The 72,089-nt window shown below is 41.3% G+C and overlaps 1 protein-coding gene across 1 annotated transcript; it reads left to right on the plus strand.

Moving 5' to 3' along the window:
- Window positions 1-3,566: 3,566 nt before the first annotated feature.
- Window positions 3,567-6,326, plus strand: LOC111175947 (zinc finger protein 836). Its single transcript, XM_022575870.2, is given in 2 exon segments — window positions 3,567-5,284; window positions 5,287-6,326. Coding segments are annotated over 2 exon segments (1,317 nt in total). The 5' UTR covers window positions 3,567-4,548; the 3' UTR covers window positions 5,868-6,326.
- The last annotated feature ends 65,763 nt before the right edge of the window (window positions 6,327-72,089 follow it).

The following is a 72,089-nucleotide window of genomic DNA, read 5'->3' on the forward strand; positions in this document are numbered from 1 at the left end:
ATAGGTAATAACCTAGGCTTGTGATTGGTGACCGAAGAGAGTGGGTGGGGTGGCCTTGTGGGACTGAGCCCTTAACCTGTGGGATCTGCCACTATCTCTGGGAAGATAGTGTAAGAATTGAGTTGAATGGTAGGATACCAAGCTGGTGCCAGAGCATTGCTTGGTAGTATGGGGGAATTGGAGTTGGAATCAGAACACCTTTAGAAGGCCAAGGAACAATAATGCTCCAGTAGCAATGAGCATGTGTAGTGCCTAGATCTTGGTGTCTAAGTCTCATTTTTGATAAAAGGAATCAAGGCTCCTTGCAGGAGAAATGGCTGATTCTAGGGCTGGAGCAAGGAAATACAAGATGAGCCTGGAGCATCTTCTAGTATCTGAAAGCAAAGAAGTATAAAAAAAAATTAATTAAAAAGATGAAGTGTTGTCAAAAGGGAACAGAAACCCACCTAATAGAGCTCCCAATGGCAAAAGTGGACAATTTGTGCAACATAAAAGGTAACAATAATGTTGGATTATGACTTAAAGAATAAAAAAAAATTCAGGTCTCCATCCTCATTTAAATAATTGAACAAATAAATGGGGAGAAGAGACAGCTCTTTTTTTTTTTACAGAAGAATTCCAATTAATATATATAGAAGGAATGAGGGAAATACCAAATCACCACCGGGCAACACCATGATAGTCATTGTTGCAAGGACGACCTGTGGAAGGACGCTAAAATCAGTGGGCAAACGTTGAGGAGAAATAGTATAATACCATAGTCTCAAAGTATCTCTCCCAAGATGTTTGTCAACTACAAAGGAAGAAATAGTAATTTTACAGGAGAGAAACTCAAGAGCCATCGCCTTAACCGTGTAATTATAAGTTCTGAGACATGTTCATATTATGTTCCTCTTGATGCAATGTCCTGAGAAGGGCAGAGCCTCACTTTTATGATATTCTGTCATATGCCTAAAATGTATGACCTCAAACTAATAATCAGAAAATATTATACAAACTCAAATTGAGGGACATTCTACCAAATAAGCTAACCAGTACTGAGAAAAAGTATCAAGATCATGAAAGACAAGTGTAAACTGAAGAAATGTCTTTGATTGGAAGCTAAAGAGACAAAACAACTAAATGCAGCGTGGGGTGCGGGAACAGAAAAAGGACATGAGGAGAAAAACTGGTGAGATTTGAATAAGATCTCTGGTTCACTTCAGCCAGTGATAATTTCCTGGCTTGCTAATTGTAATACTTATGATTGTGTCAGTTAAAATTAGGAGAAGCTGAGTGAAGGAAATATGGAAACTGTACTATTTTTGCAGATTTTTTGTTAAGTTTAAAATTATTTTAAAATAAAAAGTTAAAAAATATTGACAAGGGATATTTGGGTGGTGGGATTATGGACAATTTTTGGTTTTTAATTTTTCCTCTTAAAAACAGTAAAACTAGTTTTTGATTAAAATGAAAATACCTTGAAAAAAAAAGAAACAAAAAACCGCTTAAGAATGGAAGATATTGGGCTTCCCTGGTGGCGCAGTGGTTGAGGGTCCGCCTGCCGATGCAGGGGACACGGGTTTGTGCCCCGGTCTGGGAGGATCCCACATGCTGCAGAGCGACTGGGCCCGTGAGCCATGGCCGCTGAGCCTGTGCGTCCAGAGCCTGTGCTCTGCAGCAGGAGAGGCCACAACAGTGAGAGGCCCGCGTACCGCAAAAAAAAAAAAAAAAAAAAAAAAAAAGAGAATGGAAGGTTTTAAGAGTTTAGGATAAAAGTGAAAGATTAGACATTTAATACACAATGTTTACTAGTTTTTATACTCTTTTTTTTCTGTTTTTAAGGTGTTTGTGGAGATCAAATGACATAATATATGTAAAAATGCTTTGAAAAACATAAAACGTGCTATAAATATTATCCTTTCTTCTATGGGTCCTCATTTTCTTCTTGTTTATACTATTATTTACCAGTGCTAATTTTAATCATGTTAATTGTTAGGGTGTTTTAGAGAAAAATTATAGGAAGTGTGGTCTAAGACAGATCTGCCTATCACATTGTAGACACATTATTGCCATGTCATCATCATCCTCATTGTTTTCATTCTGTGTTTCCCTTTAATTGCTTCCTTTCCTTCTGACTAAAATGCTCTATTCCTCCATCTTCCCTTGGCCAAAAATCTTGCTTATGCTTTAAGGAACCTCTCAAGTAGTCCTTCTTCACTTAGTCCTCTAACGTTTCATTCCTGCCTTTCTTGTGGTTTACTGTGATGTGTGTAAGTGTGTGTGTGTGTGTGTGTGTGTGTGTGTTAGACAATCCTCTTTTACACCGTAAATTCCTTGAGGTGCCATTTTGGTTTTTGTGCCTGCCACATAGTAAATGCTAAACTGTAAGCCCTACGATGGAAGGGAGACCATGTTTGTGTTGTTGAGCATGATTTCTTTGGAGCCTACTCTTGTGCCAGGCATTCAATTAATATGGGACTGAATAAAGTATGAAATAGGCAGTGGGTAAAGGTATCTTGAATGTTGAATAATTTTGGCCCCCATCCCATTTATTCTTTCCATCCCTCTGTGATTTCTGATTATTTAAATTTGCTCGTAATCATTGGACCAGATCCCTGCCCTCACTCTCTGAAGGACTGTATTCAGGTGCTTTGTGATTGACTCCTACTTCCTTGTCAGTTTCAATTCCCGCCACCTTGTACACCTCAAATCCCTAATTCATTGGATTATTTCCAAATTCCCAAATAAACTCTGCACTCTTATTTCCATGAGCTTTTGCCCAGGCTGTTCCTTTTGTCTGAACATCATCCCTCCCATTCTCAACCATCACCTTCTAGTCACCTCATGGGCAGTTTAAAGGGCATTCAATGAACTTCTGATCTCTTTCTGTTTTCTCCTGTTCTACAGCAAATTGCTAGTAGCTTTATTTAGCCTCTCTTCCATTCTTACTTAATTGTGCAAGTCAGTTGTTTATTTGTTGTATCCCTTTGAGATTAGAGGTTCTCAAACTTCATTGTGCAAAAGAATTGCCCAGTTTGTTAAAATGCAGCTTCCTGGAACAGAGTCCCCTGTGCTCATCACTGTCCCAGTATTGCTCCAAGTGCAATTCAAAGATACTTGTTACAGATGAAGGTCCTCTGGTCAGAGATTCCCGTTCCCTGTATTTGAGTCTCCAGAGCCTCATAGTCTGGCGCTCACAGGCCTGCAACCAGTGAAGGGGATGCATATGAACGTCCCCAAGTCAAGCAACAAAACTATGCCTCAGGCCTTTGCCAAATGGAAAGAGATTTCTCACCACTTGAGGAGAGGAGGGAAGTCCTTTGCAGAGAAACTGGAGACAAGCCCCAAGCCCAAGTGAACTGCAGACTCACTTCAGCAGCAGAAAACTGCTGTGTGGCTCGTGTCCTCATCTACCTGAAGAATAAGAGGACCAGTCCAGGTCACCCAGTTAACTGGAAGGTTAATATAGGCAGCGGTAATTGATGATTTACTAGATCAAAGACCTTTGAGTCAGGCAATAGAGACCACCCTTGCTTATTGATTATCATCCAATAGCTTTAAATTATCTTCAGTGTCCTAGGAGACAGAGAAGGGTTTACTGGTAAGGAAAGGGGCTTAAAGAAGGTCAATACATCATCCCCCCGCAAGTTAAAGGCCTGAAGCTCAGCATGCACATTCCTTCCAAGTGCACTTACGAGTGGGAGAGAAGAAATGAAATAGGCTTCTAATTACTTAAATTGGACCTACACTCTGTTGAGTCATGCATTAGCTAGCATTCTTCCCCCATTCGAGCTGACTGATGGTTAGGCCAGGAGAAGGAGATTAAACATGTCAGCAATAGGTGTGAAAATAATTGGGGGCAGTAATTGGGAGAAATCCGGGCATCTTGATTGTGACTGCTGTCTCGTTTTCTCTTTCAAAACCTGAATTGACATTAACGTGTTGATGGCCTCATCCAAACTGGGTAGAATTTATTAACAATAAAAATAATTACAAAACAAAAATGACTTGCATTTACATTATCAGATAACAAGTCACAACCTCAATTCTAGAGTGGCTTTTCAAAGTGGATACCCTATTCCTGTTCCCATACAAAAGTCCCTCCTGTATTAGTTTTTTAATTTTATTTTTTAAGTTGAATTCAGGCTTAGATCTGGTGTCTGGTTTTCTAATATGATAGTATGAATATGCTCATAGTTTGCTTTAGAATGTTAGGTGTATTTTCTATTCAGTAGGCATTCAATAAAGGCTAGTTTAATCTGAATATTTCCTTAAATAAAATTCTGAAGAAAGTGGCATTTCTCTTTGTGGCTCCCAACTTAGTTTTTGTTTAAAAAAACTATAGAGAGGTCACACTGGGAAGCGTAGGTTTCTCCTAAGTCTGTGCTGTGCGGTCCACCTTTCTCCACCTTCCGGTGTGGGCATCTCTACGAACCTTAAATCCCAGCAGCCGGCCCCCCACCCTACGTAAATCCAGACGTTGCCGTTACAGATGACCTCTAAAGACTCCTATTGTCTGAGGAAGAAGCCCTGAAGAGGAGGAAGGGAAAAGAAAAGGAGTCAGAAATGGCTCTTTCTCAGGGACAACTGACATTTGAGGATTTGGCCATAGAATTCACTCAGGAGGAGTGGGAATGCCTGGACCCTGCTCAGAGGGCCTTGTACAGGGACGTGATGTCGGAGACCTACAGGAACCTGCTCTCCCTTGATATCTCTCATATACATGTGATTAAGAAATTGCAACTAAAAGCAAACACTGATAGGGGAGAAGTATTCCAAACACTGATGTTCCAAAGACATAACTGGAATGAAATGAAACATTTTTACCTCAGAGTCATCCGGGAAAATATACGAGAATTTGATTCTCAGCAGAGTGATGAGGAAGGAAATTGCAAAGGAATGCCAGTAAACCAAAATGATAATCTCGCTGATGAGAGAAATCGAAATGGAAGAAGTGTTGCAGGAATCAAGCCTGTTGAAAATAGGTTTCCATTAAGCTTTCTGGATGAACTGCATATATTTAAAAGTGAAGAGAAAATTGATGAAATTAATCAAGCTGACAAGAGTGTGAAGGGTAGTGCCTCATTTTCACCACTTCAGGGAATTTCCCCTTGTGTCCAAGTGAACATTTGTAATATACATGGGAGTAATTATATGCAGTCTTTAATAGTGACACGAGATCAGAAAGCACAGAGGGAAAGAACTTAAAAATGTAATGAGTGTGGCAAAATCTTTCTGCACGTATCGTACCTCAATAGACCTCAGATTCTCCATACAGGAGAGAAATTACCTAAGTGTGACGTATTGGAAGAATCTTTAGCAAGAATTCATACCGTGTAATTCATCAGAGAATTCATACTGGAGAGGAACCTTACAAATGTAATGTGTGTGGGAAGGTCTTTAGTAGAAAGAAAGACCTTAGAGTTCATAACAGAATTCATACCGGAGAGAAACCTTACAAATGTAATGAGTGTGGAAAAGCCTTTTATTATGTCTCACTCCTCAAAAAACATCAGATAATCCATACAGGGACAAAACCATATAAATGTGATGTATGTGGGAAAGTCTTTGGTCAAAGTTCATATCTTTCAGTTCATCAGACAATTCATACTGGAGAGAGACCTTATAAATGTAACGAGTGTGGGAAAACCTTTTGTTATGCCTCATTCCTCATGAGACATCAGAGAACCCACACAGGAGCAAGGCCATATCAATGTGATGTATGTGAGAAAGTCTTTAGTCAAAATTCACATCTTTTAGGTCATCAGACCATTCATACTGGAGAGAAACCTTATAATGGTAATGAGTGTGGCAAGGTGTTTAGTCGAAAACATTGTTTTGCTTCATCAGAAAATTCATACCAGAGAGAAACCTTTGAAAAATAATGAGTGTTGAAAAGACTTTACTCACATCTGTATCCTCACCACACATTAGGTAATAAATACAGAGTGGAAACCTGTATTTCGTGTGATGTATGTGGGAAGATCTTCATTCAAAATTGACACTTTAAAGTCCTGGGAGATTCACACAGAGGAGAAACCATGCACATGTCATGAGTATGGCAAAACCTCACTTACCATCAGATAATCCATACTAGGTAGAAATAGTGGAATTTTCATGAATGTATCAAGGTCTTTAGTAAAAATTCCTACATTAAGCTCTACCAAAGAATTCATACTGGAAAGAAACCTTACAAATATAACGAGCGTGACAAGTGCTTCAGTGTACTTTCAAGGCTAACTTACTGTCAGGGAATCTGTATTGGTGAGGGACTTTAAGCAACGGTGTTGACAGGTTTCCACATCTTAGCTGCACTGAGAAAGTCATACTGGAGGGAAATCAAGGAATTCATCCACCACGGAATTGATTCTGGAGATTGTTACCTCATAAATGCCATGAATGGGAAATACCTTTACCCAGGGCTCACATCTCACCAATCATCAGATTTTCCATAGTGGACAGGACACTACAGAAGCACTGAATGTGGTAAAGCTTTTGGGTTGTGCCTTAAACTGAGGGTTCACAAAATCCTTCATACTTATGAATGCAATCAATATGGCTAAGTTTCTTATTATTGGTCACTTGTCACTAGGTATCAGAATATTTATCCTGGAGAGAAACCTCATAAATGTAACCTTTGTGGCAAGGATCTTACCAAAAGATCACAAGATGGGACATACTGAAGTTGTACCTTACAAATGCAAGGGATGTGGCAAAACATTTCCTTGACTTCAAGTATTAGGCAACAGGAAAGAGTCCATTGAAGAGAAACCCTGCAAACATATGAGCAGAGGCTTTATCGAGGCCTCACTGTGAGCAATACATAAGACAGACCACACATCAGAGAATGCATATAGGAATAAATACGTCTAGTTCTCTGAGATAGTACATACTGCAGAATTATTACAAATCACAACATGTTAAAACTTATGATGTTTATATGAGAGGATGAAGGACATTTGTGGAAATGGCCCATTATCTTCAGGGTAAAATACTCAATTGTTTGGGTGTAGTTGAAAAGGCTACATTACTTTTTATGCCTTCCAACCTGAAGATTGAAGCCTGTTGAATTTATGCCTTCATTACGGACCTTTGATGATGGTCTCTGGGAAGGAGTCAGTGAGATGAAGGGGCTGACTTCATTCACGTCCATGTTTCCTGGAAAAAGAAGGACCCTGAATTATCAAATTGAACAGTGTGTGAATTAGCATCAGGGAACAGCAAAGAATAATGTAGAACTAGGACGTGACTCATGCTTATTACATCCAGGGAGCCCTTCTGTGGTTAGGCCAGTGCGTGTTATAGGACAGAATCCTCTACCAACTGACCTTGAACAGAGGAAGCAGGACATTAAGGGACTGGACTTTTCATGGGAGGAGAGTGACAGGTTAACAGGGACTGATTATCGGGTAGATATAATGTGGAGGAAAAGATGGTCACTTTCTCCATTGGATGGCAATAGCAGTTGCATAGATCTGTGTTTAATGAAAAATTAATTTTATTGTTGGAAATTGAAGACAGCAGTTATCTTGAGAGGAACATTTAATCACAATTATCAGAATAATATATATTTGTGTATTATGCACATTTAGCTGCTGCCATTATCTTTTGCTATTGTTTTATTCCGAATGTATCATAGGTCTCCTGTTTTAATTAATAAAATTTAATCACTTTTGTCAAAAAGATAAAACTATATAGAGTTCTTTTAATCTCATTTTCAAGACCCAGAATTCTTCCTCTTTCAAATTTATTTCAGGAAGGGAACCAATAATGTGCACTTTTAAAGTATTTTAAATTATATTTAGTGTGGATAGAAATATCTATCTTACATTATAGAAATTCCAAGCGTTAGGATTTAGGAAAAGGCTTTATTTTGGTGTCTGGGAGGATCTTTCTAGCTAAAAATATATGCACGGTGGAATAGGCCATCTCACTGCGGGCATGGTACTCTTGCCTCTTTGGAGAAGGCATGAAGGGGATATGTTGGCTGGATACTAAGGACGATGCTATCTTCCATTGGCCTAGTACTTTCCAGTTTTAAGTTGAGTTTGCACTGATCTCATTAGAGTTCTCTATCAGTCCGAGGAGGAAGCCAGGGCAAACGTTTTCAGCCTTGTTTGGCTGTAGAAGGAAATGATGCTCAGAGAGGTTGTGATTGATCAAAAGGCGAATTGTGGAACTGGGACTATGATGTTTCTAATCAGGGTCGGTGCCGCCTCATCCTTCTCCCTCCCTGCCCACGTGGAACATCTACTGTGTGCCATGCATTGTGCAAGCACCAGGGGTTTCCATGAGTTTCCCGGGAAGCTTGTACGTAAAGCAAGTTTCCTGATCTAACAGGGCCTACAATAAAGTAAAAAGAGACAAACATAAAATCAGTTAAGGGCACCAAAGTGTTAGAGAGGCTGTGATAGAAATAGTGACAGAGAGTTGTGTGAGGAGACGGGGCATGTTGGTCAATCGGATAGGAAGTGAGCGAAGGGGAGCTGTGATGCGTTAGGAAAAGCTTCACGAAGCCTCATGACGATTCTAGCAAAGTCTGGTGCAAGAGTCGGCATCAGGCAGACATGAAATTTTTAAAGTGCATTTTTTAAAGTGTATTTCCGAGAGAAAATCTGCACAGAAAGGGTTTTGCTGCCAAATGATTTTGTGAAATATAGCATATACTGTATTGGAAACTCACCGTTCTTATTAAGATATTGAGGACTTAGAAACCCTTCCAAAAGAAACCTGTTTAAATTTGTATCTTCCAGCCAAAGTGTGGAATTATAGAGCTTAAATTTTTTTTTTTAGAGAACAATTAAAAGTTTTGGAAAGCACTGACTTAGATCTACCGGCAGGCAGATCTTCTCTGCAGGCCTCTGCGATTTGGCTGTGTGACGTGCGAAGCCAAAGAGCAGTGGAGACCAGCCCTCTTGGATGGGAATATACCCTAAGTTAGATAAACCAAAATACGGAGAATGTTGCTGCCATGTATGAAACATTGAGCCACCTGAGGAGAGACCTTCAGGGTCCCGGAGGGAAATGGGGGAGGAGGAGGAAGAAAGCTGGAGGGGCGTCCTGATTTCGGCTCATTTTTATTTCTTTCATCTGGCAGCATGGCTCACTCAGAGGCAGTCCTGAGATGGAACCCCATCCCTGGAATGGTGACAGAGAGGCACTGGGGGAAAATGGTGTGGAGGGCTCCATCAAGGGCAGAGGCTACTTGTCTTGGGGTATGAACACCTCTTTCTTCAGCTCCCCTTCTTTGCCGGGTGACTCGATTAGACTGTGGCCTGGTGACTGCTCCCTCCTGTATTCCGGGAGAGCACAAGGTATATTCTTTCATTTCAGCTTCTGTCTGTCTTCCCCTCTTTCCCTGGTCAACTCAGTCAAAATCTATTCTGAGAGGCTTTCCTTCCCCATCATGTAAAGCAGACCATAATCTCTCAGTATGCTGTGATTCTGTAGTATTTTCTTCCAGGATCCTTTCTTATTATAGGTTAATTCCACCAGGGAGGAACCTTGCCTGTCCTCTGAGCCTAGAATGGTGCTTGGCACACTGTAGGGCCTCAATATTTATTGAGTAAAAACTTGCATGCTGGCTTTTTAAAGGAACGAATACTTAGATGTCTCATCCTCATTTGATAAATGAGCAGATAAGGAGAAGGGGCAGACTAGAAGAAGGAACTCCCTTTGATTGTGCTAAACCATTGTGTTACAGGCTTTTGCTAAAGTTCCTCACAATACCCCTCATCAGTAGGTATTATTATATCATCATTGTCGCTTTGCAGATGAAGAAACAAGGTCAGAGAGGTTTCATTTGCCTTAGGTCACCTGACACTAAGTACAGAGCTGGATATGCTGCTGGTGTATCTGAGGCTGTATCTGAGCTTCCATCAGCTTTGGGTCCCAGAGAGGGTGTTGAGCTCAGCATCAGGAGATGGGAATCTGTTGCAGATCTTATCACTAATTAGTGTTAGATTCTTGTTATTTAACATTTGACTCTAGAGGAAACCATGGATTTCTACTAATTTCTTTATTCCGTTTACACGGCCTACATTAAGATTTCCCCCTAAATTTGGCAATATCAGATCACATGGAGGGACTTTTCTGAGGGTTGACGATGACACAGTGCAACTTCATTTCATACCATTCCTATTCTGCACTGGGTCTATTTGGGTAAAATGTCTGAATCTTAAATGTGCGATGGATCCATGCCCTTTTGAGGCATTTGTCATTCACTAGATGGCACTGTTGTATTAACTTTATTTTCTAGCCTGGATTAAAAGCTTCAAGGAGTATGATTTTCTATGATACCATACCTGTTGGACTATCCAGAGTTTCCAAGTGTGGGTACAAGGGCAGGATGGAGACAAGCTTATGTAATGTACACATTTCATTAGTATGGATCCTAAATCCTAGTTTAGATTTTAGATTGTAGGAGAATTGTAGTTTTGTGGCCATGCAGTAATGGTGGAGTACCTTGACAGACTGAAAAATAATGCCTTGCTGGATAGTATGAAATCAAGATGATGGTCTCACTGAGTTGTGGGAACTCTGCGGTGGCACCATTGGGGACAATTTCTGACAGATGCTAGAGGCAGAGGCAGAGAAGTATAAACAAGCCTGAGTACACAGTAGATGCTCTAAAAAACCCAGATAATGGAATCGTCATTTTTAAACTAACTGAATTTATCTCTTCCCTCGAAACCCTTATAACTTCCCTGTTTCTTCCAGTGATACCATCACATTCCCAGTCCCCTTGTAGTTCTTGAGTACTTCGTTTCCCTTGTCCCTTTTCAATAACCTGACTGATTCCTTCTCCAAAATCTCTCTCCCTGCCATTGTTTGCTTTCCATTCCCACCACCATAAATGAGGTCTTCATCATTTACTTCCACTTTGTAATCATCTCTCACGAGTTCTCTGAGTCTCCTACCTCTACTGCACTTGAAACCTTTGGTCAGAATAATCTTTATAACGTGAGTCCTGCGCTGACAGGTCAACAGTGACTCTCATGTGAAAAAGACCTCTTGGCATCTAGGGCCTCCCCAACTGATCACAGTTTCCTTTTCGGGCACATCTTCAGCTCTTCTAATTAAACGAAAAGTGAATAGAAAGCATGTAACTCACTGTCTTGCACGTAGTAGGTGTCAAGTGATAGGTAGCTCCTGCTGTATCCATTATTCTGTTTAGCCCCCTTTTCCTACTCGAGTGTGGAAACACGCATTTGTAGAGTCTCTACTAGATACCAGCCTTGGAACTAGGTGTGTTGCATCTGTTATTGTATTTGATCATCATAACCTGTCCACCCTTGGAACCTGGCAAGGGGGCTCCAGGTCTTAGCTGCCCTCCTTCCCATGGGTTGAGGGTCCTTAGGCTAAGCATGCCTGCTCATCCTGAGCTTGCTCCCACCCTGGATAACTGGGACCCTGGACTTCTTTTCTCACATATTCCCGAGTCTACTTGAAGAGCCTGCATGGGCCTCTTTTCCTGGTATCTCCTCCTGAGGTGAGACTGTACTGCCCGCAGGCCCAAGGGGTGACCAAGGTGCAGCCACTTGCAGCGGGGAGGCATATGTGGACAGAGCTTAGACTGGGGTGGCCCCTCACACGTGTGTGAGGTCCCAGGCAGTGCAAGATGGAGCTGCGGGTGGGAGGAGAAGCAGGACCCTCTCTCCCTGTGCTGCATGTTAGGGGTGGGCTTGCCTGTGAGAGAACCCCATGGCTTGAAGGTTGTGATCCCCATTCTGTAGAGAAAGTTGAGGCCAAGAGAGATTAAAGCACAATGTTTCATGATTCTAATATGCATGTTTTTTTACATTTAAATATTTCAGAAATTAGGATGCATCTTACAAGCCCTGACCTCTACTTTGTGTTTAGTCAACACTGTTACTTTGTTAACTGTACAGTAAGTAGTGGTGTGTCTTAAATTGATGGTATCACAGAGTCAACAAAATTGATAGCTTGACTGGTTTACACAGGTAAGTGGCGGAGCTGGGATTCAAACTCCCATCCAGCTGACTCTAGTGCTCACATTCTCACCCAGCTGCTCCAAGTGCATCGTCCTGATGAAACACCTCTCTTTCCGCTCTCCTCTCTCTGTCCCCTCAGCATTTTGAGACTTGTTGAAATGACACTATAGAGCACATATTACGAGAACACCGTAAGCTGGATCAGAAGAACTTCCAGTTGATTTTAATCATGTATTTCCTGATTCTTTAGCTCATCGTGAGTTTCCTGGGAACAGGGATCCATATGTTTTCTAGATGTTTGTATACCATGCGTATTGATAAGAGTAGAGAATTCTCAGGTCAAACCTAGATTTGAGTTCCCTCTCTGTTCCTTCTCAGGCTGGTGATGCATGAAGCTGCCTTAACCTCCTTGAGCCTCAGTTTCCTCATCTGTGAAATGGGTCTAATAGTACCTGTTTCAAAGATCTGCAGTGAGATTAAAGCACTTGGCAAATGGTGGTTCTCATTACACATTAGATTCCTTCAGTTGAGTGCCCTTAGCACGGTGAAAGCTAAATAAATGAATAACTTAATAGCTCACTCTCCACAGTAGCTTATGTATTAGACTTCCTTGTATGTGTCCTATCTAGGTATTCAATCAGGCATTCACTCAGCAAATCAACCATCTACTGTGTATGAGGCATCGTGCTGGGTTATGGGGCTATAATAGTGAGCATGAGAGTCAAGATCCCTGCATGCATTACAAATCGAGAAAGAAGCTGGAGGGAAAGGGGAGGTGAGACAGAGGATAAGACAGAGGTGAGGTTAGGGACTCGGGGAAAACCTGGCTAAGGAGGTTGTGTTTGAGTTGAGTTGTGAAGAATGAGAAAAAAGCGTCTGTGTAGCATGAGGAGTGTATTAGTCTGGATTTTCCACAGAAACAAGATATGTAGATGTATACATAAAGAGATTTATTATAAGGAACTGGCTCATGATTATGGAGGCTAAGAAGTTCCAAGCTCTGTAGTCAGCAAGCTGGAGACCCAGGAGAGCCGATGGTATAAGTTCCAGTCTGAGTCTGAATGTGAAGGCAAGAGAAGAACAGTGTCCCAGATCAAAGACAGTCAGGCAGAGAGACAGAGAATTCTTCCTTTCTCCACCCTTTTGTTCTGTTCAGACCTTCAACAAGTTGGATGAGGCCCACCCACACTGGAGAGGGCAATCTACTTTTCTCTACTGATTCAAATGTTACTCTTACCCAAAAATACCCTCACAGATACACCCAGAAATAATGTTTAATTAAATATATGGGCACCCTGTGGCCTGGTTAAGTTGACTTATAAAATTAAGCATCATAAGGTGGCTGCTTTATTTTATCCCCTGAGGTTGGGCCTTAGATCTTTGAATATAAAAGTTCCCAGAAGTCTCACTGTTCTTTCCATGTTAAGTTGCGTGGTTTCTGGATGGCAGCCCTTTACTTAGGAATGTATATATCCTCTGACTCCCTTCCCCCTCCACCCAAGCTAGAGAAAAGATATAGAGAATGTAGTTACCTTATCTCATAAATATATCCAATCTTCCCACTTCTGTGATCTTTGTTACAGACCTTCAAGATGACCTGTTTCACTGGGGACAGCCATTTCTCACTTTTAACTTAAAGGATTTTAATGTATGTGTTTGGGGTCTCTCATCAAGGGTTTGTTAATCTTGGCGCTATTGACATTTGGGGTTAGATAATTTTCTCTTTTGGGGGCTCCCTGAACCTTGTAGATGTTTGAAAGCACCCTTGGATGCAGTCCACTGGATTGAATGACAGATTCCCTTTAGTTGTGACAACTAAAAACGTCTCCAGTCATTGCCATGTAACTGGTGGGGAGTAAAATCTACCCTGATTGAGAACCACTGCTCTAGTCCCCATGGAGATTTGCCATGTGGAGTATATGCTTGGGGCTGCTTTTCCTCAGGATAGGGAGAGTAACCTTCATTGACTTGATGGAGGGAATTGGGAGCGCAGGGTCTTCCTATCCATGGAGATTCCAGTAAGCGGATTAAATTGCCAAGGTGATTGGGTTGCATTTCTAATGATTCAAGCTGCCAACATCTGTTTGTGGTAATTGAGGACAGCTGTGATGCTGGCTTGGCTGAAACCTCCACAACCTTCCCTTTCTCCTCCAGGTATTCGAGTCTGCCGCAACCATCCTGTCACATCAACCTCTTGCAGGAAGATGCTGGCAAGGTCAGGGTGTTGGCTGAGAATGGTATCAAACCAGATAGTGTCTTAGGTTTCCTGCTGCTGTATTGATTGGGAAGCAGGAGCAGTGTTCATTCTTGTAAACTGCCTCTCAGGCACAGAAAAAAAATATGTGTATAAAAAAAGCAAACTGCAACCAGTAATAATAATAATGATAATAACAACAACAGTAACAACTCACATATATATTTATTCATCCCACATGTGCTATGTCCTGTTATTACAACAGTAACAACTCATATATATTTATTCATCCCACATGTGCTATGTCCTGTTATTACAGGCTTCTTGTATTATTTCATTTATTCTTTATAACAACTCTCTGATGTAGGTGAGTAGGCCTCATCCGTTACAGCTGAGACACAGATAGCAAGAGATAGGATTACACGTAAGCAATTGATTCCAGAGTTTGCAGTGTGAGCTCAATTTTCCAAATTCTATTTCAGTTCTATTAAAGTGTATATAGATGTATTTATTCATAACTTACATAACATTAAACTCTGGAAGGAGACATACCAAAATATTGTCAGTCTCTCTCTGGGTGGTTGCCTTGGGAGTGATTCTTTTTTTTTCTTTTTGTCTTCTTTAAACATTTTAAAATATTTTCCAAGCTTTCTATATTAAGTATTTCTTATTTTTATTGGAAATTATATAGAACATCTTAAAATAAATATATTGAAGAGGGGATGGGAAGAGAAGCAGTGAGCTAAGAGGATATTTTAGAAGCAGAGTCCTCACTGATGGAGTGTATTCTGGTGAGAGAGGTGGCAAGCAGACCACCGCGGAGCTGATCCCTTGTGTCCCAATGCATTGCAGACTTTTTGGTGGGACTCTAGAATTTCTCTGAAACAAACTGCTTTTTTTTTTTTTCAAAAGTCTCACTTGCTGTTGCAAGGAAGTTTTCTCCCAGCCCCCTGCGGCAGTCTGTGTTCAGCTCTGCATTCATCCTCGTGGCACTCCTCTCTAAGGGAGGCTAAACTCAAGGCTGGTTTGCAAACTTTAGTCATTCAAGGGCAGTGGTGAATGCCCTTGGGCATGGCTCTTTAGGGAAGTGCGGTAATTTCCTAGCAGCGAAGTCAAGGCTGCAGTTGCAATAGCTCCTACCCTTCTTTCTCCATGGCAGGGTGGAGACCCTCTCTCAGGCACTGCATCTGCACTTTTTGCCTACCAGTTTGGACCAGTTGGTGTGACCACCAGAAAAAACACCCACCTGGATCACACTCTACAGATCATACTCCAGGAGAGGAGCTACCTTGGGGGTGAGAGTAGTATTCTAGTTTCTTTACAATCCCTACATTACTTTTCTTTCTTTCTTTTTTTTTAATAGCATCTTTATTGGAGTATAAGTGCTTTACAATGGTGTGTTAGTTTCTGCTGTATAACAAAGTGAATCAGTTATACATATACATATGTCCCCATATCTCTTCCCTCTTGCATCTCCCTCCCTCCCACCCTCCCTATCCCACCCCTCTAGGTGGACACAAGGCACTGAGCTGATCTCCCTGCGCTATGCGGCTGCTTGCCACTAGCTACCTTTCATTTCGTAGTGTATACATGTCCAGGCCACTCTCTCACGTTGTGCCAGCTTACCCTTCCCCATCCTCGTATCCTCAAGTCCATTCTCTACAAGGTCTGCATCTTTATTCCCCTCTTACCCCTAGGTTCTTCATGATCATTTTTTGTTTTTGTTTTTCAGATTCTGTATATATGTTAGCATACGGTATTTGTTTTTCTCTTTCTGAGTTGCTTCACTGTGTATGACAGACTCTAGGTCCATCCACCTCACTACAAATAACTCAATTTCATTTCTTTTTATGGCTGAGTAATATTCCATGATATATATGTGCCACATCTTCTTCATCCATTCATCTGTTTATGGACACTTAGGTTGCTTTCATGTCCTGGCTATTGTCAATAGAGCTGCAATGAATATTGTGTTACATGACTGTTTTTGAATTACGGTTTTCTCAGGGTATATGCCCAATAGTGGGATTGCTGGGTTGTATGGTAGTTCTATTTTTAGTTTTTAAAGGAACCTCCACACTTTTCTCCATAGTAGCTGTATCAGTTTACATTCCCACCAACCATGCAAGAGGGTTCCCTTTTCTCCACACCCTCTCCAGCATTTATTGTTTGTAGATTTTTTGATGATGGCCATTCTGACCGGTGTGAGATGATATCTCCTTGTAGTTTTTTTTTTTTTTTTTGCGGTACCCGGGCCTCTCACTGCTGTGGCCTCCCCTGCTGCGGAGCACAGGCTCTGGATGCGCAGGCCCAGCGGCCATGGCCCATGGGCCCAGCCGCTCCACGGCACACGGGATCCTCCCGGACCGGGGCATGAACCCGCGTCCCCTGCATCGGCAGGCAAACTCTCAACCACTGCACCACCAGGGAAGCCCTCCTTGTAGTTTTGATTTGCATTTCTCTAATGATTAATGATGTTGAGTATTCTTTCAAGTGTTTGTTGGAAATCTGTATATCTTCTTTGAAGAAACGTCTATTTAGGTCTTCGGCCCATTTTTGCATTGGGTAGTTTGTTTTTTTGATATTGAGCTGCATGAGCTGGTTGGAAATTTTGGAGATTAATGCTTTGTCAGTTGCTTCATTTGCAAATATTTTCTCCAATTCTGAGGCTTGTCTTTTCGTCTTTATGGTTTCCTTGGCTGTGCAGAAGCGTTTAAGTTTCATTAGGTCCCATTTGTTTATTTTTGTTTTTATTTCCATTTCTCTAGGAGGTGGGTCAAAAAGGATCTTGCTGTGATTTATGTCATAGAGTGTTCTGTCTCTGTTTTCCTCTAAGAGTTTTATAGTATCTGGACTTACATTTAGGTCTTTAATCTATTTTGAGTTTATTTTTGTGTATGGTGTTAGGGAGTGTTCTAATTTCATTCTTTTACATGTAGCTGTCCAGTTTTCCCAGCACCACTTATTGAAGAGACTGTCTTTTCTCCACTGTATATTCTTGCCTCCTTTAACAAAGATAAGGTGACCATATGTGCATAAGTTTATCTCTGAGCTTTCTATCCTGTTCCATTGATCTATCTTTCTGTTTTTGTGCCAGTACCATACTACCTTGATTTCTGTAGCTTTGTAGTATAGTCTGAAGCCCAGGAGCCTGATTCCTCCGGCTCCATTTTTCTTTCTCAAGATTGCTTTGCCTATTTGGGGTCTTCTGTGTTTCCATACAAATTGTGAAATTTTCTGTTCTAGTTCTGTGAAAAATTCCAGTGGTAGTTTGATAGGGATTGCATTGAATCTGTAGATTGCTTTGGGTAGTAGAGTCATTTTCACAATGTTGATTCTTCCAATCCAAGAACATGGTATACCTCTCCATCTGTTTGTATCATCTTTAATTTCTTTCATCAGTGTCTTATAATTTTCTGCATACAGGTCTTTTGTCTTCTTAGGTAGGTTTATTCCTAGGTATTTTATTCTTTTTGATGCAATGGTAAATGGGAGTGTTTTCTTAATTTCACTTTCAGTTTTTTTCATCATCAGTGTATTGAAATGCCAGAGATTTCTGTGCATTAATTTTGTATCCTGCTACTTTACCAAATTCATTGATTAGCTCTAGTAGTTTACTGGTGGCATCTTTAGGATTTTGTATGTATAGTATCATGTCATCTGCAAACAGTGACAGCTTTACTTCTTCTTTTCTGATTTGGATTCCTTTTATTTCTTTTTCTTCTCTGATTGCTGTGGCTAAAACATCCAAAACTATGTTGAATAATAGTGGTGAGAGTGGGCAACCTTGTCTTGTTCCTGACCTTAGTGGAAATGGTTTTAGTTTTTCACCATTGAGCATGATGGTGGCTGTGGGTTTGTCATATATGGCCTTTATTATGTTGAGGTAAGTACCCTCTATGCCTACTTTCTGGAGGGTTTTTATCATAAATGGGTGTTGAATTTTGTCATAAGCTTTTTGTGCATCTATTGTAGTAGTCTCTCATGATCCTTTGTATTTCTGCAGTGTCAGTTGTTGCTTTTCCTTTTTCATTTCTAATTCTATTGATTTGAGTCTTCTCCCTTTTTTTTTTGATGAGTCTGTCTAATGGTTTATCAATGTTGTTTATCTTCTCGAAGAAACAGCTTTTAGTTTTATTGATCTTTGCTATCCTTTCCTTCATTTCTTTTTCATTTATTTCTGATCTGATTTTTATGATTTCTTTCCTTTTGCTAACTTTGGGGTTTTTTTTGTTCTTCTCTAATTGCTTTAGGTGTAATGTTAGGTTGTTTATTTGAGATGTTTCTTGTTTCTTGAGGTAGGATTGTATTGCTATAAACTTCCCTCTTAGAACTGCTTTTTCTGCATCCCGTAGGTTTTGGGTTGTCGTATTTTCATTGTCATTTGTTTCTAGGTATTTTTTGATTTCCCCTTTGATTTCTTCAGTGATCTCTTGGTTGTTAAGTAGTGTATTGTTTAGCCTCCATGTGTTTGTATATTTTATAGATGTTTTCCTGTAATTGATATCTAGTCTCATAGCTTTGTGGTCAGAAAAGATACTTGATACAATTTCAATTTTCCTAAATTTACCAAGGCTTGATTTGTGTCCTAAGATATGATCTATCCTGGAGAATGTTCCATGAGCACTTGAGAAGAATGTGTATTCTGTGGATTTTGGATGGACTGTCCTATAAATATCCATTAAGTCCATCTTGTTTAATGTATCATTTAAAGCTTGTGTTTCCTTATTTATTTTCATTTTGGATGATCTGTCCATTGGTGAAAGTGGGTTGTGAAGGTCCCCTACTATGATTGTGTTACTGTTGATTTCCCCTTTTATGGCTGTTAGTATTTGCCTTATGTATTGAAGTGCTTCTATGTTGGGTGCCTAAATATTTACAATTGTTATATTTTCTTCTTGGATTGATCCCTTGATCATTATGTAGTGTCCTTCTTTGTCTCTTGTAATAGTCTTTGTTTTAAAGTCTATTTTGTCTGATATGAGAATTACTACTCCAGCTTTCTTTTGATTTCCATTTGCATGGAATATCTTTCTCCATCCCCTCACTTGCAGTGTGTGTGTATCCCTAGGTCTGAAGTGGGTCTCTAGTAGACAGCATATATACAGGTCTTATTTTTATATCCATTCAGCCAATCTGTGTCTTTTGATGGGAGCATTTAATCTATTTACATTTAAGGTAATTATCGATATGTATGTTCCTATTACCATTGTCTTAATTGTTTTGGGTTTGTAATTGTAGGTCTTTTCCTTGTCTTGTGTTTTCTGCCTAGAGTTGTTCCTTTAGCATTTGTTGTAAAGCTGGTTTGGTGGTGCTGAATTCTCTTAGCTTTTGCTTGTCTGTAAAGGTTTTAATTTCTCCATCAAATCTGAATGAGATCCTTGCTGGGTAGAGTAATCTTGGTTGTAGGTTTTTGTCCTTCATCACTTTAAATATGTCCTGCCAGTCCCTTCTGGCTTGCAGAGTTTCTGCTGAAAGATCAACTGTTAACCTTATGGGGATACCCTTGTGTGTTATTTTTTGTTTTTCCCTTAATGCTTTTAATATGTTTTCTTTGTATTTAATTTTTGACAGTTTGATTAATATGTGTCTTGGCATGTTTCTCGGGTTTATCCTGTATGAGACTCTCTGTGCTTCCTGGACTTGATTAATTATTTCCTTTCCCATATTAGGGAAGTTTTCAACTATAATCTCTTCAAATATTTTCTCAGTCCCTTTTTTTTCTCTTCTTCTTCTGGGACCCCTATAATTCAAATGTTGGTGCGTTTAGTGTTGTCCCAGAGGTCTCTGAGATTATCCTCAATTCTTTTCATTCCTTTTTCTTTATTGTGCTTTGCAGTAGTTATTTCCACTATTTTATCTTCCAGGTCACTTATCCATTCTTCTGCCTCAGTTATTCTGCTATTGATCCTTTCTAGAGAATTTTAAATTTCATTTATTGTGTTGTTCATCACTGTTTGCTCTTTTGTTTTTCTACGTTCTTGTTAAACCTTTCTTGTATGTTCTCCATTCTATATCCTGATTTTGGATTATCTTTACTATCATTATTCTGAATTCTTTTTCAGGTAGATTGCCTGTTTCCTCTTCATTTGTTTGGTCTGGTGGGTTTTTACCTTGCGCCTGCATGTGCTGTGTGTTTCTCTGTCTTCTCATTTTGCTTAAGTTACTGTGTTTGGGGTCTGAATTTCGCAGGCTGCAGGTTCGTAGTTCCCGTTGTTTTTGGTGTGTGCTCCCAGTGACTAAGTTTGGTTTAGTGGGTTGTGTAGGCTTCCTGGTGGAGGGGACTAGTGCCTGTGTTGTGGTGGATGAGGCTGGATCTTGTCTTTCTGGTGGGCAGGTGCACGTCTGGTGGTGTGTTTTGAGGTGTCTGTGGCCTTATTATGATTTTAGGCAGCCTCTCTGCTAATGGGTGGGGTTGTGTTCCTGTCTTGCTAGTTGTTTGGCATAGGGTGTCCAGCACTGTAGCTTGCTGGTCATTGAGTAGAGCTGGGTCTTGTCCTTGAGATGGAGATCTCTGGGAGATTTTTGCCATTTGATATTACGTGGACCTGGGAGGTCTCATGTGGACCAATGTCCTGAACTTGATTCTCCCACCTCAGAGGCACAGCCCTGATGCCTGGCTAGAGCATCAAGAGCCTGTCATCCACACAGCTCAGAATAAAAGGGAGGAAAAAAAAAGAAAGAAGAAGATAAAATAAAATAAAGTTATTAAAATAAAACCTAAAAAATCATTATTAAAATTTTTTTTAAAAGTAATTAAGAAAAAGAGAAAGAAGAGAGCAACCAAACCAAAAAACAAATCCACCAATGATAACAAGCACTAAAAACTATACTAACCCCCCCCCCAAAAAAAAACAGACCGACAGAACCCTAGGACAAATGGTAAAATGAAAGATATAAAGACAAAATCACACACAGAAGCATACACATACACAGTCAGAAAAAGGGAAAAAAAAGAAAAATATATCGTTGTTCCCAAAGTCCACCTTCTCAGTTTGGGAAGATTCGTTGTCTATTCAGGTATTCCAGAGATGCAGGGTACATGAAGTCGATTGTGGAGATTTAATCCCATGCTGCTGAGACTGCTTCTTCTTTGTTCTCACAGCTCCCGGGGTTTAGCTTTGGATTTGGCCCCGCCTCTGCGCGTAGGTCTCCTGAGGGCGTCTGTTCTTCGCTCAGACAGGATGGGGTTAAAGAAGCCGCTGATTCGGGGGCGCTGGCTCACTCAGGCCGGGGTGAGGGAGGGGTACGGAGTGCAGGGTGAGCCTGCGGCGGCAGAGGGCGGCGGGACATTGCAGCAGCCTGAGGCGCGCCGTGCGTTCTCCCGGGGAAGTTGTCCCTGGATCACGGGACCCTGGCGGTGGCGGGCTGCACAGGCTCCGGGAAGGGGGGTGTGGATAGTGACCTGTGCTTGCTCACAGGCTTCTTGGTGGCTGCAGCAGCAGCCTTAGCATCTCATGCCCGTCTCTGTGGTCCGCGCTGATGGCCGCGGCTCGTGCCCGTCTCTGGAGCTCCTTTAAGCGGCGCTCTGAATCCCCTCTCCTTGTGCACCAGGAAACAGAGGCAAGAAAAAGTCTCTTGCCTCTTCGGCACCTGCAGACTCTTTCCCGGAGTCCCTCCCGGGACTAACCCCCTTCAGGCTGTGTTCACGCCACCAACCCCAGTCCTCTCCCTGCTCTCCGACCGAAGCCCGAGCCTCAGCTCCCAGCCCCGCCCGCCCCGCCCGGGTGAGCAGACAAGCCTCTTGGGCTGGTGAGTGCTGGTCGGCACCGATCCTCTGTGTGGGAATCTCTCTGCTTTGCCCTCCGCACCCCTGTGGCTGTGCTCTCCTCCATGGCTCCGAAGCTTTCCCCCTCCGCCACCCGCAGTCTCCGCCCGGAAAGGGGCTTCCTAGTGTGTGGAAACCTTTCCTCCTTCACAGCTCCCTCCCACTGGTGCAGGTCCTGTCCCTATTCTTTTGTCTCTGTTTTTTCTTTTTCCTTTTGCCCTACCCAGGAACGTGGGGAGTTTCCTGCCTCTTGGGAGGTCTGAGGTCTTCTGCCAGCATTCAGTACGTGTTCTGTAGGAATTGTTCCACATGTAGATGTATTTCTGATGTAGTTGTGGGGAGGAAGGTGATCTCCACGTCTTACTCTTCTGCCATCTTGAAGCTCCTCCTACATTATTTTTCTTTTTCTCTGGAAACCTCATTAATTTCTGGGGCCAATTAGGGGCAACTACAGAGTTGGCTTTGCATAGAAAGGAAATTGCAGAGCAGGTGAATTCTGCCCAGTCTCATCCTCCTGGGGGTGGTGGAGGCTTCTGGTAACTACCACTTTGGCTCGGATGTATGATGCCGATGCAGGGATGAAAGAGTCCACCTCCCCTTCCCCATGACCATCCCACCTACTTCAAAGGGATGGGTATGAAGAAAGGTGTGGTTTAGCATTTTTCTCTTGAAAAGCAGGGGTGATCAGAGAAGCAGGAAGCTGCTGGGAGGTGATAATATTTTTCACATTATCCCCATTTATATGAAACCCCAGCAAAGGCCCCAGTGGTTCCAGGTATCTGCCTTGATACTGTGCCTTTAAACTCAGCCAACCTTCTATGTCCCTCACTGGTGCTGGCTGATTGAAACCATCAGGTTGGGGCTTCCCTGGTGGCGCAGTGGTTGAGAGTCCACCTGCCGATGCAGGGGACATGGGTTCGTGCCCCGGTCCGTGGAAGATCCCACATACCGCAGAGCGGCTGGGCCTGTGAGCCATGGCCGCTGAGCCTGTGCGTCCGGAGCCTGTGCTCCGCAACGGGAGAGGCCACAACAGTGAGAGGCCCGCGTACCGAAATAAACAAAAAAAAACAAACAAAAAAACCCCATCAGGTCCCAAGCCCTATTCTTGGCAGTTTTCTTGGTTTTCCTGAGCTAGTTCTTGCCCTTGATCTAGACACACACACACACACACACACACACACACACACACACACAGACACATATTCCAGGCTCCATCTTCCTTCTCTGGTCTCATGTGCAGCGTTGGGCTCTTGCAGATTCGGCATCTCTGGTCTGCGAATAGGGCTGATGATAATGTAATTGCTCTATTGGAGCATAGCATGAGACAGTTTTATTTTTTCTATGAACCTTCACTTATGCTATGACAAAAGTCTCTTTCTCCAATCCTGATGACAGATTCTGTACTTTCCTGGCCATTTTTAGATGTTAGAAGTCAAGATCAATTTAAAGGTTAGTCTTTAGTATGAATTCGGTCTTATCCCCAACACCCCTCCCTGCGTCACCCTGACAGAGGTTTGATCCGTTGACTGAGGTCTGGGGTTCTTCCACCTCCAGCACTTTGATGTGGGTGGCAATGGCCTTCATTTGGATGCCATCTCTTCCTTCTCTCTTTTTTGGGGATTAACTTTGTTTGGGTTGGAGGGCTTTGGGAGTCTGGGAGGAGAAGGTACAGGCAGGTTTATCTCACAGTAAACAGCTCCACACGGTGGATTTGATCCTGGGTATCTCCAGGCACCATGTGCTTCCATTTGCCTCTGGTGGTGAGTTTAGTTGTCAGTTCCTACCCGTCCTCTCCAACACTGAGGTTCCCCCAGAGAGGGCAGCTGTGTTTCCCTAGGCCCCTGAGATTGACTCAGGCCCCAGTCTCCTTTCTAGGGAGGCAGCTCCTCTGTGGGTGGCCATCAGAATGGCCCCAGGGCTCCAGCTTTTCCTCAGTGATCTTTTATATGGAAGAGCTGTTGAGATCTTTGCTGCGGGAGCCTAGGGTGAGGAGCTCCCATCCTATTCTCCTTATGCACCCTGTGCCACAGTCCCTTCTCACCCTGATGAAGTGGGCTTCTCTGGCAAACTTCACACTTTTAAGCAGGCACTAGCTTCCATGTTCAAGAATGTCACCCATCTTCAAGAGTAGGGGGTGAAGATCTTCCTGATAACTCTCTATGATGGCTGCAGGAGACAGGTTCTGCAGTAGAACCTCTCTGAGGGATTCTATTGATGCTTTCCATTCCTTTTCTTGAATATGGAGAAGTAACATCCCATATGGACCCTACATGCTCTGAGAAGGCCCATGGCCCTGATGACTCTGTACCCTCCCCCTCTGGCCCCTTCAGAGTTCTCCTTTATGGATTGGGAAGAGGTGGACATTTGTAGTGGTGAGTAGTGGTGGAAGGTGGAAGGGCAGTTCAGTCTTAGTAAACTAAGGTACCTGGCCCCAGGTGTTGACAGCTTTGTTTAGAATGTGGAGTTTGTAGAACATCTTTATTCATACCTTGGGGTCTTTGTTGCCAATTTTGAGGACACACAAATATTATCAGTCAATATCCTGTTACTTCAGCTAAACTTCTGGCTACTTATATGCCAGGCACTGTGCTGGGCCCTGCACTGATGAGTTCATTTAAGCTCACAGTGATCCCATGAGGAAGAGACTATTATCACCCATCTTGTATAGATTAGGAAACTGAGGCACACAGAAGTTGTGTTAACTGTCCAGGGTTTGCAGCTAGCCAAGATTTGAAACTGACAGTCTGATTTCAAAACCTGTGAGCTTAACTGCTACTTTGTGCTTCTTTCTAGCTTGCGAATTTAGCTTAAATTCAACTTGGCTCATGGACTACATCATCATGCTCCTTTGGTTCTGTAACTGGGGGCCTGTGAATTAAACTGACAAAAAACAGGTTAACAGGAGAAAAAAGATTTATTCCTGTGTCTATGGGAGTTAAAAAAAGAAGTAGCTAGCTATTTAAATGATTAAAGTGAGAGACTTATATTTGTAACTTAGTAGGGGAAAGAGAGGAAATGAGACTTCTATAGATTTCTGTAGGAAAGACAAATGGGTTTTGGAGAACAAATGGGAGATATGAATGTTTGTGATAATGTTTGTTTATACAGGTGCGAGGGGTCTTTCTGTCTTCTTCATGGCCATGGAACTCCTCTGGAGAGGGGATTTGTGGTACGTTTACTCTCCATCATCTTCCTGGGAGTAGACCCATCCCCTAAGAGGAAACTTATGGCAGCCTCATTTTTCAGAAGTTTTTTTTTTTTTTTCCAATCGATGTAGCTTTTATTGTAAGAAACATGCAGTTCTGTTCCTGCCAGGTAGAACCCAATCCTCTGGCTTTGGGATTAAAGAAAGGCCCAAGTCCTCCATCCTGAAGAGTTTTCAGAATATCAGATGGACAGGTATGAAGCAAGTTTTGGACGTCACTCACACTCCTTTGGCTTAGCTACCAGGGCCCTAAATGAATATCATAGAATTAACAGGGTGGAAGGAACCTCGGAGTTCACCTAGTCAGTCCAAGTCTCTTATTTTACTGGTAGGAACTCAGAGGTCCAGAGGTGAGAGTGATGTGCTTGATAAACCACAGTTAGTGACAGAGTCCCATTAGAGACCCAGCCATTTCAGAAGCTTTTAGTTAGATAAGGAAAGCTCTGAGAAGGCTTTTCGGCATCAGTTGAATCTCAAATGTCTTCAGCTTAAAAGAGTCTTTATGCCAACTCTGGGGTTCTGAGTGGGTTCCCATGGTATCATTCTACCTAGCTGACCAGTTCCACAAAAGGGGTGATTTATTTTATTTTTATTTTTTGCGGTACGCGGGCCTCTCACTGCTGTGGCCCCTCCCGTTGCGGAGCACAGGCTCCGGACGCGCAGGCTCAGCGGCCATGGCTCACGGGCCCAGCCGCTCCACCGCATGTGGGTTCCTCCCGGACCGGGGCACGAATCCGTGTCCCCTGCATCGGCAGGTGGACTCTCAACCACTGCGCCACCAGGGATGCCCAAAAAGGGGTGATTTACATACCAGGTGAGGCATCAACCTGGATCAACAGGCCAACGAACCCAGGCAGAGGATGGGGGGAAAAGCCAGGAACACTGTTTTCTGTTTTAAAGCACGTCAAGCCCTGGAGAAAGTTGGAAAGTTGGAAAGGAGGTTGGGGTGGGGGCAGTGCTGCTTTTACTGGATTCACATGCATGAGGAGCACACCTTGGGGGGGCAGTAGGCTTCTGTACAAGGTACCAATAGTGGGGAAAAGCCAGTGGAATATAATGCTTGGGCATTTGGGTTCAAGTTCTAGCTCCGCCATGTACTAACTGAACAACCCTGAAGATTTAACAGAACTATGGTTTCTCTCTGAAACGAAGGTTCTCCTTTTTTCTCTTGTGAGGTTGTAGTGAGGTGCAAAAACGACAGCACATGGGGTTTGTACATTCATGCACTGATATATGTAAGAAATATTATTATCCAGAATGACCTGTGCTCTTAGTGGGCTAGATAACTGAATAACTAATTAAATTTTTTCTTAAGAGTTTACCACCTGCAAGAGAATGTGTTGGACTCTGCTATTGATGACACGATGGATAGGGTTGAGTTATGGCCTTCAATGACTGCGAAATTGCATTTGAGCGGAAATATATTCATCAATAATTGTAATAAAGGTACAATTTGATAGTGCCTGGAAGAGTTATAGAAAAAAATGCCATAGAATTTCAGAAGATTGGAATCCTTTTTGACAGGGGTGATCATGGAAGGTTTTGGAAGGAGATGCTTTTTGAGGTAGATCTAGGGAAATGATGGCGATTGAACTGGTAAGGAATTTTTAGCAAAAGACACAGCATGACTAAAATGTGTTTGTTAGGAAGTTACATTGACTTTGGTGGGTTGTTTAGCAGAGGGCTTGTGGAAGAATGGAGGGTAATAAACTTGAATCGGTGAGTTGAAACCAGAACCTGGAGGCCACAGGATGTCAAGTCATGGAATTGACAGTGGGGAGTGCTACAGGGGTTTTAACAGTCAGATGTCATGGTCAGAGCTGTCCCTTTGGAACACTGGTAATGTGGAACAGTGTGCTAGATAGACCAGTGTCAGATGTGGATCTGAAGGGATGAGATCATGTGGCGATGGTTATGATTCAGTTGCGGTCATATGAGACTAAATAACAAGTGATAGTAGTAATGAGAGAGAAGATATTTGAGCTAACATGTCTGTAGTGCCAGGAGACATTTGATTTATTCTTTTCAACTTATTAATTCTTTCAACACATATTACTTGCTCAGGGGTTACTACATGCCAAGCAAAGTGCTGGGACAGAGAAAAATTACATAATGCCCTTGCCCTAAAGATTATTGTCTAGTAGTGAGTGATAAGTAAGCTGTTTGCAGGTAGGAGATGGGGTTTGGGAGGGAAGCCAGTTCAGGCTGGAGGAGTGGACACATGGGAGTGTGTTTTGAATCTCAAGGAGTTCACAAGCATGGTTTTCCAGGAGGGTCAGATAAATGGTCAGGGGTGAGATCATAGGCTTGTTTGAAAGATTAAGTTTAGTCATTATTCTGTAGGGATTGAAGAGTCACCAAACCCATTTAAGAGGATCAGTAATAAAATATATTTTGCATTTTAGAAAGGTTGCTCTGGTGACAATGTGGAAGAAATATTGGAGAGTCAGAGATTGAGAATGAGGGTAGTGGTAAGAGGATCATTTAGTGATCCAGGTGGAAGGTGAAATGGCTCTGAGGTAAGGAACTGTCAGTGGGGTTGGAGAAGAAGGCAGATGTGGAAGACATTGAGAAATAGAGTCAAGAGGATTTGGGCATTAATTGGATATAGAGGATGGAAAAAGCATTGAGGTTGACCTTCAGATTTATAATTTGAGGTCTGGTTGTCTGCCAGGGAATGAAACCCAAGTTCTGTGGTCTGGTTTACCTCTAGTCCACGTGGACTGATCTTGCCTGGCAGTTGCTTAAAATGAAAGTAGCAGTCCTAACCTCTTTGCCTTGCAGAAACAAATAAGTGTATTCAATCTGACAGGCCAGGAATATGTGTGGTCAGCTGTGGGCAATGCAGTGTTCCTGGCTAGCTCACTATTTCATCATGATGTGGCTGCTCACAGGTGTGATTTGTCCGTCCTCCCAGAATGCTGTGGGAGGAGGGACCAGAGGGCAGGTGTCCATGTAGTTCTCCAACTGAACCGTGCCAAAAACATTTTTAAAGCATTCTTTTAGCATCTGCTGAGTTTGGGGGCTATCATTTAAAATGGCTGCTAATCTAGGAAGAAGTCGTCACTTCTTCACCTGGAGGGAGACAGCAGGGAAGGGTCCATCAAATTAGTTAACAGTTGGACTGCGGAAGAATTGTGGACAGTCTGGGGTTGACTGGTGCAGTGAAACCTTGGCAGTAGAAGCAGCAGGGAAATATAGCAAAGTTTAAAAGGTGTGGGCATAACACAAAAAAGGAAGCCTCAGACTGACTGGCCTGTGTGTCACTGGAGATGCCCTGAGCCACAGTTTCATATCATGGACCTCTTTTCTTATTTCTCATAGGAAGCTTTTCTGTATCCCAGGTGCTTCTCTCTAAACCCAGCAAAGGATAGAAAATCATCCAGTGTCATAGGTAAAACTTCACAGTGGCCATCATTTCAGGGTATTAGCCATCTGTTGAATCTTGAATGGACTATTGTAATTGCTCTTTAGGGAAGATGAAGCAATTGTCACCCTTGTAAGAGGCCTTGGAAATAAAATTCCATACCCCTTCCTCTAATTTTTTCCAGTAGTGGGTAAAATTTTGGCATGCTTGCACCTTGACCTTTGTGGAAAATGATCCTCTTGAAAGTGGTCCATGATAGAATGGTAAGAATGGCATAAATATGGGTCTGCATCCTGGGGATTGGGGGAGAGTCCTTTTGTTGTATGGTCTACAGGATGCGAGGCAAGAATGAATTTCTCTGAGAAAATGTGGGGCACTTGACATTGTGTATTAATTTGCTCATTTTATTATGCACTAGACTAGAAAATATCTAGGGCAGGGGACTTGTGTATTTTGTTTTTCACTGTATCCCAGGGCCCAGAACATTGTGGGGTCCATAGAGGCTCTCCATAAATATTTGTGGGATGACTGAATGATGAACAAGTGAACTCAAGTGGTATCTGAAGTCCAAAGAAGTTAAAAGAGGAGTCTAGAAAGTTGCCGTATTCAAAAGATTCAGAAATAGAGCTGGAGCTGGAGTAGGGATGAGGGTCTTGGATCAGGGAAATGAAGTCAAGTCTAGCAGGTCAAATGCACATGAGGAGGGATGGAGAATCATGGAAAAGAGTTGTGTTCCCATGAGGGGGCAAGGGAAGGGGGGATGGGAAGGTGCGGTCAGCTGGCCTCAAAGGGCAGAACAGATGGTGTGAACTCAAGCATTTTGTTTTTGGTCTTAAACATGGCCTTATGGAAACGATTTGTCTTATTCACTCTTAAATTTTCCAGAGAATTTAAAGCACCTCTTGAGTTACCATCTTCTACATTTATTTTAGAATAATGAGTCATGCCTTACTTTGCACAGTTTTGGTAAAGCTCCTATAAAACGCATCTGAAAGGGGAATCAGTATTTATGAAGCCTCTACCCCGTGCTTGACCTCACGTTAGGTATTTCTAGGGTGCCGCCGCCATAGCTCGGCATTTCCAACGTTGAAAGTTACAGTCTGTCTGGTACTGCCCAAAGCGCTTTACCTGTATAATTCATTTAATTCTCACAATAGTCCTGTAGATGAGCAATTACTAGCTGTATTTTACCAACGAGGTCTCTGAGGTTTAAGAAGTTAAATAACTTGCTCAAGATCACATAGGCAACAGGTGAAATTTGAACTCTGATTTGCTTTATTTCTAAGTTCATGTTAATAAGAACACAAAACAGTCCATTGGAGGGACTGATGAGGGAGCGGAGTCCAGCTGCCTAGTTCCTGCTGTAACCACAAGTATTCAGCAATGCCTTGTAGCCATGTTGCTCTTATGGGGAACCAAATCCTGCCTCTCACATGAGTCCTCAGAGCTTTTTTTTCTTTTTTTTTCTTTTTCTTTTTGCGGTACACGGGCCTCTCACTGCTGTGGCCCCTCCCGTTGCGGAGCACAGGCTCCGGACGCGCAGGCTCAGCGGCCATGGCTCACGGGCCCAGCTGCTCCGCGGCATGTGGGATCTCCCCGGACCGGGGCACGAACCCGTGTCCCCTGCATCGGCAGGCGGACCCTCAACCACTGCGCCACCAGGGAAGCCCCCTCAGAGCTTTTGCACTTTCTTTTTTGATGCTCTATTTTATTTTTTACTTTCATGCCCACAACTTGTTAGTTTTTTCCCCACCCAAAGAGAAAGTGGTTTAAAGGATTTTTAAAAACAATTATATCCAAGGCTTGGTTTCTTTGGCAGACTTGCTTCTGTAGCACAAAAGCAGCTTAATGTCAGCTTGAAACTTGATAAGTCTACTGCCAATTTTTACAATGGAAAAGGAAACGCTAGATTCAAGATTAACTATGGTACTTTGAGAAGCAAGACAAAATGACCTCATGGATATGCACTGAAGTTGTGATTGGGGAGCAAAGGCTCCCTTAATGGTTTCGTTAGCGTGCAGTGAGATAGAAAAGCTAACAGGTGGCTACTCATGCAGGGCTGCCCAGCACTACAGACACCCTTGGTGCCCTGTGTCGCATCCCCTTAGACCACCTTCGCTTTTAGCTGTGTTTGCAGGGGATCACTCTATGTGATCTGCTTCTCTTGTGCTAACAGTGTTCTGCTTGAAGCGTCTGCCATGTGTTTCCACTTTTGGTCCTAGTGACTAGAAGTCCACTTAGCATGCACAAGCACAGCTGGGAAGTAAGAGTGTGTGCGTGTGTGTGTGTGTGTTTGTGTATTTAACACTCTTGGGGGTCACCTCCAACCAGTGGGGGCTGAGAACCAATGGATAAATGCTCCAGCCGCCAGTCCTTTGGGCAGGTAATTTTAGGCTTTCTGTATGTTTCTCAGAGGGTCCCAGTGTACCTAAAGCAGTGACCTCAATAGTGTGCCCCTACATTGGCTTCTCCATCCTTTTCTCCCTTTTCCCCTCTCTCATTTCTGATTCCTGGGATTACCTTCCCAATAAACTACTTACGCCAAGTTCTTATCTCAGGCTTTTCTTTTGGAAGGACCCAAATTGAGATATCTATGTAGACTTGAAGCAGAATTTTTAGCACAATCAGAGGGAATCAATCTCTTAGCAACTCACTATAACCAAACTCACATGAGACTAATGTATAAACCACAATGACAGATATTAATTTATGAAGACGACTATACTATCAAGTGGACCAGAATACTCATATCTGCTGGACAGAGCACACTCTGCTCCTGGACAGAGTCGGTGATAAACTGATATTCCTGCTCTTGGACTCCTCTTTTTCTAACATCCATGCAAGTAACTTCCACTCTGTCAAGGAATTTCTTCCTTGAATGTATTCAGGCTGTAGCTTTCTCTTACTTACAGGAAGGGTTCCATTTGATTTTCAAAATCTGCTTATTAATCTTGTTGGTTGCATCTTGAGTTTACATTTCTCAGGGACTCACTTTACTGAATTTCCCTGTACTGATGGAAATTTTCTTGTGCTTTACCTCCCTCAGCCACCTTCTATTGGTGGAGAAAGAGTATGGAAAATACGGAAAAAGGAGAAGAGTGTAGGGAAAACATGTGAATGCCTTTCTGTTTAAAGCACAGCACACAAACTGATATTCACGATGATGACTTGACAGCATCCAAAACCATTTCAGTATATTCTGTAAAAGCTTACAAAGATTTTTATCCCCAAACAGTTAAAATAAACATGTTTGCAACTCCAAGATTTAAGCTTTAAGTTATCTGAGACTCATTTGTCACTGAAAGCACATTCCCCCATTCCCCGATAATTTTGGTTATGCACATGTAACGTGTAATTCTTGAAAATTTGTTTTGCAGAAGAAAGTCATTGCTGGCGTATACTGTGTAAGTTCCTATGCACCACTTCCTTCCATTCTTACTGCCATAGCCCATTTTGATCTTTTCCTTCCCCTAGACTATATCAAGAGCTTCCAAGCAGTCTCCTTGATTACAAGGATTCCTCCTTTACAACAATGCCAGGGAGATCTTTCTATTACATGTATCTGATTGTGTCACAGTCCTGCTTAAAACCCACCAATGGCTCTGGGTAGATATAACCGATGCTTGCCAATACTTTCAGTTCTTCTCTCCTTGCATGAATATTCGAGAAATGTTTTGCTTCCTCCTTGAATCCAGGCCTGGCCATATGATTTGCTTTGCCGTCACGGGTCACCTGCAGGTGAAAGCTCCTGCTGTGGACTGTCCCCTCAAAATTCAGATGTTGAAGCCCTAATCCTTAATGTGACTCTATCTGGAGATGGGGTCTTTAGGAGGTAATCAAGGTTAAATGAGGTCATAGAGGTGGGGTCCTAATCCAATGGGACTGTGGCTTTATAAGGAGACGAAGAGATTTCTCTCTCAGTCTCTGTCTCTCTTTCTGCCATGTGAGGACTCGGTGAAAAGGTGGGTGTCTGCAAGTCAGGAAGAGAGCTCTCACCAGAATCTGACCTGTTGTATACCCTGATCTCAGACTTCTAGTCTTCAGGACTGTGAGACAATAAATTTCTGTTGCTTGAGGCTCCCAGTCTGCGGTGTTCTGTTGTGGCAGCCTGAGCTGACTCTTTCGATTTGATAAACTCTGAAGCTTTGTCTTGACATAACAGCATCATTATGTGATGGAACTGCCATAGTCTGAGTTCCTGAGTGTGGTCAACAGAATAATGAACCACCAAAGAAGTCCATGCCATAGTTCCTGGAACCTGTGCATATATTACCTTATATGGCAAAAGGGACTTTGTTGATGTGATTAAGATTATGGGCTTTGAGACGTGGAGATTATCCAGGACTATCTGGGTAGGCCCAAACTAATCATGAGTCCTTAAAGTGGAGAACTTTCTAGCTATGGTCAGACAGAAATGTGATGCTGTAAGAATGGTCAGATAGATGCTTTGAAGATGCGGGAAGGGAGCCACAAGCCAAGGGATTCAGGCAGCTTCTAGAATGTGGAAGAGGCTAGGAAATAGGCACTTCCCTAGAACCTCCAAAAAGGGATGCAGCATTGTTTACATCTGATTTTAGGCCAGTGAGATCTGTGTTGATTTTTTTTTTTTTTTTTTTTTCTGCAGTACGCGGGCCTCTCACTCTTGTGGCCTCTCCCGTTGTGGAGCACAGGCTCCGGACGCGCAGGCTCAGCGGCCATGACTCACGGGCCCAGTCGCTCCGCGGCATGTGGGATCTTCCCGGACCGGGGCACGAACCCGTGTCCCCTGCATCGGCAGGCGGACTCTCAACCACTGCGCCACCAGGGAAGCCCTGTGTTGATTTTTGAACTACAGAATTATGAGATAGTAAATTCATGGTGTCTCAAGCCACTAAGCTTGTAATAATTTGTTATAGCAGCAATATTTTCTGTTTATGTTTCTAATATATTGAGTATGATAGATTGTATAAATGGTCACAAATTCTTCCTTTCTTACATCCATAGCTTTACTAGATGACATTGTAGAGTCTTCTATCAAGAAGGGAGGTGGAGACTATATCTCCATGCCTTGAATCTGGGTTGATCATTCTTCCCCTTTCTGAATGGGAACAATTACTGAGATTATCTGGTCCTTGTTTCACCATTGTATGTTGAGTGTGTGTCTGTGGTGATGGTGGTGATGGGAAGATGGGGTGGTGGTTCAGTCAGCTTAACATTTTTAGTTCCCAGGTATCTGGCCCAATGGGAGCCATGTGCCAGGATCTGATGTAAAGACTAACGTTATCCCTCCCTCCCTACCTCCCTTCTGATGAAGAGACTACTGAAAGCTACCAGTGTCCTGAACTTTGAGCTCAATGCTAGGATTGGTTGGGTCCCTAGAGAACTTTAAAAAGGGGAAGGGGGACTGGGGAGGCTGTATCCTACTCTTTGGCCAACTCTGAGGTCAGGGGAAGGGGAGAATCATAGATGGATAAAGTTGGTAAGGCAGGATGAGGAGCGAGCAGGCTGAGTCCCAGGCCTATGTGGGAGGAAGAAGTAGGGAATATTGGAGCATGAGTTGGGCACTGGATATTCCTTGGACTTATGTTGAGAAAAGCCAGTGTAATGCCCCTAAAGGGCACACTGGCAGAATGGAAAAGAAAGTGCTCAGAGCCCACTAGACAGGGAGGAGACAGAAAAATCACAAGTGGATGCTATGATTAAAAACAATAGAGGTTTGGGGCTTTCTGGAGTTGGGTTAAATAACCCAGTGCACCAAACTCTCAGAAGACAGTAATGAATTGCAGCATTGTAATATAATTGCTTTTATGATCACCCTGAGTTATGTGGGGAGAAAAAGTTATGCTTTGAATATGCTTTTTAAAAAGGTAGGCTGGTATAGAAATACACTTTATGAAAATCTCAAATTAGGTAAAGCAAAAGTAAAACATTTATTGATTTAAAGAATAGACTTCCATTTATCTGGAACATTCATTTATATAGTAAAGTGAATTCTCTGATGATTTATTCATTCAGTAGATCAGGGGTGGGCAACATCTGGCTTGCGGACCAAATTGGTCAGCACCCATTTGTTCATCCATTGCCTGTGGCTGCTTTGGGGCTACAGTGAAGAGTAGTAGAATAGTTGAGTAGTTGCAACCAAGACTACATGACCTGCTGGCCTGATTCTATCTGGCCCTTGACAGGAAATTTGCTGACCTCTGCATTAGGTAATTATTGTGCATCTCCAGTGTGCCTGCTGTTTTGCTCCAAATATGCCAAAGTCCTACTTGATCCCCACCTCTCTGCAGCCCCCATTGTAAAAGGCCCCATACCATCCTCCAAAGTGAGCATTCACGAAAAGTCGCCCTGTGGTTAGGGGAGGAGAGAGTGTGACTGGCTGGATCTCCTTGCAGAGGCAGCTGTGGTCAGGGGCAGGGGCAGGGGTCCCACACTGAGAACGCTCGAGGATGCGTGAGTAGGAAATTGCTGGAGGACTGAGTGCTATGAGGTGGCCTCTTAACGGCTGCTAAGCTTGGTAGTATTTGTAAGAAATGGTCCAAATCTCATTTCCGAGTTAAATACCCCACTGAGGTTTTGCCTTTGTTTCTGAGTGACATGCCACTGTTTAAGTCGACTTCTTCAGGCCATCTTGATTCTTAAAGGAAGTCGTGAGACCAGTCCCCACTTGTTCTAAGGGGTTCCACTTTCCCTGAGGTGAGAGAGATACATTTTTCAAAGGAAACTGTGACCTAAACAATAAGCAATAATAACAATAACTGTTGCACCTAAGAAATGCATCTGGCAAATAATTAGCAGTTGGAGAAGTTGAGGACCTCTAACCTTATCCAATCATTATCTCCCAGAAATGCATCACCCAGGGACAGGGTAAAATGCAAAGAAAATCAGTTATACATACACACACAAAACAAACCCACAATTAAGAAAAAATAATAACTCTCAACACCAAGCAGCTTTTTGTTGCAGATGCTAATTTTTGCCTGGAGTCTTTCCTTATTATGAAAGACCAGTATAACACTTTATAGGAAAACAAAACTCTTTTCTTAACCTGTGGTAGGCGCATAATTAGGAATATAATATGAAAGATGGCCCCTGTACTCTGTTCACAGGGGTCATGTCTTTTAAGACCAGGGAGGGTTTGGAATTACAACAGGCCAATTCAGAGATGCTAATTAGAAATGCACTTTTACCAATGCGCTGAGAACAGCTAAGCTTTCCAGAAATTATTCGAGCTAGAGGGAGTGATCTCGTTTTATCAGGTTCTGAGAGCTTTCTAATTTGAGGAAGGAAATAATCGTGGAGGCAACCAGTGTATTATATCTAAGATGAAATCGGCTCGTGACCTTAGCAAGAGGAATATTCTCTGCGTCTCTGCCTCAGGAAACATTTCTCAAGCTGCTGTTTTTGTTGTTGTTGTTGTTGTTGTTTTGCGGTACGCGGGCCTCTCACTGTTGTGGCCTCTCCCGTTGTGGAGCACAGGCTCTGTACCCGCAGGCTCAGTGGCCATGGCTCACGGGCCCAGCCACTCCGCGGCATGTGGGATCTTCCCGGACTGGGGCACGAACCCGTGTCCCCCGCATCGGCAGGCAGACTCTCAACCACTGCGCCACCAGGGAAGCCCTCAAGCTGCTGTTTGAGGCATCTGGAGATTTCTTTCAAAGATGCCTGCCAGGCATTTGCCCTTTGGTAACTTTTCTATTATTTTTTGGTACAACTCTTTGGATTAACAACCTGGTTAAGTTTCAAAATTACTCATGGATGTAAAAAGCTACAGTTATATACATGTAAGAAAATTATATGATTATAGGTTCTTTGTAAGTAACCAGTGTTGATTTTTTTCCCCTATATTTCCCTAGTACCTAGCATGGACTCTGGTACATGGTAAGACTCTGGTACATACATATTTGGTGAATAAATGAATGAGTTTCTCAATTCAACTTGATATTGTTTACCACATAGTCAGTTTAAAAAAATCATCTGAGATTTTTGTATCCTAGTTTCTCATCCCCACTGTCACACTCTTGGTTTCTATTTGGAGATTTTCTATTTAGTGCTTTTTGTCCCTAGGGAAGAAAAGTTCTGTTTAGAATCTTCACCTTGGGTGTGGGTTGAATTGTAGTCCAGTGCATAAAGTATCATCTTAAGTATAATGGTCTAAAAGATTCCTGTCCTCCCATTCACAGAAAGTGAATACGATCTCAAGTAATAGTCTCCTTCTTACCCCAGATTGAAGTAGCCTCTTCCTTCTGGCACTTTCTATAGCATTTTTTATACTTTAGGATTTTCACTCATTCCTTTACTCATTCAAAGACATTTGTTATTAATTGAAGCTATTTGGCATCTTGACAATTTTTGATCCATCTCTTGAAGGAGATGTTAATTGCGGCCGTTTACCGTTTTTGTGACTTTGGGCAGGTAGGTTATTAAACCTAGCCTCAGTTCCCCTATCTGCCAATGGGGGTAGTGATAGACTCTCATAGGATTGCTGTGAGGACTGAATGTTTTAACCTGTCCAATGGCAAGTGCTCAACACAAGTTGAAAACAGTTAAATAACAATACTAACAATGCTGTAATTCAGATTTTTGAGGACAGAAGCAATCTCACATTTCACAGCAGCGCACAACGTTCAATCAGTATTTGTTGCGCTGGTTTTATCTCACACGGCAGCAAGAGGTTTCAATACAGTGCACAGAATAACCCTGGGATTGGTATTTCTCGGCAGCAGCATCACAACAAGCTGCCCCTGCTGATAGGAGCCCTAAGTCTTTGATTCTAGTGGCTTAACCTTTGCATTCTTTTCTCATAACCTCCAGTTGAAGCGCTTAGCTTTCTACCTCCCATTGTCTCGCAGAGGATGAGTTGGTTTAGGCTGACCGCTGGCTCCTGATCTTTGGAGAAAGGTTCTTTATAGATCGCTGCACTTTTGGACCAGCTGTCTAGAACCCTTGCTGAGAAGAAGAGTTGTACAAACAGCAACGAAAAGAAGCGGGCATCCCTGGGCTTATTGCTAGGCCTTGGAAATGGATGATAAATGAGGGAGATCTAGGGCAGTCATGAAGGACCTCGTTATTGGGATCACAAAGTTCTTTCTTTCTTTTTTTTTTTTTTTGCGGTACACGGGCCTCTCACTGTCGTGGCCTCTCCCGTTGCGGAGCACAGGCTCCGGACGTGCAGGCTCAGCGGCCATGGCTCACGGGCTCAGCCGCTCCGCGGCATGTGGGTTCTTCCCGAACCGGGGCACGAACCCGTGTCCCCTGCATCGGCAGGCGGACTCTCAACCACTGCGCCACCAGGGAAGCCCACAAAGTTCTTTCTTAAATGATTCTGAGCACATTCGCACATTGGGAAGAAACACACTGCCTCTGTCTAAATTGCCTTCCTCAGTACTATATTAATATGAACGCAAATGTCAATTTTGCAAGCTGCGTTTAATATTTTCATAGTGTAGGTTTTAGAAAAGATTATCCCTTTCTGATATGTAATATGTTGTTTATTGGTGAAAAATCCAGTATCCTTATTAAAAATTGTATGTAAGATGCAGTCAATACTGTGATGGGCACGTTCTCCATGCAGGTCAGTATATTTTGGAAGCTCCAAGCAATGGGAAATGGGGCTGGAGATGGAAAGATTCTAGAGTGCCCTCATGTCTTATCCAGGGAGGGAACTTTACCTTTTAGGTAATGGGGAACTGCTAACAGCTTTTTTTTTTTTTTTTTTTGCGGTACGGGGGCCTCTTACTGTTGCGGCCTCTCCTGTTGCGGAGCACAGGCTCCGGACGCGCAGGCTCAGCGGCCATGGCTCACGGGCTCAGCCGCTCCGCAGCATGTGGGATCTTCCCGGACCAGGGCACGAACCCGTGTCCCCTGCATCGGCAGGCGGACTCTCAACCACTGCGCCACCAGGGAAGCGCCCCTGCTAACGGTTTTTAATAAGAGGTGGGTGTGTGCTTTTGGGCATTGGTGCTGCCCACTTAGACTTGAGCCTTCCCAGTAAGCCAGGAAACGTGTCAGCTTGGCATTATTTCAGCTGCCAAAACAGAAAACACAGCTGGTGGTGGCTTAGGCCATTAGGTTTCCCTCCGTCCCCATAAAATAACAAGTCTGGAAATAAGTAGCTCCTGATGTTGGTTGTTGGTGTCAAGACTCTCTGTTGGCCTCTTGGCCTTTCCCTTGGGCTGCTGTCTCTGTTCAAGACAGGAGGAAGGGGAGACAGGTTGGCACCAGGTATACCTTTCCATTTTACCAGGGGAGCCAAAGCTTCCCCAGAACCCCCAGCAGACTTAAGCTTACATCTTATTGGCCAGAGCTGAGTAATATGGTCAACTAACTACATGGGAATGTGGAAAATGAGGGAAACGAGTACTCAGTGAATATTTGGAGTGTCCAACCTCTATCACAGAAGTGGGAAATGGAGAAATAAGTTGAGAAAATGCACAGACAGTCTACACTGTCTGCCACAGTGAGCTGTGAAATGTCCTTTAAAAAACTCTTTTTATTGTTGATGTTGTTTCAGTCAACCAGAGTCAGTCTCTGTTGTTTTCCACAGAGAACCCTGTCTGATAATCTGAAGATTGGCATCTAATACAATCAAACATGGAGTGAATCAGGAGTTAAAGATGATTCTAAAAGCTTGATTGACTTAGAGAATGGCACCTCCATTGACTGAAATAAGGAAGACACCGAGGTGAAGGGTGAATGGTTTATAGCATTACTCTATTTTTACTCTGTCTTCTGCTCTTAAGAAGAGAAGTGTGTTGACACAGTTGACTCTAATTGGTAAAATGTATGGCAAAAACGTTTTTGAATTGGGGGAAGCTCCCTTTGCCTATTTCAGTTGCTGTGGTCACCTCTTCCACTTTTTGGTTAGCTTCTCCTGGGACATTCGTAGTCCATTCTGAATTTTCAGTATTATTATGGTTGTTTTGAGACGAGAACTCCAGCTTGTCTGTGCGTAGGCCTTGTTCCATAAGTGAAAGAATTAATTGTTCATTAAGACAGTAAATGAGGTTGATTAAATGGTGATTTAGTGAATCAACTACAGTGTAAGTTCATAAAAATGTAACCCTTAGTTATTGATTTTCCTTTTATCACTTTTTTCTTTGGGACAAAATTTATTGAAAATTGGCGGTAAGAATACCCTCTTTTGGGGTCATCTAGCAAATGTCAGTGTCTTCACACTGCCCGTTACTGTTTTCTACCTCAGTGTCTTTGCACATGCACCTTCTGTGCCTGGCGAACTTCTGATCCTCCTTTAAGACACTGGTTGGTATCACCTCCTCCAGAAAGTCTTCCCTGATTCCCTAAGTTTAGATATTCCTCCTTTAAAGGGGAGGCCCCTTGTTTTATTTCTCTTTATTCCATATACCCAGAACAGAACCAGACACATTTTACTTTCTCAGTGTATGCTGCATGCTTGTTGAATGAAACGATGAGTCAGTTAATTGGTATTAGTCTTGATCAATAGGAGGAAGAAAGTGCATACTGAAGAAAGAGAGAAATAGAGGGAGCTCCAAGCCATTCCTAGAGTCTGAGAGGACAAGGAAGGAGGAGTGAGGAGAGGTAGAAGTACAGACAATGTCTCCATCCAGCTCATATTGCCTTTGGATATAGGAGTACAGGGGGCTTTCCCTGGCAGTCACAGTGGAGATTTTTTCACTTGTCTACAACTCTAGAACTTTTCTTGCCTCCTTGCCGCCCCCTCTAATTATTCAGATCCACAGAGGCCTTGCTCCCCTAGCACGACAGTTTCCCAAACCATGGTTTCCAATTTCCCATATCCTGGTGGGAAAGCTGTTCCTTTCCATCTCTCTCTCTTCTATTTTAACAGCTCTGGAAAGAAGCTATGATGATGGTATCTGTATTCTTTAATCTTCTAGGTTGTCAGGCCGAGGAAATAGCTGGATCTATTCTATATACCTTATGTTTCTATGTCTCTTTAGAAGCAAAAAGGCTGTTTAGCGATTTAGAGGCACAGTCCTGGTTTATGATTAAGCTGGCTCATCTGGTACACTCACATACTTTGGACCTTGGAGGGCAATAGTCATTCACTACTACAGTGGTGCAGTATTGAAACACATTGCAAGAAATCTCATTCTGTCAGGCTCCTGAAGGATTCTGAGCTTCTTTCTCTTCTCCAAGATTCTTTCCCTTCCCACTGCCCTGCCTCCAGCTTTATCCATAGTCGGTTGCCTTTTTCACATTGGCTGGTGTAAAGACTCTTAAATTGTTTCAGCCTTCTCAATACATCTTTTACTAGCTTCAACCAGCTCCCCTTCTTTGCAGCTCCATTTTGATGCTTGAGATGACTGTCTATATTGTGATTTGAAAAATGCTCTCTGTTCTTAGGAGTAAGGTGGTGTTTATAAATCTGACGAAAGAATAGACTCAAATTTCCTAGTACTATCAGAGGGAGGAAGAAATTTCTTCCCTCCCATATTTCTGTAAATTTTTTTGTGCAGCAGGGGAGTCAAGACTTTACCTCCTCTGCCTGCTCTACCCTTTCCCCTGTTTGGTGAGGGTGATGGGCTAGTGATTCCTGGCTGAACCACAACCAACCCACTGATGAGAAAATGACAGTCAAACTCAACTTTCTAATTTTAGACTCAAAATCAAGTGGCTTTTAAGAATCTAACCTTACACCTAAAGGAACTAGAGAAAGAAGAACAAACAAAACCCAAAGTTAGCAGAAGGAAAGAAATCATAAAGATGAGAGCAGAAATAAATGAAATAGAAACAAAACAATAGCAAAGAACAATAAAACTAAAACCTGGTTCTTTGAGAAGATAAACAAAATTGATAAACCATTAGCCAGACTCATCAAGAAAAAGAGGGAGAGGACTCAAATCAATAAAATTAGAAATGAAAAAGGAGAAGTTACAACAGACACTACAGAAATACAAAGCATCCTGAGACTACTACAAGCAACTCTATGCCAATAAAATGGACAACCTGGAAGAAATGGACAAATTCTTAGAGAGGCATAACCTTCCAACACTGAACCAGGAAGAATTAGAAAATTTGAACAGACCAATCACAAGTAATGAAATTGAAACTGTGATTAAAAATCGTCCAACAAACAAAAGCCCAGGACCAGATGGCTTCACAGGTGAATTCTATCAAACATTTAGAGAAGAACTAACACCCATCCTTCTCAAACTCTTCCAAAATATTGCAGAGGAAGGAACGCTCCCTAACTCATTCTACGAGGCCACCATCACCCTGATACCAAAACCAGACAAAGGTACTACAAATAAAGAAAATTATAGACCAATATCACTGATGAATATAGATGCAAAAATCCTCAACAAAATACTAGCAAGCAGAATCCAACAGCACATTAAAAGGATCATACACCATGATCAAGTGGGATTTATCCCAGGGATGCAAGGATTCTTCAGTATACGCAAATCAATCAATGTGATACACCATATTAACAAATTGAAGAATAAAAACCATATGATCATCTCAATAGATGCAAAAAAAGCATTTGACAAAATTCAACACCCATTTATGATAAAAGCTCTCCAGAAAGTGGGCATAGAGGGAACCTACCTCAACATAATAAAGACCATATATGACAAACCCACAGCCAGCATCATTCTCAATGGTGAAAAACTGAAAGCATTTTCTCTTAGATCAGGAACAAGACAAGGTTGCCCACCCTCGCCACTCTTATTCAACATAGTTTTGGAAGGCCTAGCCATGGCAATCGGAGAAGAAAAATAAATAAAAGGAATACAAATGGGAAAAGAAGAAATAAAACTGTCACTGTTTGTAGTTGACATGATACTATACATAGAGAATCCTAAAGATGCCACCAGAAAACTACTAGAGCTAATCAGTGAATTTCGTAAAGTTGCAGGATATAAAATTAATGCACAGAAAGCTCTTGCATTCCTATACACTAATGGTGAAAAACCTGAAAGAGAAATTAAGGAAACACTCCCATTTACCACTGCAACAAAAAGAATAAAATACCTAGGAATAAACCTACCTAGGGAGACAAAAGACCTGTATGCAGAAAACTATAAGACACTGATGAAAGAAATTAAAGATGATCCAAACAGATGGAGAGGTATATCATGTTCTTGGATTGGAAGAATCAACATTGTGAAAATGACTCTACTACCCAAAGCAATCTACAGATTCAATGCAATCCCTTTCAGGTTACCAATGGCATTTTTTACAGAACTAGAACAGAAAATCTTAAAATTTGTATGGAGACACAAAAGACCCTGAATAGCCAAAGCAGTCTTGAGGGAAAAAAACGGAGCTGGAGGAATCAGACTCCCTGACTTCAGACTATACTACACAGCTACAGTAATCAAGACAGTATGGTACTGGCACAAAAACAGAAACATAGATCAATGGAACAGGATAGAAAGCCCAGAGATAAACCCACGCACCTATGGTCAACGAATCTATGACAAAGGAGGCAAGGATATACAGTGAAGAAAAGACAGTCTCTTCAATAAGTGGTGCTGGGAAAATTGGACAGCTACATGTAAAAGAATGAAATTAGAGCACTCCCTAACACCATACACAAAAATAAACTCAAAATGGATTACAGACCTAAGTGTAAGACCAGACACTATAAAACTGCTAGAGGAAAACATAGGCAGAACAATCTTTGACATAAATCACAGCAAGATCTTTTTTGATCTACCTCCTAGAGTAATGGAAATAAAAACAAAAGTAAATGAATGGGACCTAATGAAACTTAAAAGCTTTTGCACAGCAAAGGAAACTACAAACAAGATGAAAAGACAACCCTCAGAATGGGAGATAATATTTGCAAATTAATCAATGGGCAAAGGATTAATCTCCAAAATACATAAACAGCTCATGTAGCTCAATATTAAAAAAAAAACAACCCAATCCAAAAATGGGCAGAAGACCTAAATGGACATTTCTCCAAAGAAGACATACAGATGGCCAAGAAGCACATGGAAAGCTGCTCAACATCACTAATTATTAGAGTAATTCAAATCAAAACTACAATGAGGTATCACCTCACACCATTTAGAATTGGCATCATCAGAAAATCTACAAACAGCAAATGCTGGAGGGGGTGTGGAGAAAAGGGGACCCTCTTGCACTGTTGGTGGGAATGTAAATTGATACAGCCACTATGGAGAACAGTATGGAGGTTCCTTAAAAAATGAAAAATAGGACTACCATATGACCCAGCAATCCCACTACTGGGCATATACCCAGAGAAAACCATAATTCAAAAAGGCACATGCACCCCAATGTTCACTGCAGCACTATTTACAATAGCCAGGTCATGGAAGCAACCTAAGTGCCCATCGACAGACAAATGGATAAAGAAGATGTGGTACATATATATACAATGGACTATTACTCAGCCATAAAAAGGAACGAAATTGGGTCATTTGTAGAGACGTGGATGGACCTAGAGACTGTCATACAGAGTGAAGTAAGTCAGAAAGAGGAAAACAAATATCGTATATTAATTCATATATGTGGAACCTAGAAAAATGGTACAGAAGAACTGGTTTGCAGGATAGAAATAGAGACACAGATGTAGAGAACAAACGTATGGACACTAAGGGGGGAAAGTGGCAGGAGGAGTGGTGGTGGTGTTATGAATTGGGAGATTGGATTGACATAAAAAAAGGATCAAGTGGCTTTTAAATTTCAAAAGATACTATGTCATTTATTTCAAGAGTAATGTGTTATTTAGTACTTGGCCTAAACTTAGCCAGCCTCTTGGAGTATTTTGGGTTAATCGTGCTACCTGGGCCGCCAGAATTGCTGCTGGGTCTTTGTAAATGTGTTCTCCTTGGGGACTGTGAAAATGTAAAAAGAAAATCGTTGTAGCTAGGAAAATCTGCTTTATTATTCAGAAAGCACTGCCGTTCGCTTCTGTGGGAGTGTTTTCCAGGGATAGTCTTAATTATTGATGGCTAACTTCTCATTACTTAATGGAAGTTCAACTTTAAGGGGGAACGAGAGGGCACTTTCCTATGCTAATTGGTAATACACATTGTCTTCCCCACATCCGTAGAAGAAGATATTAGCTTGGCAGAAAAGAGAGGTCAGAGAGTATGGAAAGAGGAAAGGGAAAGGAGAGACAGGAGAGAAGAATATAAGTGGACTTCCTGTCTGGAATCCTTTGAGATCCTTCCTAGTTTTCGTAAGAACTTACTACTTATCTCTTTCACGTATAAATATATAACAGGGAGAAAAATCCTTGTGGGGAAAAAAACCCACTGCTGCCTTCATAAGGATGTTTCTCTTTGTAGGAGAAGCCTCTGTTCTGCTGGATCCTTGGTGGGTTTGAATATTAAAAGGTAGCCCAGCACTATGAGGGCAGGGGTTGAAGAACACTGACTTGCTCTCTGAAATACATGGAGGGGATTTTAGAGTTGGGAGTGGAGAACAGGATCTTGGAAAGACAACGTGTGGAAGGGAGTGGAAGTGGAAGGAGAGCATTCAAGTCCTCAGGTTGACCCAGGAGGGGAATTTCATAGGTTGTTGTGGCTCTTGACAGACTCCTAGTGGTGAGTTATCCAAGGGTCTTTTAGAACAAGGATGTCGAATTCTTAATTTGAAGTTGTTTGTATTATTGTGATATAATCCCCCTTTCCCAGACAGTTCTTTGTATAAGTCGACTTTTGCCAAAATCATGTTGCACAGCAAACGTCCCCAAACCTCAGAGACTTACAACAAAAAATTTTTGTTTTTTGTTCATGGATCTGTGGGGTTGGCTCCAGTAACTATGCTCCAGGCTGCAGGTCTGTTCCTGTGGCTTTTATTTGGGGGGCCAGGAACCTTCAGTCTTCAAGAAAGCCTTCTATGTACATGGTCACCACAGATGTACAATGCCCTGAGGTAGGGTTTCTATTTGCTTATTTCTTTGTTTACTTATTTATTAATAAAATAAGGGAAAGGGTGAATTGCAAATCATGTTGCCTCAATATAAATCAGGATGACATGACACAGAAGATCCTTTGAGTAGGAACGCAAAGCCAGGTGACCAGGACTATGGAAGTTACCCCATACCCACCCTATCATTTGCAGAAATCTTGTATATGTAGAATGGTTGGCCTTTCTCCATCCATACATTGAGCATTCACATCAATCCTTTTTCTTTTTTAAGGGAAAAGAAACTCCAGCTTATATCTATGTTACATGTGAGCTTTGAGACCAGTAAAATTATTCACTCTGATCCTGCCTATAGGTAATGAGCCCACATTCTTGAGCCCATCTCATTTTATACAATCATTTTGGTTTTCCAAATAAAAAATCACTTGATTGGTTCTCACACAATCACTCCTACTTGAGCCCTTAGATGAGTCAATTTCCTATCCAGCCTTTTAGTGTCAGCTCTGCCTCCATAAGTATATCTGGCAAAGAAAGGGAGAGACTTTTTTTCTTCTAAATGATGTGAACTATTGAATCTGAAAGTTCAGCTTCTTTTTTTTTTTTCTGCTTCTTTTACAGGCTCTACTAGGGGACTCAAAAAACAAAAACAAAGCGAAAACCCAAAGCTCAGTGTATGTCTCAGTTTTTCACCACCTTTTTGCTGCTTGCTAAGCTCAAAGTAGTTCTTTTTTAGATTTGAACATTTGCAAGTTGGCAGTTTTTAATAAGTGTATCATCCATACCGTCATTTTTAGACAACTCACCCACCCTAATCATTTCTTTTCCCCAAATGGAAGCTTATTTTCTGTTTGATTTCCTTTTTGTTTTTGCAGAAGAATCCTTTGCCTGATCTGAGAAAGAGAAAATGGGAAGTGCTAATGCTCTTTTTCTTCACAATGAGGCAGGGACAAAGAGACGGTAAAGTATATTTTTTAAAAAAGGAAAGGAAATAGATTGATCCCTTGAGTTGATCACTTCCACCCTGAAGGATATCCCTGAGTAGCTCAGCTCTGCATGACTTTGTTATTGTTCCCATATTCCTTTCTTACTTTTCTTATGGAGAGAAGGGGATGGGGAAAACAATTTTGGTCCTTTTTCCTCATTATTGTCCCCTTTTCTCCTATAGCTGGCTCTTCCGGGGCTGCCTGCTCACAAGAGTGGACTTCTCTTTCTTGCTGTTGCTCTTTCAAAGGATAGTTGTGTGTTGAAGAAAATATTGTATTAGGTTCTGGTTGGTTAGAATTGAATTAACCAGCTGAGAAAACTGCTGCTTGCAATCAGTTAGCTTTTAGATCTGAGGATTCCTTATTCATACTGTTACCGACCCAGGTTCTTGGACTCTAATCAATAGAAATTGTTAAGAGGCCAAACGAGAAATTCAGGCAAGGCTTTATTGGGACTTGTGCTGCAGCACGAGGGTGCGAAAACAAGTAACAGGTTCCCTTGCTCGGTTCCTGACAGGGGAGGTGGTGGGGAGCAAGCTGGCTGCTTAAATGGGGTGAGGGTAGGGGTGGAAGGGGGGGTTGCGCCAGAGGGGCAGCATAGGTGGTCTGCCCACCCCTTTGGTGGTGCTGTGTGCAGGGATCATGCGCAGTGCTCTGCTTTTGCTCCTGGCACCTCAGAAGTGGCAGTTTGGGTTTTGGTCTTTTTGTATCTTATTGTTCATAATTTGCCCCAGCTGTGCATGCATGCAGTTATTATTAGTCCCTGATAGTTTCTTTGTATTCTGTTGCTGGAGGAGAGGTTTGTCCAGGTGCAAGCACTGCAATAAAGGGTCCCAGGTCCCAGCCTATCTCAATATGAGCGTAGAATTTTAAAGCCACAAGATATTTAGAGATTGTCTTTTCCAACCACCTTGTTTTATAGATGAAGTTCCAGAGAAGTTGAAGTCTTTCCTCAGGTCAGACAGCTAGTTATCGGTAATACTGGGACTTAGAGCCCAGTTGTCTTAACTCTATTCTTTCCCTTACATTTGATTTAATTCTAGAGTCTAGATTACAATTAAAGACACAGACTTATTAAAGTTAATCATTAACCTCTAAAGTGGCAGATTGAGTTTTAATAGAGAGAACACTAAAATTCTCGGTAGGGATAATAAGGAGGCAATCAGGAGAGGATAAAACTGCTCAAGAATAAAACAACTTCCCAGCTTCTCGCTTTTGGTGGAAATATATCTAACAAGAAAGTTTATTCCAAGGCATGCAAATTTAAAGAAAAGGGGTTAGACACAAGAGCAGAAAATGACTGTCAAAGCTAAGTTGGAAAAATTTTCCCGTATCATTCTGGGAGCCTCCAGAACAAAGAAACGCAATGTCATTAACAAAAGAAGGAGGATTGGAAAGGGCTCAGTGTTTTTACACTTAAAACGTATCCTTTCTTCTTTCCAGGTTTATACATATGATTTTGGAGGTGGAAATTTCTTACAGAACAACACAGTCTCTTTCCTTTAGTCCTATAACAGTAACGCTGAATTTAAATAACGCTAATCTTCAAAAAGTCCACGGTACCTTTCAGATATTTTTGAGTTGCTTGACTCCTTCTTCCTTGCAAGGTCCCCCCTGTATAGCTCAGCTCTGCATGGACTTTTAATTTTTTCTCCCATATTTCTTTCTGACGGCAACCTTCTCCTATGGTGAGAAAGGGCTGGGAAAAGTGATTTCTGTCCTTTTCCTCACAACTTCCTTCGCGAGTAGGGGCAGTAGTTGAGAACCAATAGTTGTGAGTAAAGGTTGTGAAGCAGGAGTGGGGTGTTGTGAAAATATTGATTGTTTAGGGCTTAAATATTCTCCCAAAGGAAGAAAACGTTGGCCCCCTAAATTGAGGAAATTATATGAAGTTGAGTGGTCAGATTGGTGGGAGGGAAAGAGTTGGCATGAGTAGCCATAGATAAATCTGGAGATAGAGGCAGGAGTTAACGTTTCTAGACATTATTGGAGGAAATGTGCCTTTTTGGACGTTTTTTTCCACAAGACCCGGAGTAATGGTGCCCAAGTAGAGAACTTCCAGAGAGGCTCCCTTCTTGCATCACCAAACCTGTTGTCTCCTCCCTCCCACCTCCCCTCCCTTCCTCCCCTGCTTTCTTCTTTCCTTCCATCCTTCATTGAATCTTTTTTCCTTTATCTCTAAGATTGTTAAATATGTGTTTTAATGTTTATAGACCCTTTTGATTTTATTTTAAATAGTATTTAATTTAAAAATTTAATAATAATAACTGTTAATACTGGCGACCTTTTTATTTTTTACTGAAGTATAGTTGATTTACAGTGTTGTGTTATTTTCAGGTGTACAGCACAGTGATTTGGTTTTATATCTATCTGTCTGTCTGTCTATCTATCTACTCTTTCAGATTCTTTTCCCTTATAGTTTATTACAAAATACTGAGTATAGTTCCCTGTGCTACACAGTGAGTCCTTGTTGGTTATCTATTTTATATATAGTAGTGTGTATATGTTAATGCCAAACTCCTAATTTATCCTTCCCCCCTACCTTTCCCCTTTGGTAACCAGAAGTTGGTTTTCTTTATCTGTAGGTCTATTTCTGTTTTGTAAATAAGTTCTTTTTTTTTTTAAATTTAGATTCCACATATAAGTGATATCACATGATATTTGTCTTCCTCTGCCTGGCTGACTTCACTTAGTATGATAATCTCTGAGTCTATCCATCCATGTTGCTGCAAATGGCGTTATTTCATTCCTTCTTATGGTTGAGTAATATTCCATATTCCATTTTGTGTATGTGTGTGTGTATATATATATACACACACACATACACACACACACACACACATATATATATATACCTCCTTTTATTGAGCATGTCTGTAGTGTCTTTTTATATATTTAATCATCACCACAAAACTATCCATAACTGTTCTTCCCTCCATTTTACAGATGAGGATATAGAGGTTAGAGAGGTTAAATCACTTAGATTACTTCTGTCAAAGAGGCATTAATTGGAAGAGCTGAGACTTCAACACATGCTTTCCTGATTTGAAAGGCTGTTTTCTAGACTTTATTATGTTATCAACAGCTGACCCCTCCCTCTCTATTCTCTACCCCATACCCTCTCCAAAATCCCTGGAACTCAAATGTCTGCCCCCTATATGATTTCCACATTTAGCCTCAAAGTTTCTAGCAAAGAATCACACTGTGAGAATGTATTTACCTTTAATAATAGAGGTGGAGCTGTGCTCATGACCATGTCTATATGTTAAGGGTTTGCCGTGCAAAGGAAGAGATGCTTTCATCAGTTGGAGCGTAAGATTCTAGGTTTGTTAGAGAAGAATAAGGAAGACATCAATTCATTCAATTTATTCCACAGGCAGTTATTGTTGGTGAATCTGTCGCCTTCAGAAAAGAAAGGACTCTACTTGAAAATAAAACTACCCAAACAGTCCTCCCCATTCTTACTTCCAAGTGTTTGTTAACTGAATTTTGTTTCAAAATACTTTGTTTTTTTAAATGGAAAAGAATCTCAGTATCAAGGGGTCCTGGATCAACAACTCTGATGGAAACTCAGTCTTCTATTTATTCTCAGCAGGGAATAAAACACTAGGCTAAAGAATTTAATTCCCACCCCTGTACGCCTTGCACTCCTCTCTCCCCACCCAGCCCCACCATCTAAATGCTTTTGCCCTAGTTGTGCAGGGCATGAGAGAGACTTGCAGGTAGCCACAGTGAAGTGTGCTGTTTAGCAAAAGCTCTGCTTGTTAGGCAAAGTGGTCCTTTTCTCTTTGTCAGTCTCTAGTGAAAAGAGAAGTACATGAAGCGAAACACACCTCTTTGCTCCCTCAGTGATTGATTCCTGTACTTTTGACAGTTGTGATTATATGCCTGGGGGGGTCTCTCCGGTATACCACAAGTCCTGTGTTTGAACTCCAGGTACCTGGAACCCTCACCCTCATGGCAGCAGGAGTTTGCTTGGTCAGTCCTGAAATGTTTTGTACATTATAACTTTTGGCAGTGGTTGATATAAAGGAAACAGAATAGAGACAAAGCTCATCAAGTTTAATTTTATTCCAGACTTTAGATGGAATTTCACTACTGAATTCCAGAGGTTAGAAGGCCAGAGCTAGTTCCCATGCCTGCTAGTCTTTGTGGAAAGTATAGTAATTAAGATAGCATTGTGAAAATGACTGCTGTGCTATTTGCCTGGCTTTAGCTAGAATACAATTAATGATAATAAATGCTATTTATTGAGTACTCTGTGTTAGGTTTACAAATATTATTTCTCTGAATCTTTACAATAACTCTGTGAGGTCGGTAACTTTTACCCTCTTTATGTATAAGAAAACTGAGGCTCAGAGTAGTTGGAAAATTTCCCCAAAGTCACGTAGAAAGGACTAGGAGGCAAAAGCCCATGGATCCTCTTTCAGTATACCCACTACACCCATATAAGAATATCGTAAAGGCAACCCCAGACTTGCTATCGTTTCATCTGTAAAAACTTTAGTATGTATCTCTAATAGTTATGGAATCTCCCTTTTAATACCACCTCTTTTCTTAGATAAAATAGAGCGTACCATTCACACTATTCCACAACTTGCACCTTTCTCTTAACATATCCTAGAGACCACTACATGGCAGTATATAGAGATTTCTTCATTCCTTATTACAGTTGCATAGTATTCCATTTGTGGATATACCTTATGTTATTAAACCAGTCTTGTATTAGTGACATTTGAGTTGTTTACAGTCTTTTTCTGTTACAAATAATAGTCTTGCACACAAATTATTTAATAATTTTGCCACATTATTTTGGGGATAATTATTTAGAATTGGAATTGCTAGTTCAAAAGGTATATCACTAAGAACATTTTTGTCAAGAGGAATTTGAATTTAATATACATTTAATTTGAGTTTAGTATGATATGTTTATGTAGGTTTCCCTCATTTTGTGTGTAGTTAAATTACTGCTAGCTGTCCCAGTGTCAGATTGCCTTCCAGGAGGAGTCCCCCTACCTAATGTGCCAACTCACCTGTACCATGGCACCAAGTTTCAGGAACCAGTACAATACCCTCATTAGGCAGTAACAACAGGGATATCATTGACAAATTAGTTAATATTAAAAAGTGTCATAAATCCAAAGTATTTATGACTAGTCACTGTAAAAAGTTACTAATGAAGGGTCGTGAGGTTGAAAGAAAATTTTCTAAACTATCTGTTGTTAAAACACAAATTTTGATCAACCATGTTAAAGGAAAGCTGAAGTTATTTTTTCTCACTTTAGGAAGAAACTTTTTTTTAAACAAAATTATTTTCCTATCAAGAGATAAAGATTGTGCAGGCAAAAAATGTAGGAAAAATTGTTATAGATGTGTGTCAGGCCAATAAATTAATAAAAATACTAAGCATCTTAAAAATTTTGTTCTGTTTGATGAATTTGTGAGCTTTTTAATATTTGTGACTTATCACTTCCCTTTTAATTTTAAATAAATATATATTTATTTATTTCTCTTTTTAAAACTTTTTTAAAAAACATCTTTATTGGAGTATAATTGCTTTACAATGGTGTGTTAGTTTCTGCTTTATAACAAAGTGAATCAGCTATACATATACATATATCCCCATATCTCCTCCCTCTTGCATCTCCCTCTCACCCTCCCTATCCCACCCCTCTAGGTGGACACAAAGCACCGAGCTGATCTCCCTGTGCTATGTGGCTGCTTCCCACTAGATACCTATTTTACACTTGATAGTGTACAGACATCCATGCAACTCTCTCACTTTGTCCCAGCTTACCCTTGCCCCTCCCTGTGTCCTCAAGTCCATTCTCTGTGTCTGCATCTTTATTCCTGTCCTGCCCCTAGGTTCTTCAGAACCATTTTTTTTTGGGGGGGGGATTCCATATATATGTGTTAGCATACGATATTTGTTTTTCTCTTTCTGACTTACTTGACTCTGTATGACAGTCTCTAGGTCCATCCACCTCACTACAAATAACTCAATTTCGTTTCTTTCTATGGCTGAGTAATATTCCATTGTATATATGTGCCACATCTTCTTTATCCATTCAGCTTTTGATGGACACTTAGGTTGCTTCCATGTCCTGGCTATTGTAAATAGCACTGCAGTGAACATTGTGGTACATGACTCTCTTTGAATTATGGTTTTCTCAGGGTATATGCCCAGTAGTGGGATTTCTGGGTTGTATGGTAGTTCTATTTTTCGTTTTCTGAGGAACCTCCATACTGTTCTCCATAGTGGCTGTATCAATTTACATTCCCACCAATGGTGCAAGAGAGTTCCCTTTTCTCCACACCCTCTCCAGCATTTATTCTTTGTAGATTTTTTGATGATGGCCATTCTGACTGGTGTGAGGTGATACCTCATTGTAGTTTTGATTTCCATTTCTCTAATGATTAGTGGTGTTGAGCATCCTTTCATGTGTTTGTTGGCAATCTGTATAGCTTCTTTGGAGAAATGTCTATTTAGGTCTTCTGCTCAGTTTTGGATTGAGTTGTTTGTTGTTTTTGATATTGAGCTGCATGAAATGTTTTTATTTTTTGGAGATTAATCCTTAGTCTGTTGCTTCTTTTGCAAATATTTTCTCCCATTCTGAGGGTTGCTTTTTCGTCTTGTTTATAGTTTCCCTTGCCGTGCAAAAGCTTTTAAGTTTCATTAGGTCCCATTTGTTTATTTTTGTTTTTATTTCCATTTCTCTAGGATGTGGGTCAAAAAGGATCTTGCTGTGATTTATGTCATAGAGTGTTCTGCCTAAGATTTCCTCTAAGAGTTTGATAGGGTCTGGCTTTACATTTAGGTCTTTAATCCATTTTGAGTTTATTTTTGTGTATGGTGTTAGGGAGTGTTCTAATTTCACTCTTTTACATGTAGCTGTCCAGTTTTCCCCGCACCACCTATTGAAGAGGCTGTCTTCTCCATTGTATATTCTTGCCTCCTTTATCAAAGATAAGGTGACCATATGTGCGTGGGTTTATCTCTGGGCTTTCTATCCTGTTCCATTGATCTATATTTCTGTTTTTGTGCCAGTACCATACTGTCTTGATTACTGGAGCTTTGTAGTATAGTCTGAAGGCATGGAGCCTGATTCCTCCAGCACCGTTTTTCTTTCTCAAGATTGGTTTGGCTATTCAGGGTGTTTTATGTCTCCATACAAATTGTGAAATGTTTCCTTCTAGTTCTGTGAAAAATGCTATTGGTAGTTTGATAGGGATTGCATTGAATCTGTAGATTGCTTTGGGTAGTAGAGTCATTTTCACAGTGTTGATTATTCCAATCGAAGAACATGGTGTATCTCTCCATCTATTTGTATCATCTTTAATTTCTTTCATCAGTGTTTTATAGTTTTCTGCATACAGGTCTTTTGTCTTCCTAGGTAGGTTTATTCCTAGGTATTTTATTCTTTTTGTTGCAGTGGTAAATGGGATTGTTTCCTTAATTTCTCTTTCAGATTTTTCATCATTAGTGTAGAGGAATGCAAGAGGTTTCTGTGCGTTAATTTTGTATCCTGCTACTTTACCAAATTCATTGATTAGCTCTAGTAGTTTTCTGGTGGCATCTTTAGGATTCTCTATGTATAGTATCATGTCATCTGCAAACAGTGACAGTTTTACTTTTTCTTTTCCGATTTGTGTTCCTTTTATTTCTTTTTCTTCTCTGATTACTGTGGCTAAAAATTCCAAAACTATGGTGAATAATAGTGGTGAGAGTGGGCAACCTTGTCTTGTTCCTGATCTTAGTGGAAATGGTTTCAGTTTTTCACCATTGAGGATGATGTTGGCTGTGGGTTTGTCATATATGGCATTTATTATGTTGAGGTAAGTTCCCTCTGTGCCTACTTTCTGGAGGGTTTTTATGATAAATGGGTGTTGAATTTTGTTGAAAGCTTTTTCTGCATCTATTGAGATGACCATATGGTTTTTCTCCTTCAATTTGTTGATATGGTTTATCACATTGATTGATTTACGTATATTGAAGAATCCTTGCATTCCTGGGATAAAGCCCAGTTGATCATTGTGTATGATCCTTTTTTTAAAATTTTTTTTCTTTTTTTCGGTGTATGATCCTTTTAATGTGCTGTTGGATTCTGTTTGCTAGTATTTTGTTGAGGATTTTTGCATCTGTGTTCATCAGTGATATTGCCCTGTAGTTTTCTTTCTTTGTGACATCTTTGTCTGGTTGTGGTACATCAGGGTGATGGTGGCCTCATAGAATGAGTTTGGGAGTGTTCCTCCCTCTGCTCTATTTTGGAAGTTTGAGAAGGATAGGTGTTAGCTTTTCTCTAAATGTTTGATAGAATTTGCCTGTGAAGCCATCTGGTCCTGGGCTTTTGTTTGTTGGAAGATTTTTAATCACAGTCACAATTTCATTGCTTGTACTTGGTCTGTTCATATTTTCTGTTTCTTCCTGGTACAGTCTGGGAAGGTTATGCTTTTCTAAGAATTTGTCCATTTCTTCCAGGTTGTCCATTTTATTGGCATAGAGTTGCTTGTAGTAATCTTTCATGATCCTTTGTATTTCTGCAGTGTCAGTTGTTACTTCTTCTTTTTCATTTCTAATTCTGTTGATTTGCGTCTTCTCCCTTTTTTTCTTGATGAGTCTGGTTAATGGTTTATCAGTTTTATCAACAAACCAGCTTTTTAGTTTTATTGACCTTTAGTATCATTTCCTTCATTTTTTTTCATTTATTTCTGATATGATCTTTATGATTTCTTTCCTTCTGCTAATTTTGTTTATTTTTGTTCTTCTTTTTCTAATTGTTTTAGGTGTATGTTTAGGTTGTTTATTTGAGATGTCTCTTGTTTCTTGAGGTAGGATTCTATTGCTATAAACTTCCCTCTTAGAACTGCTTTTGCTGCATCCCATAGGTTTTGGGTTGTCGTGTATTCATTGTCATTTGTTTCTAGGTATTTTTTGATTTCCTCTTTGATTTCTTCAGTGATCTCTTCCCTGTTTAGTAGTATATTGTTTAGCCTGTATGTGTTTGTATTTTTTACAGATTTTCTCCTGTAATTGATATCTAGTCTCATAACGTTGTGGTTGGAAAAGATACTTGATATGATTTCAGTTTTCTTAAATTTACCAAGGCTTGATTTGTGACTCATTATATGATATATCCTGGAGAATGTTCGATGAGCCCTTGAGAAGAAAGTGTATTGTGTTGTTTTTGGATGGAATGTCCTATAAATATCAATTAATTCCATCTTGTTTAATGTATCATTTAAAGCTTGTGTTTCCTTATTTATTTTCATTTTGGATGATCTGTCTATTGGTGAAAGTGGGGTGTTAAAGTCTCCTAGTATGACTGTGTTACTGTTGATTTCCCCTTTTATGGCTGTTAGTGTTTGCCTTATGTATTGAGGTGCTCCTATGTTGGGTGAATAAATATTTACAGTTGTTATATCTTCTTCTTGGATTGATCCCTTGATCATTATGTAGTGTCCTTCTTTGTCTCTTGTAATGGTCTTTATTTTAAAGTCTATTTTGTCTGATATGAGAATTGCTTCTCCAGCTTTCTTTTGTTTTCCATTTGCATGGAATATCTTTTTCCATCCCCTCACTTTCAGTCTGTATGTGTCCCTACATCTGAAGTGTGTCTCTTGTAGAGAGCATATGTATGGGTCTTGTTTTTGTATCCATTCAGCCAGTCTGTGTCTTTTGGTTGGAACATTTAATCCATTTACATTTAAGGTAGTTATCGATATAATGTTCCTATTACCATTGTCTTGATTGTTTTGGGTTTGTTATTGTAGGTCTTTTCCTTCTCTTGTGTTTCTTGCCTAGAGAAGTTCCTTTAGCATTTGTTGTAGAGCTGGTTTGGTGGTGCTGAATTCTCTTAGCTTTTGCTTACCTGTAAAGTTTTTAATTTCTCCATCAAATCTGAATGAGATCCTTGCTGGGTAGAGGAATCTTGGTTGTAGGTTTTTCTATTTCATCAGTTTAAATATGTCCTGCCACTCCCTTTTGTCTTGCAGAGTTTCTGCTGAAAGATCAGCTGTTAACCTTATTGGGATTCCATTGTGTGTTATTTGTTGCTTTTCCCTTGCTGCTTTTAATACTTTGTATTTAATATTTGGTAGTTTGATTAATATGTGTCTTGGCATGTTTCTCCTTCGATTTATCCTGTATGGGACTCTCTGTGCTTCCTGGACTTGACTGACTATTTCTTACCCATATTAGTTAAGTTTTCAACTATAATCTCTTCCATTATTTTCTCAGTCCCTTTTTTTCCCCCTTCTTCTTCTGGGTCCCCTATAATTTGAATGTAGGTGTGTGTAATGTTGTCACAGAGGTCTCTGAGATTGTCCTCAATTCTTTTCATTTTTTTTTCTGTATTCTGCTCTGTGGTAGTTAGTACCACTATTTTATCTTCCAGGTCACTTATCTGTTCTTCTGCCTCAGTTATTCTGGTCTTGATTCCTTCTAGAAAATTTTTAATTTCATTTATTGTGTTGTTCATCATTGTTTGATTGCCCTTTAGTTCTTCTAGGTCCTTGTTAGATGTTTCTTGTATTTTCTCCATTCTGTTTCCAAGATTTTGGATCATCTTTACTCTTACTACTCTGAATTGTTTTCCAGGTAGACTGCCTTTTTCCTCTTCATTTGTTTGGTCTGGTGGGTTTTTACCTCACTCCTTCATCTGCTGTGTATTTCTCTGTCTCCTCATTTTACTTAACTTAATGTGTTTGGGGTCTCCATTTCGCAGGCTGCAGGTTTGTAGTTCCCATTGTTTTTGGTTTCTGCTCCCAGTGGGTACGGTTGGTTCAGTGGGTTGTGTAGGCTTCCTGGTGGAGGGGACTGGTTCCTGTGTTCTGGCGAATGAGTCTGGATCTTGTCTTTCTGGTGGGCAGGGCCACGTCCGATGGTGTGTTTTGTGGTGTCTGTGAACTTATTATGATTTTAGGCAGCCTCTGTGCTAATTGGTGGGTTTGTGTTCCTGACTTTCTAGTTGTTTGGCATAGGGTGTCCATCAGTGTAGCTTGCTGGTCATTGAGTGGAGATGGGTCTTAGCGTTGAGATGGAGACCTCTGGGAGAGCTGTCTCCTTTTGATATTATGTGTAGCCAGGAGGTCTCTGGTGGACCAGTGTCCTGAACTGGGCTCTCCTACCTCAGAAGCTCAGTCAGGCCTGACACTTGGTCAGAGCATCAAGACCCTGTCAGTCACATGGCTTAGAAGAAAAGGGAGGAAAAAGAAAGGAAGAAAGGAAGGAAGGAAGGAAGGAAGGAAGGAAGGAAATAAGGAAGAAAATAAAATAATTAGAATAGAAAAAAATTATTAAGAATATAAAAATAAAAAAGTAATGAAAAAAAGGAAAGAGAGAATGAAAGAAGAGAGCAACCAAGCCAAAAAAACAAATCCATCAATGATAATAAGCACTAAAAACTATACTAAAAACAAATTTAAAAAACAACATAAAACCCCCCCAGAGGCATAGTCAGAACCTTAGGATAAATGGCAAAAGCAAAGCTATACAGACAAAATCACACAAAGAAGCATACACATACACACTCACAAAAAGAGAAAAAAGGAAAAAATAAAAAATAAAAAAAGGAAGAGAGCAGCCAAATCAATAAACAAATCTACTAGTGATAATAAGTTCTAAATACTAAGCTAAGTGAAACATAAAACCAGAAACAAATTAGATGCTAAAAGCAAACCCAAAGTGTACAGTTGCTCCCAAAGTCCACCGCCTCCATTTTGGGATGATTCATTGTCTATTCAGGCATTCCACAGATGCAGGGTACATCAAGTTGATTGTGGAGATTTAATCTGCTGCTCCTGAGGCTGCTGGGAGAGATTTCCCTTTCTCTTCTTTGTTCACACAGCTCCTGGGGTTCAGCTTTGGATTTGGTCCTGCCTCTGCATGTAGGTCACCTGAGGGCGTCTGTTCCCACCCAGACAGGACGGGGTTAAAGGAGCGGCTGATTAGGGGGCTCTGGCTCACTCAGGCTGGGGGGAGGGAGGGGCATGGAATTGGGGCAAACCTGTGGTGGCAGAGGCCGGCATGACGTTGTAATGTCCTGAGGCATGCCGTGCGTTCTCCCGGGGAAGTTGTCCCTGGATCACGGGACCCTAGCTCTGGTGGGCTACACAGAATTCTTGGTGGCTTCAGCAGGAGCCTTAGCGTTTCATGCCCGTCTCTGGTGTCCACGCTGTTAGCCATGGCTCGCACCCGTCTCTGGAACTCATTTAGGCAGTGCTCTGAATCCCTTCTCCTCATGCACCCAAAAACAATGGTCTCTTGCCTCTTAGGCAGGTCCGGAGTTTTTCCCGGACTCCCTCCAGGCTAGGTGTGGCGCACTATCCCCCTTCAGGCTGTGTTAATACAGCCAACCCCAGTCCTCTCCCTGGGGTCTGACCTACGAAGCCCGAGCCTCAGATCCCAGCCCCCACCCGCCCCAGAGGGTGAGCAGACAAGCCTCGGGCTGGTGAGTGCTGGTCGGCCCCGATCCTCTGTGCAGGAATCTCTCCGCTTTGCCCTCTGCACCCCTGTTGCTGCACTGTCCTCTGTGGCTCTGAAGCTTCCCCCCCCCCACCCACCCCCCAGCTCTGCCAGTGAAGGGGCTCCCTAGTGTGTGGAAACTTCCTCCTTCACAGCTCCCTCCCTGAGGTACAAGCCCTGTCCCTATTCTTTTGTCTCTGTTTTTCCTTTGCCCTATCCAGGTATGTGGGGAGTTTCTTGCTTTTGGGGAAGTCTGAGATCTTCTGCCAGCTTTCAGTAGGTGTTCTGTAGGAGTTTTTCCACATGTAGATGTAGTTTTGATGTATTTGTGGGGAGGAAGGTGATCTCCACGTCTTACTCCTCTGCCATCTTGAATGCGCCCCCCTGAATATTTATTTCTAACTTTATAATTTTATGTTCTTGTCTTAAATATGGCTCCCCAAATTTCATAGGCTTCAGACCATACATAACTCCTATTTCCTTAGCTGTTGGGGTGATATATCCACTGACTTTCAATAATGAACCAGGCAATTATAGACAGGGTTCTGGAAGGAAATATACTCCTGTCTTAGGAGGCTTTGCAAGTCATGGCAGTAGGTTATTATATATAATCCTCTGTGGAAATATTTTCCTGAAGAGGGTTATACACTGAGACACCTAGCAGTAAATCCTTGAGGAAAATAATACAACTGAAAGAGTTGCACTGTGTTTTCTTACTACGTGGAAATGCATTTACCCTTTCCCAAAATAAACACCACAAAAGTCCCATCCAATCACAGCATTGACTCAGAGTCCAGGATTTTCTGAACATGTTACATCAGCTCCAGATGTGATTCTTGACTGAGAAAATTATAAACAAAAGCAAAAACCAAACAAAACAATCCCAAACCACCACCAAAAAAGATGAGTTATCAGTAACTCCGTCCTTCAGCATATTTTCATGGAGTAGGGACAGGATAATTTCAATAAATATTCCCATTTGGCAAGAGAAAAAGTGAGAGGCACACAGCTGTCACTGGCCCCTAGCAATTGTAAAATATTGCTGGATATACATTTTGAGGATGCCTATCCTGGGGGTAGGGAATGTTTCTTGTGTCTTCTCTCTCTCTCTCTACCTCCCCCCTTTTTTTCCTTGTTCTGTCATTCTAAAAATTTACCAATCTTTGAACATTTCAAAGAAGGAGCTTTTGGATTAATTGATTTTCTCTATTTTTTTAATCCATTTCTATCTCATTGATTTCCACTCATTATTTCCATACTTTGTTTAATTTGGATTTAAGTTGCTCTTATTCTAGTTTCCTGTGTTTGAAGTTTGGATTATTGGTTTTAGACCATTATCTTTTCTAATGTAAACCTCTCATGCCATATGTTTTCCTATAACAACTGTTTTAGTTGCATCCCTGAAATTTCAATACACTGTTTTAATTTTCATTCAGTTCTAAGTAATTTTTAATTTCCATATGATTTCTTTTTTCCTTCTTTTATTATTATTAATATTTTTAGTGAAGTATAGCTGATTTACAATATTAGTTTCAGGTGTACAACAAAGTGATTCAGTATTTTTATAGATTATATGTCATTTAATGTTATTACAAAATAATGGCTCTATTTCCCTGTGCTGTACAGTATATCCTTGTTGCTTATTTATTTTATATATAGTAGTTTGTATCTCTTAATCCCCTACCCCTATCTTGCCTCTCTCCCTTCTTTCTCCCCACTGGGTACCACTAGTTTGTTCTCTATGTATGTGAGTCTGTTTCTGGTTTGTTATATACATTTGTTTGTTTTATATTTTAGAGTCCACATATTTGGATTACAAATACTTGGAGGTTTTCCAGATACCTTTTTGTTGTTAGATTCTAGTTCAGTTCTATTGGGCCCAGATAACCTACTCTGAATGATTTCAGTTTTCCAGTTTATTTGAGACTTGGCCCAAAATGGAGTCTTTCACGGTGACTATCCCTTGTGTATTTGAGATGAATACATATTTTACTCTTCTTGGGTTGAGTTTCTATAAATGGCAATTAGGTTAACTTGGTTCATAGTGTTGTTAAAATCATCTGTATACCTACTGATTCTTTTTTTTTTTGGTCTTCTTCTTTTATGAGTTATAGAAAGAGGAATATTGATCCAGTATAATTATTTGTCTATATCTCTTTTCAGTTTTTAAGGTCTTTTTTTCCCGTATGTTTTAAAACTCAGTAGATTAAAAATGTGAGAATTTAGGATTCTTGTGGGTTTCTTTTTTCATCATTACAAAATGTTCCTCTTTATCCCTGGTATATTACTTGTTCTAAAGTCTACTTTGATATTATTATAGCCATACGAGCTTCTTTTTATCACTGCTTGAATGGCATGTTTTTCATCCTTTTGCCTTTAAGCTATCTATGTCTTTATATTTAAAGTGGATATTTTATATACAGCAATTTAGCTGGTTCTTGATTTTCTTAGGCTGTTTATTGATATGGCTGGGCCTGAATCTAACACCTTGCTGTATGTTTGCTATTTGTCTCACTGCTTGTTGTTCCATTTGACTTCTTTTCCTGTCTTTGATGGATTCACTGAATATTTTCTGTGCTTCCATTTTATCGCCACTCTTGGAATTTTGGGTATTCCTCTTTGCTTTAGTTTTTAGTGATTGCTCTGGGATTTACAATATACATCTTCGACTTATTACAATGTAATCTACCTTCAAATAATATTCTGGCAGTTTATGTCCGAAATATTACAGCAGTTTACTTCTATTTTTTCCTTTTTGTCTTTGTACTACCGCTATCATATATTTTACTTCTACCCAAGTTATAAACCCTATAATTTATTATCACTACTTTTGCTTTAAACACCCAATTATATTTTAAAGAGTTTTGAAATAAGAAAAAGTCTTTTTTATAACTATGGAGCTTTTTGTTTGTTTGTTTGTTTTTGGTTTGTTTGACATTTTAATTGCATTGTCCATTTCTTGTCTGTTTTGAAGAGATTCAGAACTATAGCCGCACTGCCATCTTGCCCTCTATCCCCAAGTCATTTTCTAATCTATTCATATGTGCAGCCCATGTAACCTCTTAGGGGTGATGAGTTAATATGATGCACTTGTTGTTTGGAGTAATATTTCCTTTTATTTTCTCTCAAATGCTAATGTTTAAAAATGTGTGTGTGATCTGGGACAAATGACTGTTCTAAACTTAGATACCAATTTGTAAAATGGGAATCTGAAGGACAGTCTTTGTTGCCAAAGCTATTACAGAAATACCACAAACATTGTATAAATATTCAGCCCTTATGATACAATCGTATTTGGAAGTGTTGGCTAACTGCATAGGTTTTTATTTACTATAATACATGAATTCCTCACTTACCCAGAGGTCATTACTCTGGCAGCCTCTTCTACTTGGAACATTAGAGAAAATAATAAAGTAAAACAAGTGGTTTCTAAACAGCTGAATTAGATGTATCAAGGGCATTAAAAATAAATTTCATGTATTTTACTAAAAGGAGAACCCCTGACTCAACATGTGCTTGCTTTCATTAAAAATATCATTTTAACCAGCTGGGCTAATTGGTTTCCTTGCCTTCAGCAGAAGGAAGAGAGAGAGAGGTAGGGGTGGTAGGGAGAGACATGAGGAAGAATCACACACCTTGTGTAGAGGAAGGTATAATAACCGACGTTCGTATATTCCTTTAGACTGCAATCTCCTTTGGTACAGTTAACCGTGTCCTGTTCATCTGTGTTCTCCACACAGTCCCTGACACATGATATTCAGTAAACACTGTCTAAACAAACAAACATGTGACTAAGAGGCTGAGAGGACATAGAAGAACCACATGATGTTGAAAGAAGAATTTTAAAAAGGTAACACTTATAGGGTACTCTGCGATTAGGCAGAGTTCTTTCCACTACGCTGTACTGTGCATTGAGAACATTTCTATTTAGGGAAAATAGGAGCCAGCATGAAGCAATAGCTCACGTTGCTATCAGTGATGTATGATTCAGAAAATGTTACATTGTAGAACCTCTGTGAATATTTATTGCCTTCAACAATGATTTCTATTAAAACTTTCCAGCTTCCTTCCCTCCCCCTCCCCGCAACTAAATCTCCATTTCTATCTTTGGCTCTCTACCTAACAGTTTCACCTCTTCACATTGAAAAAATTCACTTATGCAACAAATGGCTCGATACCTGATAATGTCGCTAAAATGGTATGGTTTTGTACACAGAGTAGATGTTAGAAGTAATTCTTTGCTCAACAAATTTATGGAGAAAAAAATGCTCATAGTGATATATACATACCCATACCTTAAATTCTAAAAAATGCTATTCACCTTTAGTAAATGTGCACACTTTGTAAAGATGGGCAGATATTTCTGCTCTTTTTATGATGATCTAGTCCTTGATATGTATGTGTATGTGTGTACATGGCCCCAGGAACTCTGCAAAAAGTTATTGCCCTTCCTATGTATGTGTATGTACGTGCATGTATGTGCCCCAGGAACTCTGCAAAAAGCTTTCATGGATTGTTATTTAATTCTCACCACACTTGAGAAAGTAGGATATCTAATCTTATACATGGGGAATTGAGACTTGCAGAGGTAAGTGTACAAAGTCCAAGTTTACAAATCCAGTAAATGACAGAGCTGGGATCTGAGTCTTTGTGGTCTGAATCCAAAACCTGCACTTTAGCATTCATGCTATACGCTTCCTCTTTCTCCCATCATCTCCAGAAATAAAGCAGTAAACAATAGCACAGTATCTGTTTTCATCACACTGAATAAAATATAGCTTTACTTTGCTGTCATTCAGTCATGACAGTGTCAGAGCTCTATTAAACTAACCCTTAGTTTGAGAAGAGAGTAGGAAAATATGTATATCTCTAGCCACAGTTTATTGATTTGATAATGGTCAGTTACTTCTCTCTCTCTCTCCCCTCCCTCTCCCTTTTTTTCTCTTGAATTTGATGGGTGTGTGTAGCTAAATCAGATAATTCATGAAGCATTATCTTCTAACTTGCCCCTATACAAGGTATCCCTATCTTTCTGGCTGTTCTGAATAATTTGGATAATTTCATTATTTTCTGATTTTCTTTTGGAAAAATTTGGTGCTCAGAATATCTTTCTATCCATCTAGATAACATGCATGAAACACACTTTTGGAACTATTTTCCTTCAAAGGGCCCAAAGAATAAAAACAAGCCACGCTGATTGTCATGGTTCTTGTGTAGCAACTGACAGGAAGATCCCAGTTTAATTTTCTTGGCGTCAAGATAGGAAACAAAATATGCCACCAATTTCTTTTCCTAAACAAAGCAGACCAGTATGTACACATGCCTGAGGGTCCTGGGACACAGGGATGCTTTGTATATGACTTTAATAAAAAACATGTTTTTCTTTTAAAATCTTCCGTGAGCGAGGTGGGAATCAGGGAGTTGAGGAAGAGCAAAATATGGCTGCGTTGGGAATAAAGAAAAATGAGGTGAGAGCGAGAGTAGCTGATAAGATAAAATGCATTTAGGCTGTCTATCAGATGTTAGAAGCCGTGCCCTGCTGTTCTGAAATTGCCATTTTATGTTGCGTTTCTCGAAGGTGAGCTCAGAGTGCAGCCTTTAGTGTTCTCTTGGGAGAGAGCAAAGCAAGAATAAATAGAGTAGTCACAGCATATGCCCATGATTTCTTCCTGTTCTCAGTTTATCAAGATTATTGACATAGAGTTTTTAGACAAAAATGAGAGTAACGGTTTATTTTCTGATTATATTGCTTCTCTCTGCTTCTTCCCTCTGTTGCTTCTTGCTAGCCTGGTCTTTCTCCTCGAGGCTACCCATTTTGAGTGTCATTAAGAATGTCAGTATCTGCTCTCCAATCCCTGCCTTGACCTTAATAGTTATATCTGAGAAACTGTTTTCTTGCCTTCTTTGGCTGGAGCAATCCCCGTCATTCTTTGAGCTTATTAATTTTCGCCCCTCTTGATAAGGACATTTTACAGGGCAATCATGACTCAGAGTGAGGAATGGAATATAAAGTTAGAACTCTATTTTTTTAAAGCAGTTAATCAGAGGGTGAGCAATCTGAAGTTGTTCCCTGACTGAAATGTTCGCATTTGATAGCTTTTCTACTCAGCTCCATTGTCAGCTGCCTCCGGGTGCTTCAAACAGTTCAGTAATGGCAGCACCTGGGTTGTGGTAATGGTCATGGTCCTGTTTTGATGGTTTGCTTTACAGTTTTTCCCAGTCTCAAATAGCCTGAATACAGGTGCAGTCTGAGGAAGCTAAATGCTCCTTTATTATATCTAGAAACACTTGAGATCTAAATGCCTATGAATTCCAGGTCTTAACCCTCTCACCTCCTTATGCTTGCCTTGTGGTTTTAACTAGACCCAAAAGAGCCCTTAAAATCTGTGATCTCCTTTGCTCATTGATCTGAAGAGAGGATGACCTTGATAGAAAACTTCTGGTCTTTTGCAAGCAGTGTAGGTACTTAGAAGAAATTGCAGGCTCTCAGCTCTACTTTTATTCTAGGATCAGGTTGGCAGGCAGATCTGTTCATTCCCCTGCCCGTGACTTGACATCAAATCCTCCACCAGGAGGACCTCAACTCCCAATGGACAGGGGGGATGAGTGATGAATGAACCTTTTACTCGTCGTAAGGATGTACCCAGGACTTCCCTGGTGGCACAGTGGTTAAGAATCCACCTGCCAATGCAGGGGACACAGGTTCGAGCCCTGGTGCAGGAAGATCCCACATGCAGCGGAGCAACTAAGCCCGTGCACCACAACTACTGAGGCTGCGCTCTATAGCCTGCAAGCCACAACTACTGAGCCCACGTGCCACAACTACTGAAGCCTGCACGCCTAGAGCCTGTGCTCTGCAACAAGAGAAACCACCGCAATGAGAAACCCGCACAGCGCAACTAGAGAAAAGACACTGTGCACAGCAGCGAAGACCCAACACAGCCAAAAATAAATAAGTGAATGTATATTTAAAAAAAAAAAAAGAATGTACCCAATACAGGATTTCTCCTTTGTTTTTCTAAAGTCCTTCTGCATTTTTCAGTCTACTTCTCTGAGCTAACCCAGGCAAAGAGAAAGATGATTAAGTCTCAGAAGAGGCATGAAATAGCCTGAAGCTATAGAGGAAAAAGTTTAGGGTGGACATTTTGAAAGATGAAGAGTAAGAGCAATTAGGTAGTGGAATGGAAGCCCCATCACTGCAGAGAGCCAAGGAAAGGTTAGATAAGATATTAACATTAATGAGATAGAGCAAAGCCCTGGAGAATAAAGGAGGCTTCACTGAAAGGAGGAGGATAGGAGGAAATGATAACAGCCAGACACAAGGAACGCTTTCCTTCCTGCTTCCCACATTGCAGTTTTCACAGGACAATTTTTTTGAGAGACAGTAAAACCTCTAGATGGCAATCCTAGGCTACCTGTTTAAGCTATGAAGATGATTCTTCATTTATTCAACACATACATTTTTCTTGCTCCTACTACATGACAGGCACTGAGTCAGGCTCCAAGAATACAACTAGGAAAAGACAGAAATGATACAATCTTGTAAGCAGGAAAGACAGAGCCATCAGAGTTATGGGCTAGTGACGCCCCGTGGAAGAGAGAGGAGAAAAATTGACGAATGATCCCAGAAGCTCAGAGTGCTTGGGAGAAGGCTTCGCCCTCCCTAGTGGGAGGCACTGTACTCAAACACAACTTCTTGTGGGACTAGGGTCTCCACCCTCCAGCAGCCTGCTTCTACCTTCTTGCAAGGTTGCCAGGTGCTGGCGGCTGGTACCCTGACGATTCTTTGCAGGGCTGATACTCTCTCCCTGTTTTCCCACTGATAAGGTTGCTTTCCTGCTTGTACCATAAGAAGGTGGAAGAGCAGGAGGGCAGCGTCCCGTATCCCTCCCAGGACAGAAACCTTCTGTGTCCACAAGCTTCTCCCTTGCCCCGCAGGCTCTCTGAGGGATGATGAGAGAATGTGGGACAGTAGACTTCTCTTGGATGAGCCCCGGTTTGCAAGTTTCCCCGATAGATAGAGTCTACCCCTTAACTCCTGCTACGTGATTTGTCATTTGCCCCTCCTTCCTTTGCTGCAGCTCCACAGCCACTAAGTTACGTTGGATCAGCAGATACGTGTTGTGGCCAGCGCATGTTATAGAAGAAAGTGAGTTCAATGTCTTTACGTCAGGCATATGCTGCTGTGCTCTCAGAACCCCACTGGCTCACTCATCTGTGTTACTGCCTGGCCTCTGTCTGCACTTGAAATTGCCTTACTTGTGAGTGCAAGTGTGACGTGTTACATTAGGGGTTGCGCGAGGGACCGTGGGAGCCTGTAAGAGGAGGGCCTAGTCTGTGGGGCTTCAGAGGAAATGGCATTGAGGCTAAGACCTGAAGGATGCGAAGGAGTTAACTAGGTGAAGAGATGGATGGAGAGGGGATGGGCACAGAGGTGAAAGTGTTTCAGGTAGAGGGGCCCTTGGAAAAGGCCCCAGAACAGGAGGACTTGGTGTCTTATAGGAATGCAAAATTCAGCATGTCTGGAGTGATATGCCCAGAGCATCTGCAGTTTGAAGAATTTTTCTTGGTTTGGTGATAAATTGCTCCAAAGTCTGTTTTTTTTTTGCGGTACGCGGGCCTCTCACTGTTGTGGCCTCTCCCGTTGCGGAGCACAGGTTCCGGACGCGCAAGCTCAGCGGCCATGGCTCACGGGCCCAGCCGCTCCGCGGCACGTGGGATCTTCCCGGACCGGGGCACGAACCCGTGTCCCCTGCATCGGCAGGCGGACTCTCAGCCACTGCGCCACCAGGGAAGCCTGCTCCAAAGTCTTTTACACTTTCTTTCCTGCTTCCCCTTGTGGCCAACATTTAGGGGATCTCAGACTGGAGTTAAGGGTAGAATCTGTGTATAGCCTCAGAATAGAATGGAACTGATGGAGAGAAAAATCTGTGTTTCTTCTCCATTTTTCCTTTTTTAAGGCCATTCTCCTCTCTACATTAGAGATCCATTTAAAAACTGCTAAATAACTTGAAAAAAAATCCATGAGCTGCTGTGTAATTTCCCTTTTATCTTCTTTATATATTTTCCTCTTTAATCCCTCCTTGCCTTTCTTTTTTCTTTTTCTTTCTTAAGAAGGACTTAGGTATAAAAATGAGCAAAATAACTCATTGCACTTAATTTTATCTTCAGTGGTTTGGGAGTCTGAGTTACAGCTTGGTCCCTAAGCTGAAACCCTAATACCTATCATTGGAAAATAAGACCTGTAAGGACAAATACGATTGAAAAATAAGAGACTCAATTCTCCCTGTTGAAACAAGGGAAGACCTTTCCCTCCTGTCCCTTCTTGTCAGAACATTTACCCTTAAAAAACTTGTAAATGTAAGTAAGTACTTTCTCTGTCTCTTTGAAATGCATCTTTTTAGAAACAGAATAAGCCTTTTGTCAACTTTATGACACAGGAACATCTTTTCCCAAGGACCTGGGAGCCTTCTCTTTGAAACAGAAACATCAAAGGAGATGGTACCCTACCTCCCAGTTTCTCTGGGGGGATCGCGGACTAACTTCAGTGGGTACCTTGTTCCAAATTGTAAAACTACCTCTTGTCATAAACATCCCTCTCTCCTCCCTTTTGGATAAAGTCACCTAGTTAACAGAGATGGTCACCCCAATTACTGGGTAAAGTTAGGATGAATTATGTGTGACAAATGGTGCTGTCCAGTCTTCTTACTTGAGGAGTAGTTATGGTTTATCTTGCAAATATGCTTGCTTTCTGTCTTTGCAGACTCTTAGTAGATTGCCTGTGATGTGCATCACACTCTGGTTTAATGCTTTTTCAATAAAAAAAAAGTGATTTTACTCTCTGCTACCTTTGTAGAGAGGATTTCTGGGTTGGGAGAAGAGGTGTTGGGTTATTTTTTTGTTTGTTTTTTAACTTATATTTCCCCATCAGATCTTAAAGAGGATAACCATGCATTGGCCTTTCAGGAGAACCCAGTACTTCAAGAAGTGGAAACTGTCATTCTCTAGTTCTCAGCTGCTGTGCCTGATACAGGTCCTCTTTGGCAGATGGGATGCCAGCCCTTTCAAATTTTCCCAGGTGGACCAAGCAGTGTTTGCTTTCAGAAGTTCTCAGCGAGGCTTTCATGTTAAATTCATAAAAGTTATCAGCCAACTTCCAACAATTGTTTAATAAAAAGCAATTAGCCAGCCAGAAATATAATGGCTTTTATGTCAAAATGTACTGGAGACAGCTGCTAAGCGGGTCACTGGCAGCCCCTGGGCCATATGCCATGGGTTCCAGGCATATGCACAGCCAGTCACAACAGCACAGAGCATATTGGGAGTAATAAACCCATCCCCGCCCCTCCCTCCCTCTCCCGCCAGCCCAGTCTCCCTACTCCAGAGAAACTGACAGAAGGAAACTCTCTGGAGTCAATTGCTGCAGTCAAGATTCACAAAACTCATTTATTAGGCAAGGATCTAATCTGGCAATAGACACAGAAAGCCCTAGTTCCCTAGCCTGGTTTGGATAAAATCCATGCGTTGCAGAAAAACGATTAAAAAAAAAAAACCGCCTCCACAAAACAACTAATTCAACAGTGCTCATCAAGAAAATTGAACTCAGCTTATACACTTTTCTTTTGTCTGTTTGCTTCTTCCAATCTAATATTGATAGTGAAAAAGTTTCTAGAGTTCCCTGTTCCTTGCGAAGGTCATTTTATTCTCCCCAGTGTTCTTTGGCGCAGCCATGTTTATTGTCCTGCGTTGCTCCTCAGGAGACGTTCCAGTGACTGAGATAATGGTGATGGCCCCATATGTTTTTCGTTGTCATTAGAAATACAAATCCAGATAGGTGCTTATTTTAATCATGGGGGGGTGGAGAAAAAGGAAACTCTCCTGAAAGTTTTCACCAGCAAGTAAGGCCATTTTTTCATCAAAAGCATGTTTATTTTGAGAACAAAGCTCAGGCAAATCACCTTTTGTTTATAGAGAGCTTTCCCATCCCAAAGGATGCCATGGTTTGTAAACACTCTGAAGCTGTTTTTAGAGCATTCACATTGCCTATCTCCTTAAGGACAGATCCTGGAGGCTACTCTATATCCATACTTTCTGGCCATTTCGGAGTGCCAGCAAAACCTTATTCTATAGCTAAGAAAATGTGTAATGTCTTTAAGGATAATGGGAATTTTTCCCCCCTAAACAATAAATAGCATAGTGTGGGCAATAGAGTTCCAGCATAATCCTTGGAATTACTCTAGGGATCTCCAGAGAGTCTCCAAACTTCAATTCATTCTTCTTCTTTTTTTAAAAAAAATTATTTATTTTTGGCTGCATTGGGTCTTCGTTGCTATGTGAGGGCTTTGTCTAGTTGCAGCGAGCAGGGGCTACTCTGTTGCAGTGTGTGGGCTTCTTATGGCGGTGGCTTCTCTTGTTGGGGAGCACGGGCTCTAGATGCGTGGGCTTCACTAGCTGTGGCACGCGGGCTCAGTAGTTGTGGTGCATGGGCTCTAGAGCGCAGGCTCAGTAGTTGTGGCACACGGGCTCAGTTGCTTCGCAGCGTGTGGGATCTTCCTGAACCAGGGCTCAAACCTGTGTCCCCTGCATTTGTAGGTGGACTCTTAACCACTGCACCACCAGGGAAGCCCCCAATTCATTCTTCAATCCTCTGTCTTCCCCCAAGAAAATTTTTAGCAGAGCTGCAATGAGTAGTGTGTTGGGGGGGTCTCCCAAGAACACCCCACCGTTTCAATAATTTGCTGGGAGGACTCACAGGACTCAGCACAGAGTGGACATAGCTAAGATTTATTACAGTGAAAAGCTACAAAACAAAATGAGCAAAGGGAAAAAGCATGTGGGGTGAAGTCTGGAGGAAACCAGGCTCAAGCCTCTCCCAGTAGAGAGATATAGGACGCTCTTCTTCCGGCCAGCCACGATTTGTGGCAACATACGTGAAATGTTACCACCCTAGAAGCTTATTAGAGACTTACTATCCAAGTTTTTTAATTGAGGACTGATCACATAGGTACCCTCTGCCTGACACGTTAAAATTCCAGACTCCCAGAATAAAAGCAGGTGTTCAGAATAAACGATATTGTTTGTGCAAACACAGTGAGCCATTCTTATCAGTTCCGGAAATAGTGGGAAAAGCCCCCAAATCCCAGTTCCTAAATGTCAGCCAAGGGCCAAACTTGCAGCAGGCCTTTCCAAAGATAGCAGTCTCACATACATACCATCAGTTATGTTAACTCTTCTCTGCACAAGTAGCATTATGGACTGATCATTCCAACCTCTCTTCTTTCCTGCCTCATCTTCCGCAGGGAGCTGGAGGGGAGGTATGAGGCACTTTGTTGGTGCCCCTGGGAAGCGGGTAGAAGTGGGGCAGAAAGGTTGGTGAGAAGTAAAAGGCAAGACTTGGACTCTCAAGTTAGGTCCAGGGTAGTGAGGATTCTGAGAGGTAGTTTGGTGAAACTTAAAAAGCAGGAATTTTATTATAGAATTGGGCTGAGTTAGGTTCAAATCCTGCTTGATATTTCTATAGAACTCAAAGAAGAAATTTCAAACCTTTCTTGTCTCTGCTCATACAGATAATCCATAAGACTCTCTGTAGTTTGGTAGGAAGTAAGATAATGCATTTTGGGGAAATATCATAGAGTAGACCTATAGGGCTGCCAATTAGTAAGCGAGTCAAAAACAAAATTAATATTTTTGAATGTAGATCCAATGTTCTAAATTTGGGTTGAGATTCTCATTCCATTTAAAATTTTTTATGATTATGTCTGAGCACTTAATGTAAATATGCCTGGGCATGCTAAGGGTAATACGAGGATGTTAATGATGTGGTCTGTGCTCTCAGGATGCTTACAGTCTAGTGTGGATCTAATGGGACACAAGAGAGATTCTAAACAAGGCAACAGATGAATTCATGAAATTACAGATATTTTAACTCTAGAATTACAAGGGATAGAGCAAAGTGAGCTATAGAGAGGCTATTTGCCACGCACAACAGCTTCTTCTAGTAACTTACTGTTAATGTATCACCTATGAATTTAACTCCTCTTGTTAGACTTGTTTTTCATATCTTTGTTATAGTTTCAGATTATGTCATCTCCTGAGTCAACAAATTAAACAAACTCATACTCTTGGGTAAGGAGCATCTTGATTTACTTGTCTGATGTGTTCATCCAAATAGCACTGAGTTTGATTTTCCACCCTCTATTTCTCTAGCCTGAGGGATTCTTATCTTCCTTACCTATCTATAAAGTCACCTTTCTCCTTAACTGTTTCTAGGCTTTATTCAAGTCCATAATTGTTCATTAAGCATGAAAACCAGAACAGCAGACGTGTTCTCAATTCAGGCTTGC

This window comes from Delphinapterus leucas, chromosome 2, assembly GCF_059928025.1.
Source record: "Delphinapterus leucas isolate spDelLeu-1000000601 "Yukka" chromosome 2, BTC_Dleu_Yukka2, whole genome shotgun sequence".
NCBI classification, from domain to species: Eukaryota; Metazoa; Chordata; class Mammalia; order Artiodactyla; family Monodontidae; genus Delphinapterus; species Delphinapterus leucas.